The sequence below is a fragment of the Chrysemys picta genome, chromosome 4 (assembly GCF_011386835.1).
Source record: "Chrysemys picta bellii isolate R12L10 chromosome 4, ASM1138683v2, whole genome shotgun sequence".
Lineage (NCBI taxonomy): Eukaryota > Metazoa > Chordata > Testudines > Emydidae > Chrysemys > Chrysemys picta.
The window spans coordinates 11,692,191-11,761,950 of NC_088794.1; the positions used below are offsets into that span (position 1 = coordinate 11,692,191).

The 69,760-nt window shown below is 54.2% G+C and overlaps 2 protein-coding genes across 12 annotated transcripts; one reads left to right on the forward strand and one right to left on the reverse strand.

Moving 5' to 3' along the window:
• The first annotated feature begins 1,267 nt into the window (after window positions 1-1,267).
• On the forward strand, window positions 1,268-27,005 carry TNKS1BP1 (tankyrase 1 binding protein 1). 11 transcript variants are annotated; one of them, XM_024108295.3, is made up of 12 exons: window positions 1,268-1,388; window positions 7,623-7,773; window positions 8,270-9,053; window positions 10,048-10,120; window positions 11,625-13,307; window positions 14,467-16,781; window positions 22,122-22,425; window positions 23,099-23,246; window positions 23,685-23,821; window positions 25,008-25,174; window positions 25,404-25,477; window positions 26,524-27,005. In XM_024108295.3, exons 2-11 carry the CDS (start codon window positions 7,671-7,673, stop codon window positions 25,462-25,464), a joined length of 5,775 nt encoding a protein of 1,924 aa, XP_023964063.2. In that variant the 5' UTR covers window positions 1,268-1,388; window positions 7,623-7,670; the 3' UTR covers window positions 25,465-25,477; window positions 26,524-27,005. The 11 variants fall into 11 exon arrangements, 10 of the variants coding, with proteins under 10 accessions (XP_023964063.2, XP_065447432.1, XP_065447433.1 ...); XM_065591360.1 differs by having other exon boundaries at window positions 22,125-22,425; XM_024108293.3 differs by having other exon boundaries at window positions 1,277-1,410.
• A 16,850-nt stretch (window positions 27,006-43,855) lies between these two features.
• Window positions 43,856-54,625, reverse strand: LOC101951605 (mas-related G-protein coupled receptor member H-like). Its single transcript, XM_024108262.3, has 2 exons — window positions 50,346-54,625; window positions 43,856-48,864 (listed from the first exon to the last, which is right to left on the reverse strand). The coding sequence occupies exons 1-2, from the start codon at window positions 50,505-50,507 to the stop codon at window positions 47,863-47,865; spliced, it is 1,164 nt and encodes a 387-aa protein (XP_023964030.3). The 5' UTR covers window positions 50,508-54,625; the 3' UTR covers window positions 43,856-47,862.
• Window positions 54,626-69,760: the final 15,135 nt, after the last annotated feature.

Consider the following 69,760-nt stretch of genomic DNA (forward strand, 5'->3'; position numbering starts at 1 on the left):
TTAATAAAAACAATTATTAGCTGGTTGAAATAAACCCCTAGATGGTTGGAGAGCCCCGAGGACATGAATTGGGCCAGTGTGATTTAAATTTTGAACTGTTATTTTGCAGAACGTGCAAACTTTCAATCAAGTCCTGCTTGTTTTTGGGCAGACTCATATTTTCCTGACCATCAAGTATATTTTCTCTCTCTCTCTCTCTCTCTCTCACACACCCCCACCCACCCACCCCTCTTTCTAGCCTCCTCTCCTGCAGATAGAGTGTATAGTCACCACAGTACGTGGCTTTCCAAGCCTGACGTCCCAGATGTATTGTCTCTTGTTGTGCCCAAGTAAAAATATTTTAAATCTTTGTTTGTTTACGCAAAATGAGTGAGAAGCTTAGGAATGTGAGAGTGAAACAGCCTGCTAGCAAGTGAATCTCACACCCAGAGAGTGACATTTGACGTGTCTGAATGGGGGTGAAATAAATTGAGAGGGACGCTTTAAGTTTAGCACAAGGTGGACAAATGTCCCCTACCCGAGCTATGGCCCCGACCTGCCCTCCTTGCTGGCTGTTTCCCAAGAGATGTTAATTAGCAAACAGGCTTTCACAAACTGAGTAAGGTGGGCATGAGGGGTGTCAAGAGAGGGGACTCCAACCTCTGGCCCTATCCCTCCAGCATTAAAATTCATGTCCCTCTTACACTAAGGATGCACCAAGGAGCCTTTATTCCCTGGGGGAGGACAGAGGAGCAGACTTTAGGGGAGCTAGGGGACAAGGATGGGTGAATAGTTAAGATGTCGCTGGAGCGGGGCAGTGAGGGCTGCAGTGATTCTATTTATTATGGGGCACTGGCTCTGGGGCGCAGGACACCTGATACCAACCTGTGGGGGCTCAGGCTGAGAACGGTGGGGGCTAGTAGCCAGCCCTCTGCAGTTGGCAGGCATGGAGTTGCCTGTTGTGATACCAGCTAGGGTGAATACACACACACTCCCCACGTGAGCTGGGGACAAGATCCCTCCCCCAGTGGGGTCCTAGCTCTCGGGCTGGCAGAGACCCAGGGAAGTTCCAGGCTGTGGGATAGGGATGAAGGGGTCATGCCCTAATGATAAAGGGTCTATGGGAGGGGCGACACTGGTACTCCAGTAACAGCTGGGGAGGACAGTCCATCTGTGGGGCAGGAGAGGGGCCCCTAGGCTCTAGCTCCGCCCTGTATGGCACATCCTGCCTGTTGGATGATGGCTTCAGCAAGGTCACATGTGGCAGGGGGCGTGCCCAGGACGGAGTTATTTGCATAGCTCGTGAATATGCAGCAGGGCGCGGAGCCGCCCCGCCCTTGTTTTGCTTCTCATGAATATGCCGCGGAGGGGTCGGGGCGGTGCCGACTCCGAGCGCGGCGCGGAGCCCGGTGAGGAGCCGCCGGGATCCGGGTAGGGAGGGGGCCGGACCTCGGTGTCTGTGTTGAGAGGAGCGTGTGGTGTGATTGGGGGGTGCGTGGGGTTGAGGGTGAGAACGGGGTGGGGGGGAGGTGTATGGGTGATTGGGGTCCCAGGTTGGGGGGTGGGTGCTTGTTAGGCTGCAGGTGGTGTAGAAGGGGGCCTGGGGTTTTGAGGGTTTGGGAGGGACGAGGCATGGGGAGGAGCAGGAAAGTCACAAACTTTGCTGAGTATAACAACTCGGGGGTGGGGAGGCACTGGCAAGCAGGGACGGGGTGATGGAGGAGAGGAACACATGGGGTGGGAAAGGGTGGGGGGAGGGGCAGGCTATGGATGCCAGGGTGTGGGGGGGTTCCCCTGCCGGACACAGTGTGTCACTGGGGGTCTCAGTGCAGCGTCCCCAGGGTGCCCCTCATTAGCGTCACTGATCCCCAGCCGCACCCTGGGGCTGATCCCAGCTTCCCCTCCCTGGCCTGTGGCCTCGGCCTCTGCCTGCCCTGGACCTGCATCTCCTCCACGGCTCCTCCCATCGCTTGGCCATGCCCTTTGGGCCTTTGCCAGAGCCAGGCCCTGGGCCAGCTCATAGAGTTGCCTGCCAAGGGCTGTGTGTGTTTGTGTCTCTGGGAGCACCCGGTCTGGTCAAGCAGGGCTCACAGTGCCACCCTCAGCCACTCGGCCCCAGATTTCTGTCAGGGGTGCACCCCACCCCCCGACCCTCCCACTTGAAGCCCTGCCTGTGCCCTCATCAACAATGCATTCTTTCCTGACCACCCCTCCCTGCATCCACCCCCTGCCTGCCTACAGCTGGACATGCCCTGCTGCCTCCAGCCCTGCCTGGCTGTGTTTGTCCAGCACCTTGATCCCAGCCTCCCCACTGCAGCTGCTGACCCCCTTCTCCTCCCCAGCGCTCTCCATCTGCACAGCTCCCTGCCACCCTTCCCTTCCCAGTTCCCTCCCTTCTGCAGCACCCTGGGCTGGTTTCCCTCAGGCTACAATGGATCATAGCCACTCTCTGCAAAGTAGCTAATCAGCTTCTCCTTCCTGCTGGAGGGGGAAGGTGAAGGCTCAGCTTCGCTTTTCACCCTCCTGAATCCGAGCACCTGGTTAGCTGGGCTGTCCCCTAGCTCTGCAGGTGTCGGAGTCCCTGCGAGCAAGGGCTTGGTCCTGTCCATTGCACTGTGCTGCTCCCTGGAGCCATGCAGGGCTTGGCCCTCTTGCTCTTTTCACTTTGCACCCCCAGGCTTGGGCCTGGTCTGCACTACACAGTTAGGTCAACCTAACTCTGCCAGTGTCTACACTACAATGGGGCTCCTGCTGATGTAAGTCCCCACTACACCGACTTAATAACTCCACCTCTGGTGTAGGAGTAGTGCTTAGGGCGATGCAGTGTCTGTGTAGACGCTGCGTTACTTACGTCGCCTGTTGGCTGTCAGCCCTGCGTGGGGCTGACAACTGGAGCCCCCCACCCCCATTCCCGGTGCTGACAGCCTGAGCTGAAAGATGGGCACGGGATGCACAGCTGGAGTCCCCACCACCACCCAGCATTGACAGCCTGAGCTGTCATCCCAGCATGGGGCTCACAGCTGGAACTGCCCTCTGCCCTGGGGCCCCAGCTCTGAGCCAGGGGGCTCAATTTCACAGCAGAGAGCCAACCAGCCAACCAGATGCAATTATTTCACATTTTGTGAGCCCTGTGTTGCTGTCAGTGCCCCACAATGAGCCACTTCAGTCGGTGCAAGCGCTCCTGATGAGGATGTGTACCACCAGCAGAAGGAGGGCAGTGTGGACACCAACAGCTGATTTAATTGCTGTGGTGGCTGTAGGTCGACCTAATTGAAGTAGACCTAATTTTGTACTGTAGACAAACCCTTGGTCTCCTGTGCACCACCTTTAGCTGTGACCGTGTAGCTTTGGACTCCTCCCTGCTCACACCCTCTGCCTGTCCTAAGAGAGCTCCTGGCTTGGTTTGAACATTTCCCATATGAACATGGAGGTGTCCCGGGGAAGACCTGCCTCAGAGGCCTGGCACCCTTGGGTATTCCCTCCCCCTGCTTCAGCCTACCCTCTGCTGGTAACCTTGGCCTCCTTCTGCCTGAACTGTCCTCCATCCCAAGGCCTGGTCTCCACTTAAAATCTACACTAGAAACTTGCATCAGCATCGCTGTAGCGCTTGTGGTGAAGCCGACGGGAGAGAGGTTGGTAGCTACGTTGGCAGGAGAAGCTTTCCCGCCAACACAGCGCTCCCTACACTGAGGGTTAGGTCGGTATAACTACCTCACTCAGGGTGTGGATTTTTCACACCCTTGAGTGACGTAGTTATACTGAAGTAAGTGTGTAGTGTATATAGACCTAGCCTTAGGCTAACATACTTTCTGCACTCAGAGGCGTGAATAATCCACGTGTAGTGGACAGATGAATGCTCTATCGGACTAGCTACTGTCGCTCAGGGAGGTGGTGTTGCTACAGTGATGGGAAACCCTTGTCCGTCGCTGTAGCATGTATCTACTACAGCGTTACAGCGGCATAGCTGCAGCACCTTAACTGTGCTGCTGTAATGTCTGTAGTGTAGACATGGCCCAAGTCTCCTTTGCTTGCTATTCTGCCTGTGAACTCTATCTCTATTGAGGCTCCTCCCCCAGGGATCTCCTCTCACCTTGATGATTAGGTTCCCTTCTCCATGTCCCAGTGTGGCCAGAAGTCACCATCCACCTCCTTGCATCTACACAGAACCCCAGCCACGGCTCCCCTGTCCTTGGACTTCTCCTTTGGGTCCATGATTGGCTGTAGACATGGTCTACATGGTTGGTCCTGTTCTCAACCCCCTCTGTGGAGCTACCTGTTATTTTAGTAAGTATTTGATGACTGGCTCTTCAGTCTAGCAGACAAAGATCAAACGAGCCAAGGCTGAAGCTAAACAAATTCAGACTGGAAATAAGGTGGACATTTTTAACAACGAGGGGAATTAACCATTGGACCAACTTATCAAGTCTTGTGGTAGATTCTCCAGTACTGGCAAATTTTCTATCAAGAGGGGACGTTTTCCTAAAAGCTCTGCTCTAGTTGGTCAGGGAATTGGTCAGGGAAGTCCTATGGCCAGTGTTACAGATGATCACTGTAGACCCTTCTAAGTTCTATGACTATCCCATGAATCCTGTAGCCGGCTCTTCAATCCCTCTACTTGACCTCCTCCCTGAGCCTTCTCCTTTGGTGGCCCCTGAGACTAACCTTCCTCCCAGGACTCATCTGGAAGCAGCTTAATTCTCCCTGGGGCTCAAACAGCTCTTAAAACCTCTTCCACTTGATTCCTCGCCTGGGGACCACCCGTGCTGTAATTGAATCGCTGTGTAATGGTTCAGTTATCTCCGCAGAGCCCCCAGGGGCCTGGCCTGATCTGTGTGGTTGTCTGCAATGGTGTTGGGGGTATGTCACTTTGGGGGTGCAGGAGGATTCCCCAGGAGTGGGAGAGGCAGGTTGGGGATACAGATCACCAGGGGAGCATCCCTCCATCACCATCCTTGCCTCCCCCAGCGCCTGCCCACTGAACCACTTGCCCCCCAGCAGGCAGGAGAGCTGGAGATGTTCAGATCCTGCCTATGTTCAGTCTGGCTTGGCACAAGCTGGGATCTCTTACCCACCGAAGGGAGAGCACTGTGCGGGGTCTCAGAGCAAAGCTCAGGGGACCAGGAGGTAGGGGAGGGATGCTGCCTGCTGGCCAGTGGTGATAGCACTAGGAATCCTCACTCAGCTGGAAGGTCTGGTGATGCAGGGCGTGGTGTGTGAGGGAGGCAAGGGCCATGCCCAGGAGGCTGCAGCAGTGTCGGGAAGAAGCAGGAGAACATCAGGGGGCACAAGAGAAGTGGGCATGAGGAAGAGGGAGGAGTGGGAAGGGGGTATTGACATGGGGGGAGGCAGGGTGTGGGGAAGGCGGCTGTGTCTGGATGGGACATGGGGGTATTGGCATGGGGAGGCAGTGTGTGGGGGAGGGATGGTGAAGTGTGGGGGGTACTGGCACAGTGGAGGGAAGGCAGGGTGTGGGGAGGGTTGTCGTGTGGATGGTATATAAGGGGTATTGGCCTGGGGGAGGTAGGATGTGGGTGAAGGGGCACAGTATTATGGGGTGTGGGGAGTATTGGCATGGGGGGGAGGCAGAGGGTGGATGCAGTGTCGAGGGGGTTGGCACAGTAGGAAAACGCAGGTTTGTGGAGGGGGCATAGTGTTATGGGGGGGGTATTGGTAGGGGGGAAAACAACTTCCGCATGCCCATTCTTCCCTGATTCTTGTTCTGCCCCGCAGCCCCCGCCAACTCCCTCCTGCCCCGCCCTCCCAGCACCCCCCGATTCGTGCCCCGCCCTGTCCCCTAGAAGCCCGTGGGGGACTGGCCCGGGACCGCCACCCCCTCCTCTCCCTGGCCCGGCTCTAGCTCGCTGCGCAGATCAGGCGGGAGCCAGCAGCCGCGGCGCAGCTGGGCCGCCTCGGATTCCAGCGCCGCGCCAGGAGGCTGGGAAATTGGGGGAGGGGGGGAGAGACAAACCCGATGGCTTCCAGATGTGCCCACCCCGCCCGGCTTGGCTGGGGCAGCTGTGACGCCAGCTCCCCGGGGAGGGGCGGAGATCGGTTCCCACTGCGCCGGGGTGGGGGGGCCAGGAGCGGGGAGAGAAGGGCGGGGGAGTGGGGAGGGGCGGGGCTGGGGGAGTGAGGCAAGAGGAAAGCAGGCGGGGAGAGGAGAGGGGGAGTGGGGTAGGAGAGCGGTGAAGGGGAGGGGCTGGGGAGTGGGGCGGGGGAAGAGAGGCGGGGCTGGGGGTGAGCAGAGAGGGGGAGTAGGGTAGGAGGAGCGGTGAAGGGGAGGGGCTGGGGGGAGCAGAGGGAGAGTGGGGTAGGTAGAGTGGTGAAGGGGCGGGGGAAGGGAGGCGGGGCTGGGAGGAGAGGGGAGGGGCAGGAGGAGCGGTGAAGGGGAGGGGCTGGGGGAGTGGGGCGGGGGGAAGGGAGGCGGGGCTGGGGGAGCGGAGAGGGGGAGTGGGGTAGGAGGAATGGTGAAGGGGCGGGGCTGGGGGAGTGGGGTAGGAGGAGCGGTGAAGGGGAGGGGCTGGGGGGAGCAGAGAGGGGGAGTGGTGAAGGGGCGGGGCAGGGGAAGGAAGGCGGGGCTGGGGCTCGGACGGCGGGGCGGGATCGGAGTCAGGCCCTCGGAGAGAGCTGGTTTTTCCCGTCCCTGCTGCCTGAGTCACGGGAGCTTGTGCGCCCCAGCCCCGCCCCGCCCCCCCTCGCCCGGCCTGCGATGAGGCAGCTGCGTGGAAGGTGAGCCAGGCTCCCCGCGGCCGGCCCAGGGGGATCCAGCTGGTGCTGAACCACGCGGGAGGGACCCAGAGGGGCGGGGGCACTGTGCGTGCGCGCCTGCGGGGGCGGGCAGAGAGTTAGGGGCTAGGGGCCGAGTTGGCACCGTGTGGATGGGGAATCAGCGCTGTGAATGGGCCGGAGCTTGGCCCCGTGTGAGGGAACTTGCGGCGTTTGTGGGGGAATGAGGGGTTGGTACCGTGTGCAGAGGGCTGGGTGGGGCAGGGGGACTGGCACTGTGTAAAGGGGGGTTGGCATGGGTGGGGGACGGGGGACTGGCACTGGAGGGTACTGGGGTTTGGCTCCATATGTGGCGGCGGCGGTAGGGAGTTGGGCCTGTGCAATGCAGTGCTGAGGGGGACATGGGAGGTTGGCACTGTGTAGGGAGGAGCAGGGGATTGGCACTGTATGAGGGGTAGTGGTGGGGAGTTGGTACTATGCATGGGGGAGTTGAGGGGAGGCAGGGGTCTGGCACTGTGGGAGGAGTGCAGGGGTTGGCACTGTGTCGGGGGCAGGGTGGAAGTTGGGGTAGGGGGCTTTGTTTGCCAGCTGTACATGGGATGCAGAGTGGTGGAGGTTGGGGTGTGGCTGGGGCTGTGCAGTGAGATGTGGGGCCTGTGGTGGGGGCGGTACAGTGCCTAGCGCAGCTAGGGGGCATCCTCGGGTGGCAACAGCATGATGTGACCAGAGGGAGACAGTCGGTGATGGGGCCATGTGGGGCTTTCACAGGAGCAGCAGGGAGGGGGCTGGAGATGGAGCTGAGGGGCATGCTGGGAAATCGGGCCATGGATGGGAGCTGGGATGGGGGTGGAGGGGACGGAATCTGGCTAGTCCTTTCCAGGCCAGCCCCGATCTACCATCCCTCTCCTCTCTCCTAGGGGCTGACGTGTGCATCAGGTTCATCGAGCCTCAACCCAGGTTCCACCATGGCCTCCCAGACGCACCCCGTGCATCCCCCACCTCCCTGCCCTACTTCCAATGGGAGCACGGGGGCCAGAGGTGGGCAGCTGGCGGGCAGCCCCAAGACAGGTACGTGCTGGTGGGGAAGGGAAGAGTAGAGCGGGGCTGGGATGGAAAATAACAGAGCTGGGGAGCAGCTCACTTGAGTGATGGGCACCAGGGAACAAGGAGCATGACTGAGTTCAGAAGATGCCTGGGAGTGGGGAATGGGAAACGGGACCTTTCCCCGCTAGGGGACACCGGCTTCAATCCTGCCCCAGACTGGCTCTGGGGGTGGGAGATGGGACATGGGGCCAGGCTCCCAGTTGCTTTTCAGGGGTCCATCTGTGAGACAAATTTGAGTTCTCAGCCTGGTGCCACCCTCACAACCCCCCAGCACTGAGCATCTGTCAGCACAGGCGCTGGAGAGCCATGTCCACCCCAGAGCGGCCAGTCTGGAAAGTGGGGTTGCCTGGGCTGTCCCTGTTGGGGCGCTGACCAGGGCAGTGCCTGCTCCGTGGGTTGCGCTGTTGGTGCTTCTTTGCCATGTGGCTGGGCTCTGAGATGGTCTCTCTCTCTCCCCCAGCTCCAGGTGACACTCGCCTGAAGCCGCCGGTCGGGCCCAAACCCCGCACACTGCCCAAACCGGCTGTACCAGCCAAGCCCTGCACCCCGCCGCCATCCCCTGGGTCACGGCCCCCCCGCCTCGAGTTCCCCTCTGCTGAGAAGATCAACCTGCTGGCGGGTCCCAAGCCGTATGGTGGCAGCAGCACCGCCCTTAAACGCCTGTCCTTCGGCCTCAAGAGCCCCCCGGCGGAGACCTCCAATGTGAAGGGGGCACCGCCACCCGCAGCCAGAGCCCTGTCCTGTACCACAGAAGAGAGATCGCTGGCTCCTGTGACGCCCCCTGCTGGCGGGCCCCTCGGAGTTCTCAAGGGCGCTGCCCCGTTCAAAGTGAAGCCGGTGCCGGTGGTGGCCAAGCCGGAGCGCTTCCCCGGAACCACGGTGGAAGAGATCTTGGCCAAGATGGCACACCCCCGCAAAGAGGGGCCAGGCAGTCCCGACCTGGCCTGGGGCCGGCGCTCAACCTTCAGCCCTGACAGCAGCTCCCGCTTCGGGCCCAAAAGCTATGCTGCCTTCCGGAGACAGCCTAGCGCTGAGGGAGGGGAAGGTGACGCTGTCGCCCCTGGCTTTGAGGCCTCCTGGGAATCTGGGCTCCCGGAAGCTCAGGAGAGCAGAGTGTCCTGTGGGGACAAGCCGGTCGCTGGCAGGATGAAGAGAGAAGGAAGCCCGAGTCCCATTGGAGAACGCCTGCCAGAGCCCCCAGACGGAGAAGCAGAGAGAGACCCTGGCACAGCCTCCAGGAAAAGGTGAGGGGCTGATGTGCAGGGATGGGGCGTGCAGGGCATTGTGAGTAATGGCCTTGTCTGTTCCGGGGAATGGGCAAGGTGTGCTGCACTGCATTGTGGGTAAGAATCTGGCAAAGGCGCTAGGATCTGATGCCTGGTCTTCCCCCCGGGAAGCGGAGAGGAAGCCAGAAAGGGGTTTGTTACATGGTGCTTCCTGGATGTAGGGGAGAATCCTAGAGGCACCCAAACAGCTCTTTGGCACCTGTATAAAATCACCCCTGTAGTTAGATGAGTGCAGCTCTGCATATGGACAAGACCTTAACACCTAGTGCAGAGTTAAACTGTGGAACTCCTTGCCACAGGATGTGGCTGAGGTAACAAACTTGGCACGATTCCCAAAGGGAGTGGATATTAGATAATTGTAACATGTCCACAAGGCCTTGGTTTATTTTGAGTTGGTTAGGAACGTGGTTCACCTAAACCAAAATAAGCCACTCAGTAAGGGTCCATATGGCAGGACTGTGCGCTTGGTTTAATTAAACCAAGGTGAGTTGACAGTAGATGGGGCCCGGGACATGTTCCCGGGAGTGGGTGTGGGAGAGGATGGGAGAAGATCAGCTGTGGGCAGGTTGGTGAGGTTCTGACAGGCCTTGGATGTAAGGGTGAGGGGTTTGTAGTAGAGAGAAGAAGGGGCTATCAATGGAGGTCGGAGTTGAACGGGATATGACTGTGGAGTTAGAGAGGACAGGGTGGATCCTGGTGAAGATAAGTGTCGAGCTCTTCTAGAGAGCTTTAAATCCATAGATTTCAAAGCACTTTCCCAAGGAAGTAAGTTCTCCCATTTTACACATGGGGAAACTGAGGCATGGGGAGGGACCATCCAAAGCACCCAGCAGCAGAGCCGGAAATAGACCCCAGGAGTCCGGAATCCAGTGCCCTACCCGTAAGGAATATTTTAGTCGGCAGGATGTTCTGGAGACTAACCCCCCATTTCTCCGTGTTTTCTCTCCCTCAGTGGCTCCTCCCCGGCCGGCGCCAACTGCGACGGGGACCAGTCCGGACGCAGGAAGCCGCCATCCCCCCCTGGTGTGAGTTCTCGGCTCGCCCCCTCCAGCGTGGTAGCTGCTCTGCTCGGTGCTCTCCTTCCGGGCTCTCCTGTCTCCTCCTGGGCTCCCTCTCTCTGGGGTGCGTGTCTCCTCTCCCTTCTCTGCCAGCCCTAGGGCGCCAGCTCCTGCAGCTGTCCCAGGAAGTGAGGCCACGGGAACCCAGGTGTCCTGCATGGCACCATGGGTCCTCCACCCATAGGCTCCTAGGCCAATGCTGTTTTATCTTGCCCAGCCTCGGGGAGCGGGGTGGACACACGAGACCAGGCCAGCCAATTGAATCAGGGTCTCCTGAGGGGGGCGCTCCCCCCCTGTGGCAGCAGCTCCCCCCCCCTCGGCCCGGGGACTCAGAACACGGCATTTGCTCTCAGCCTGGATGCCTGCGCCCAGGAGGGAGCAGCCCTGACTCACCACGTTGGGCTCGCTGACCTGGCAGGTATGCGGCAGGCGGGCGGTTCCCGGCTCCATTGGGCCCTTGGCCAAACTCCTAGCAGGGAAGGCGGGGCGGACACGCCCGCCCCCCAGCCACTCCTCTCAGGATGCCTGCGAGATAGCCAGGAAGAGGTTAACCATTAACTCCCTTTCCCTGGTGGGGGCAGAGTGGGGAATTGACTCTCGGGCCCCTTTCCCTTCTCTCTGGTGGGGGAGGGAGCATCTGACCCTCCTGCCCTGGGGCTGGGGGTCTCCAAAGCCCTGAATGCCACTCTGCAGCCATATGGCTTGATACCTCCTGCTTCCTTTTTCCTCCTCCTCCTCTCTGCCTTCATCTCCCTGCCATGGGGCTCCCCGCAGTGGGGAGGGGGAGGGCACCCTAGATCATGGGAGGCTGCAGCTGAGGTTAAGCTAGGGAGCTGGGTGTGAGGCAGGAGTGGGGCTGGAGGGGTCGCCTGAGCACAAAGGGTGGGTCCGGGTAAGGGACAGGGCCGGGCAGCAGCCCCCCCAAGGGAGATTGGGATCCAGCTGGTATGAGTGATGCGGGGAACATCCTTGATGCCTCCAGTGAGATGCTCCCCATGGGGAAGGGAAAGGGGGACCCAGGCAGTGGAAGTCGGGGCATCTGGGGGTCAAGGGTGGTTCATGGGTGGTGGAGGTTGGGGCTGTCTGAGGGATGGGGGGAAGCCCCAGGCGGTGTGGGTTGGGGGAGGGGGAAGTCCTGGGGGTTGGGGGCAATCCGGCAGGGAGAGCCCCAGATGCTGGGGGTCGGGGCGGGGGAGGAAGCCCTGGGAGCTGGAGGTTGAGGGCCTTCTAGGGGACGGGGGGAAGCCTCATGAGCTGGGGGGAAAAGGGGGGTTAAGCTCTGGAGATTGGGGGACGGGGGCAGCCCTGGGCACTGGGGGGGAAGGTCTTGGCGATGGGGTTCAGGGACCATCCAGGGGATGGGGGCAGGGACGCTCCAGGTGCTGGGGGTCGGGAAGCGTCTGGGGATGGTGTTTGGGAGCTGTCCGGGGAGTGCATGGATAATGACTCTGATCTCCCGTTCTTCTCACAGTTCTCCTTGGCCCGGACCTGCCCCATCCCCATGGCTTCTGCTGAGCTCCCCTTTGGGGCGGCCCCCGACACTTCTGCTGGTCTTGCCCGGGCCCCAGGGACCCCCATCCTCCCTGCCGAGCATCCTGCCTCAGCCCCGGGGTCCTCCGCTGTGCCTGCCGAGCTCCCCGCCCTTGGTTCTACCCCTGCCCACACTGAGCTCCTCTCCAAGGTCGGGCCCGGCTTCCCAGGCACCCCCGAGTCTCTGGCTAAAATCCCCATAGGGCTACTCCCGGCCCCCGATGCCCCAGACATTCCAGCTGAGCCCTGCCCCAGAATCTCCCGCTCCTTGAGGTCTCTGGAGGTTCCTGGTGAGGGGTCCCCACCTCCGTCTGGCCTCTCTGCAGGCCTGGCACCAGGCACTCCGGATGTCTCCACAGAGCTCCCTGATAGCCCCCCTGATGCCCCTGCCAGGCTCCCCCACAGCCCACCTGAAGGGCAGGCCCTGGCACCAGGCGCCCATGATGCCCCCACAGAGCTCACCCACAGCCCCCCTGCAGGGTGGGCCCTGGCACCAAGCCCCCCTGATGCCCCTGCTGAGCTGCCCCCCAGAATCACTCACTCTCCAGGGGCCCCTGAAGCTCCTGTTCCATCCCCAGACACCCCCAATCTGTGTCCTAAGCTCCCCACCAGAGTCTCTCGGTCTCCGGGGTCCCCTGATGGACCCACTGAGTCCCTGGTGTCCCCGTACAGCCCCCCATCTCCTGAGCGGGGCTCCCCTTCACCCCTCAGCAATGCGGAGCCATATGTGGGGCCTGCACCAGCGGACGAGAGCGCCCAGTGGCCACAGCTGGGGCTACGACGCTCCTCAGACGGGGTGGTGCAGCTGCCAGACAAGGGGCTAGGAATGGGAGTGCTGGGGGGCTCCCTGGCTGCCCTGCCTCGAGGAGGGCCCCCCCACTCCGGGCCACCCCTGGAGGGTGAGTCTAACTGGACCCTGTCGCAGTCGTTCGAATGGGCGTTCCCATCTCGGACTGCAGAGTGGGAGCCCCCCAGGTCCCCCATCAAAGAGGCGGATGACTCCGGCCTCTCTGAGCATGGGGACTCGGATGGGGAGGGCGCGGCCCCCGCCCCCAAAGGGTCTGAGGAAAGGAGCAGCTCAGAGAGGCTGAGGGTGGGGCAACTCAGTGCTGCCCTGGATTGGCAGGACGCTGAGGCTGCTGGGAGTTCTGCCCACCTAGATGGTGCCACGGGGGCCCCATGTGATCAGGGAGCAACTGAGGTGGGGGGCCTGGAGGCCACGAGTCCTGGAGGCCCCGTGGCACAAACGGAGCCGCCCGTGGCTGAGCTGAAGGGCCCTGCAGTGGTGGATGAGGCGGGCACTAACTGGGAGGAGCAAGGCAGGCCACTGCTGGATGTCCCCCTGCGGCTGACCGAGCCGAAGCCAGGCCAGGAGAGAACCGCCCCCATTCTGTTGTCTGATGCTCCCCGGCCAGCTGGTGCCGACCAATGCCAGGAGGACAACTTGGTGCTGGGCCTGGCGCCGGCGGGGAGCTGCCAGGAGGGCCCGAGGCCGGGCGAGGCGGGTCCTGAGCCGCATCCCAATGCGCGCTGGCTGGATGAGCTGCTGGCATCGCCCCCACCCAGTGCTGATGAGACCAAGAGAAAGGGCACACCTGAGCCCAGGGACCCTGCAGGGCCAGAGGTAAAGGAGGGGTGACCGTGTGCAGGAGGGAAGGGGGAATCTCTTGGCACCAGTGGGGGGGTGCTAGGAGGACTTTGTCTCCTCAGTGTGTCTCTCTCCGCAGGGTGAGTGTGGGGGAGGGGTGTCTCCCAAGGCCCAGCAGGGAGCGCTCTCCCCAGGGGGAGGGTCTCATTGTGGATACAGTGTCCTCTGCTGGATCTGGCGGATGCGTGTGGGGGCATGTCCCAGGGTATGTGGGTGGGGGTAGGCATTTCCCCAGGCCCCGCAGGGGGCGCTGTCCCCAGGGTGAGTGTGGGGGAGGCGAACGCCCTCCTCTCAGCCCATCCCTGGCTGTGGCAGCGAAGGGGTTAACTCCCTGCTGGGGCGAGGGGTGGGGGTTCTCCGCTGAGCAAGCTGGGCTGAGCTCCGCAGGGCTGGGCATTGGCTGCTGGCGGGGAGTGCAGAGCAGTCAGACAGGTTGGGCAGAGGCAGAGTGGAGCCTGCTGGGGCGAGCTGGGACAGGGAGAGCCGCTGAAGACAGCAGTAGAGTTGGCCTCTCCCAGGCTAACCTTCTTGGGGTGCATGGGGTGGCCTGCTACAGCCATGGCCAGGGAGGCTGGCGGGATGTCTGTCCTGGAGCGACTCTTGGCTAACTTGGAGCTGCGGGACGAGGCTGGGCGTGCTCGGCACATGAGTGAATGGAGCGCCCCCTGTCAGGCTGTGAGTACAGACGGTGCCTCCGACAGCATCTGAGTGGGGGGACCCAGGAGACCTTGTTCCTGTGGCTGTCCGGGTGGGCTGGGTGGGGGGGTTCAGATTGGCAGGGGCTGCCCAGTGAGATCTTACTCCCCCCAAGGGCTGTGGCAGAAGGGGGGTCCCTGAGAGCAAAGGGCAGTGGGCCAGGATCAGAGGGGCTAGTGAACCGGAGACCTCAGGAAGGGTGGGCAAGTCTCCTGCCTGTCTTGCTGGGCGGAGAGGTGATGCTCAGGAGTGGAGGGTAACCCGGGACCCCAATGCCGCAGCTGTGGGGGATGTGCCCCCAAGAGACAGATCCCCTGGAATCCTGCCTGCCTCGCATACAGCCTGGCCGGTTTGGGATGGAGGACTTGATGCTCTCATAGCCCCCCCCATCCCTCCAATTCTTGCCTCTTTTAACCCTATTCTCCTCCTCCCCTCCCAGGATCTCCTCGGCTGGTCGCGGAAGGATCTGTGCAGCGAGTTCGGAATCAGAGGGGCCCACCGGGCTGGTGAGTTTGGCTGGGCCACCGAGCCCAGCACGGGGAAGACAGACTGGCCCAACAGTTACAGAGCCAGTGAGACGGAGCAGGATCGGGAGTTTGGCACTGGCACACAGGACTGGAGCGGCTCATACAAAGAGACGGAGCTGCTGGGCGATTCCAGTGTGGGGCACGGAAACTGGCCCGACGCCTACGGCATTGGGGACGGCTGCCGGAAGGAAGGAGAGTTCAACTCCGGCAACCCAGACTGGAGCAGCCAATACAACACTGGTGGTGCTGACAGCCCGGATGGGGAGTTCGGTAGCAGGAAACTGGACTGGACCAGCACCTACGACATTGGGGACAGCACCCAGCAGGACAAGAGGTTCAGTACCGGCAAGCCAGACTGGACTCCTGAGTACAGTGTCGGTGATACAGCCCAGCAGGATAGAGAGTTCGGTACCGGCAAGCCAGACTGGACCCGCGAGCATGGTGTCGGTGATACGGACCAACAAGATAGAGAGTTCGGCACCGGCAAGCCAGACTGGACCCATGAGCCTGGTGTCGGTGATACTGACCAACAAGATAGAAAGTTCGGTACTGGCAAGCCAGACTGGACCCGCGAGCATGGTGTCGGTGATACGGACCAACAAGATAGAGAGTTCGGCACCGGCAAGCCAGACTGGACCCACGAGCCCAGTGTTGGTGATACAGCCCAGCAGGATAGAGAGTTCGGCACCGGCAAGTCAGACTGGACCCACGAGCCCAGGGTCAGTGATACAGCCCAGCAGGATAGAGAGTTCGGCACCGGCAAGCCAGACTGGACCCACGAGCCCAGGGTCAGTGATACAGCCCGGCAGGATAGAGAGTTCGGCACCGGCAAGTCAGACTGGACCCACGAGCCCAGTGTCGGTGATACAGCCCAGCAGGATAGAGAATTCGGCACCGGCAAGCCAGACTGGACCCACGAGCCCAGGGTCAGTGATACAGCCTGGCAGGATAGAGGGTTTGGCACCAGCGAGCCAGACTGGAGCTATGATCATGGTGGTGGTGATACAGACCAGCCGGATAGAGAGTTTGGTACCAGCAAGCCAGACTGGATCAACATGTACGGTGCTGATACTGACCAACAGGGTAGAGAATTGGGTACCAGCAAGCCAGACTGGACCCACGAGCACGGTGTTGGAGATACGGACCAACAGGAGAGAGAGTTGGGTACCAGCAAGCTAGACTGGACCCGTGAGTACGGGATCAGTGATACTGACCATCAGGGGAAAGAGTTTGGTGCTGGGAAGCCAGCCTGGACCCAGGAGTGCAGTGTCAAGGCCAATGGGCAGGGTAGAGAGTGGACCTGCGAATATGGTGTTGGCAATACCACCCAGCAGCACAAGCCAGATTGGACCCGCGAGTTCGGTGTTGGTGATGGTGCCCGGCAGGACAGAGCTTTCAGCCCTGACAAGCCAGCTTGGTTTGGTGAATATGGCATTCACCATACAGACCGGGAGAGTGCCTTTGGCTCTGGTGTTGGAGACTCCGACAGCACGGCCCAAGAGCCTGGTGCCAGGAAGCCTGGGTGGAGTGGCACCGACTGGCAGGAGAGCAAGTTCCCCTTCGCTAGGAGGGATTGTGCCAGTGATTTCAGGATCAGAGGAGCTGAGCACGAAAGCCAGTTTGGCGTCATTGGGACTGAGCGGGCGGGTGGCTTTGGCTTGAGCGCTTTGGAACCATCTGGTGCCGTCGGGACCCTGGGCCCAGCAGAGCATGGAGAGAGCCGGACTGACTGGGCAGGCTATACCAGGACTGTGGACCTGGATGAGCCAAGAGAGGCTGGTGTGGGGCAGTCCGACTGGACCCAAGATCTAGGCCTCAGTGGCACAGATCCCTCTGTCGGCCTGGGAGCAATCAGTCCTGAGGAGCCCAGCGGGGGATGGATGGATTGGACAAACGAACTGAGCATGAGCAGCATGGATCCCTCCAGCAGTCTGGGGGCGGGGGGCGCCGATACACCCAGAGAGCCTGGCGTGGGGCAGCCAGATGGGGCCAGCGACCTTGGCCCGGGAGGCCCGGCCACAGCCAGTGGCTTCGAGAGCGTGGGCCCGGCAGAGACCAGAGCGAGACAGACTGACTGGAGCCGTGAGCTTGGCTCTGGGGATGAGGGCTCCGCTGAGACCAGGGAGGCTGGAGCAGGGCAGATGGACTGGGCCAGCGAGGTCGGGATCGTACATGGGAAACAAACCTATGCCGCAGCCATGGCTGGCTTGGAGCCACATGGAGACAGGTGAGGGCTGCGCTGGGTGTATGAGGTTTGGGCTGAAGCCTAGGGTGCTCCATCCCGGCCTTCACTGCTCATCAGAGCAGCCGGTGACCCACCTAGGCTGGGGTCCGGTCTCAAACAGTAGCTGTTTTCAGTGGGGAAGGGGGGAGATCTCATCCTGATCCCAGTGTGGGGCTGTTTAGACAGAGTACTCTCGTGGGGATCAGCACCGCTGTGCTTGCCTAAATGGCCAATGCCTGTTTGCTGCTGAGCTCATTGCTCTCAAACATCCTGCAGCAGCGAGTTCCACTGCTTAACGCCTCCTCTCCTTGGGCTTGCCTCCCTTGGACTGCCACCCAGCATGGTCATGCGCCCCCTCATGCTGGCTTGCATTCGCCCACCACCTATGGACCCTCTCCTTCCTCTCGTGTTACCCTCCTTGCTTTGGTGCCTTGGCTTTGAGTCAAAGCTGCCGTAGCCACAGGAACATTCCCGTTTGCATCTTAGTCCCCTTTCTTGCTGGCTCAGCTGGGCTTGGATTTGAGCTGCCTGTGGCCCTGCCAGGAGCTCTGCTGTTCACCCACAGCCCGTTAGTTCAGGGCTGTAGGTGGCTACCCGGGCAGGAGGCGCTGCCCCACCCGCTTGTCTCGGCAGTTTTTATTCTTCAGCGTAGGCAGGACGTCCGCCCAGAGAGTCACTCCTCCGCCTGCGCGGGGCTCCAGCACCGAGACACTTCCCTCCCATCTCTGTGTGCTGAAAGGAGGGTACTCACCTTCGTTTAGCCCCCCTGAATCAAAGCCCAGCTCCCTTCCCGGTGAGCTCCACCAACCCGGTCTAGAAAACCCCTTTCCAGTTGGCCCTGAGAGTTGACCAGGGGTGGCCAGACACAGGACCCCTGGCCCAGGTGGGCAGGCTGTTCCTTACAACACACCTTCGATTGCGTCTGTTGAATTCCATCTGTCGCTGGGTTTCCTGACCTTGGGTGAGTGGCCTTGGCCATCCAGTAGCTTTGTCTCATTGGCGAATGTTGCCACCCATCTATTTTCTCCTCCCCAGTCCCTTGTCCAGTGTGTAGTCTATGGTGCATCAGGCCTGCGGGACTTTCTGCTACTAGCTTCCTCGTGCTAGGAGAATGGGGCATCCATTCTTACGGTGCTTCCTGTTTTAGAATCCGAGACAGTGCTTCCCCTCCCGCCTCGGCTCCCATATTCTTAGTAGACGCCAGTGCGGGGTCTTTTGTCTAAGCCATTCAAGCAGGTGTCGGCAACCTTTCAGAAGTGGTGTGCTGAGTCTTCATTTATTCACTCTGATTTAAGGTTTTGCGTGCCAGTAATACATTGTAACGTTTTTAGAAGGTCTCTTTCTAGACGTCTATAATATATAACTAAACTATTGTTGTCTGTAAAGTAAATAAGGTTTTTAAAATGTTTAAGAAGCTTCACTTTAAATTAAATTAAAATGCAGAGCCCCCCAGACCGGTGGCCAGGACCTGGGCAGTGTGAGTGCCATTGAAAATCAGCTCGCGTGCCGCAGGTTGCCTACCCCTGTATTAGAGCCATTGAGCAAACTCATCAGCCCAACCGGAAGTGCCTTCAAGGGACCTCCTTCCCAGGTGCTCGGTGCTTTCTGAGAACTGAGCCCCTTTAAGCTGTCTCAGATTGGTCCCCCCCCAAAATGGAGGCCCCCCCAAATCATTAACCACTGTGGAAATTGGAAGCCACTGTGATTGGGGCAGTTCTCTGGCCTGTTTAATCTCCCAGATCCTAGTCACCTGAACCCTAATCAAATGACACATTCAGAGTAGATGGGAGGGCCACACTTTGAACAGCTGCAACAGATGGCCAAGGGAGGGAGTGGATATTTCCATCCCTTGATGTCTTCAGATGAAGCCTGGCCACCCTCCTGGAAGACATGCGTGAGCCAAACACAAGTTACTGAGCTCAGGATGGGGGTAACTGGGTGTGTTATGCAGAAGGTCGGGCTAGATGATCGATTGGTCTCTTCTGGCCTTCATGCCTATGGAAGGGGGAAGTTCCAGAATTGGGGGTCACTTGCCAAGAACCCTCCCCCCACCCCCCAGCTGTTGTGTTTACTTTGTGCTTTTCCCCACTGGGTGCTGTCTGAGGGCTGATCGCCAGCAGCGGCCTCTCATCTCAGAGGAGAACACAAGCAGGTAGAGGGAGGAGAGCGAAGCCAACATGTTGGAGCAGAGTTGGGGGGTAGGACCCAGATCGGTGTCCCAGCCACGTGGCCCATCTCTCTGCACGGGAGCTGTGCTGCTCTGGAGACATCGCGTGTGCCGTGGCAGTCCCCTTAAAGCAGTGGTTCTCAAACTTTTGTACTGGTGACCCATTTCACATAGCAAGCCTCAGAGTGTGACCCCCCCCTTATCAATTAAAACCACTTTTTAATATATTTAACACCATTATAAATGCTGGAGGCAAAGCAGGGTTTGGGGTGGAGGCTGACAGCTTGCGACCCCCCCATGTAATAACCTCATGACCCCCTGAGGGGTCCTGACCCCCAGTTTGAGAACCCCTGCCTTAAAGCCTCATCATCACCCCCTCCCCTCCCATGTAGTAGCTGTTCTCTACTGGCCTCCTTTAGTTCACTGGCTTAGTTCTTCCGATTCCTTCCCAGCATTCATGCGATGTGTTCCGCCGCGGGATCCAACAGCTTCGCTTGGCCCGTACGGAGTAACCCGGGGTTGGGGTCCAAGTTCCCTGTAAGCTGCAGGGCTGCACAACAGCCTATTTAGTGCCATGCGGACGTTCAGGGAACCTGCTGGGGGAGGGGCGGCCGGGGGAGGGGCACCCCTCCTCTGGCCCCAACCTAGTCTGGCCCCCAACCCGACCTGGACCTGTCCCGGCCATGGCAACCCTCCCTGAACCCAGCCCAGGCCCGGACCTGTGGGAGCTGGGGGAGGGGCGCATATCCTGCACCCCAGCCCCGGAGCTGCTGTGGCGGGGAGAGGCGCCTCTCTCAGCCCAGGTGCTGCTGCAGGGAGGGAGCTGGGGGGTGGGTGGGGAGTCTTACCTCCCTGCCATAGCCCTGGAGCATCCTCCTGCACCCCAAATCCCTGATCCCCCCCCCAACCCCACCCGGAGCCCTTCCACCCCCACCCCCAACCCTCTGCCCCAGCTCTGAGCCACTCCTCCCCGGCCCCACCTCAGAGCCTGCACCCCCAGCCAGAGTCCTCACACCCCTGCACCCCAACCCTCTGCCCCAGCCCTGAGCCCCCTCCCACACTCTGAACCCCTCAGCCCCACCCCCACCACATGTGCACCAATATGAAGGTGAAGTGTTACACATCGCCTCCATATTGGGGCATATAACAAAATTCCCCACATGGGTGGGAAAAATTAAAGGGAACATAGTGGGCTGGTGTCCCACAGCATCTGAGTACCCCCTTCACGGCCAGGGAGCCTATGGGGTTCTGGCACGTGGCTTCCCCCTCTGGAGTCCCTGGAGCAGTCCTGGTTCCCCATTAGCTCCTGATACTGGGGATGCGTCCACCGAAGGGGACCCAGCCCCGGAACTCGCAGCAGCGCTCTGGTCTGCATGCTCCGCAGGGAGGCTCTGGCACGTAAGGACCCAGGCTACAGTTGGTGGTGGACAATGTAATCGGCTCTGGAGTAGCCAGTTGTCGGAGATCATGCCAGTAGTCAGTTGTTGGGTGGAGCTTGGAACTCCATGTCCTGGCTGCTGGCTTTGCACAGCTTCTGGGGTTGTAGCAGGGCGCTGCCCAGGATCGGGGCCCTGCCGGACAAACCTGGCACCGCAGAGCTAACAGGCACCGCCCAAGAGCAGTGTGTTTCTGCCCCCACCTTTGGGGTAGCTGCGGCTGGAGTTGCACCACGTGTGTCCTTATCCCGTGTCTGTGCATCCGTCACTCTGCCAGCCCTCCTTTCAGGCTGCCCATCGGTGTGGCGGCCGAGCGCCCTGCTAACATGCTCCATTTGTCCTCCCTGGAGCAGGGAGAGGGCCTGGAGGAAACTCTTCCAAAACACAAAGAGAATCACTGCCCTCAAAGCCCCAGTTGAGCTCCCCAGCGTTTGGGGCCAGCTGCCGGGAGTATCCAGTGTTTAAAAACTGCCCCTGCCCAGCCTCTGGAGTGGGCTGATCGACCCTAGACTCTGCATCTGCTGACCAGCCTCTGATGGCCTGTCAGGTCCCCAGTCTCTTCTGCCCAAACCCCAGCTCCCGCTGAGTCAGTGGGGCAGCACTGGGCCCCTCCTCTCTGGCATGTTCTTTCCCTGGCGCCAGGGGTCTTTCGGGCGCTGTGGCCTGGCTCTGTTGTCCCACCTGTTGCTCTGGGCTGTGCGCCCCTCCAGTGGCTCTCTGAAGGCCTTCGCCAGCCGCTCCCGGGCAGGACACCTTCCCAGCCTACCCAGTGAATTAGGTTAAAGGGATCAGGATGTGTCTGGGTTCTATTCCCAGCTCTGCTACTGAACCCCTGGGCAAGTCGCTGTCCCATCCTGTGCCTCAGTTTCCCCATGGGGATAATGATTTTGATCTACTTGGAGGGCGTGTTCGGGCCCTGGAGTTAGCGCTACAATGGGGCGAGCTGCGCTTATTTCCTGACCTAGCTCCTGGGCAGGTGCCCAGGCCAAGCTGCGAGGAGCCCCATCTGTTGTATGCCCCGTAAGGCCAGGTGAGGGGGCTCTAGGCTTGGGCTTCATGCACAGTGAGGGGGGAGCAGAGGAGTCTGGGAGGAGAGTGAGGGGGCATTGGGGGGAGGGGAAGCAGAGGGGGCTGGGAGGGGAGTGAGGGGGTATTGGGGGGGGAGGGGAAGCAGAGGGGAGTGAGGGGGTATTGGGGGGGGAGGGGAAGCAGAGGGGAGTGAGGGGGTATTGGGGGGGAGGGGAAGCAGAGCGGGCTGGGAGGGGAGTGAGGGGGCATTGGGGGGAGGGGAAGCAGAGGGGGCTGGGAGGGGAGTGAGGGGGCATTGGGGGGAGGGGAAGCAGAGGGGGTTGGGAGGGGAGTGAGGGAGTATGGGGGAGGGGAAGCAGAGGAGGCTGGGAGGGGAGTGAGGGAGTATGGGGGAGGGGAAGCAGAGGGGGCTGGGAAGGGAGTGAGGGGGCAGGGGGAGGGGAAGCAGAGGGCTGGGAAGGGAGTGAGGGGGTATGGGGGAGGGGGAGCGGAGGGGGTTGGCAGGGGAGTGAGGGGGTATGGGGGAGGGGGAGCGGAGGGGGTTGGCAGGGGAGTGAGGGGGTATGGGGGGAGTGGGAGCAGAGGAGGCTGGGAGGGGAGTGAGGGGGGCATGGGGAGAGTGTCGGGGAGGGGGCTGGGAGCAGAGGAGTGGGGTGTGAGGGGCGGCTCCATGGACCAGGGAGGGCATGGTCTCACTGTTCTCTCCCCCAGCAGTGGCCCTGGCAGCCCCCGGCTCTCCGGCCCGAGCCCCCTGCTGGAAGAGATGTTGGCCAAGGCGGCAGCCCAGCACAAGAGCCCCGGAGAGGAGAGGGGGCCACCCCCTGGACCCAACGGCCACCCCCGCCCCTTGCCACTGGAGGAGGATGGCGGGCCCAGGCCCGAGGGGGATGGCGCGCCCAGCCCCTCAGATGCCACGGATGGGGGCTGGCTGCCGATAGAAGTGAGGAGGCTGAGCCAGCCAGGGCGCCGCGGGAGCCAGCCCTCCCCACCAGACGAGGACTTCACCTTCCTGGAGGTGAGCCTGGGGGCTTTCCCAGCAGCCTCTGCTCCCTCCTGGGCCTGGTGCTGGTTGTGGTTGGGTACATGGTCCTCCCCACCCCCATGCCCACACTGGGAGCCAGGGCTGTAGGGGGGCGGTGACCTCAACCCCTTCCTTTTCCCTGCCTGATGGGGACGCCAGGTGGTGGCTGGCATGGGGGTAGGGCGGGCTGCCGTCAGGGGGGAGCTCTCCCTATGCCCTCCCTGGCGACCCTCCAGCAAGGGGACCGCATGTCTGGGTTGAGACTCCCCCACCCCCGTGCTGCGGGGGATACTGACTGGAGATGGCGGGGGCTGGATGGTTAACCCTTTGTTGGCCTTGGTGAGTCACATAGGTTCTTGATCGTGTCCCAGGGCCCCCGAGGGAGCATGCCCATCCCTGTCCACTTCCCTGTGGGTTGCCTCAGGTATTGGGTCTCTCTGAGGGGTTGGCTTGGATTGTCCCTGCTGGAGCCCTGAGACAGATGGGGCAGCCTGGCGCCCTCGTGAGCTTTCCCCTCATGGCTCGGCACAGGTCCGCGGCGATCCTGGATCGGTGGCTGTAGCAGCTGTGGGGTGGGTGGGGCAGCATCATGCCCCCATGGGCCCTCCCCTCGCGTCTGGGCACTGATCGGTATCTCCGCCTCCCTCCCTCCCCGGGGCATGTACAGGACATGGAAGTTCTTGACAGTGCCATCTACCGGAGCAGAGCCAACCTGGGCCGCAAGCGAGGTCACCGGGCGCCGGCCACACGCCCCGCAGGCAGCCTGGGGCTGTCTGAGGTGGAGGCGGCCGACTGGATGTTCCGGGACTCCACAGGTGGGACCTGGGGCGGGGCTGGCTGTGGCTTGCTGGCCGGCCTGGTGCTGACCTGGCTTCCTGTTCGGTGACGTGCTGTGATGTCAGCGTGGCATTTGTCTCGCATGCTCTTGGTGTGCCGTTAGCGTGTGTTCCCATGTCGGAGGGGGTGTTGGCGTGGCCATGGTGGGTGTTGCCATGTAGCGTGACGGTGGCGTGTGTTTCTGGGTGGCACGGTGCTGTTGTGCCAATGGCACATGGTTGGTGGTGGTGAGTGTATGTGGGGGTGTTGGTGCCCCACTCCCAGGTGGAGCGTGTGTTGGCGTGTGAGCCCACATGGCACAGGCACCAATGCACGTGTGCCGCTGTGTCGGTGGCATTGGCGTGTGTCCCCATGTGGTGGCGGTGCTGACGTGTGGGCCCTGCGTGGCCTAACACTGACCCTGTGTCTCCCCTCAGAGCCCAGAGCGGTGCGCTGGGCATCCTCAGACGAGGAGGTGGCGGAGGAGCCCCAGAGCAGGCGGGCACGGCCCTCGCCAGCGGCCAAGGGGGTGAAGGTGCCACTCTTCCCGGGCCTGAACCCCTCAGCTCTCAAGGTAGCACCTGCCAGGGTTATCGGGCGGTGGGAGAGGAGGAAATGACATGGGGTGCCCACCAGGGATGCAGCCAGTGCCCATGGGATGTTGGGAGGGCTGAATAGGGGAGGGAGTGGTAAGGGGGTGTTGGAAATGGTCGTGGGGGAGGGTTCTTGGGAGAAGTGGGCACTGAGGGGGTGAGGTGGGTGCTGGAAGTCTTGTGTGGTGAGGTGCAGGATGTGGAGTGTGGGGCGGCCTGGGGGGGTGCAGGGTGTGGTGAAGATGGTGCTGGGGGAGCTCCCAGATCAGGTAGAAGGGCTCAGAGACTCAGTGAGGGATGACAGCCCCTTGGGTGTTGGGGAATAGGGTTGCCAACTTTCCCGGTTTTGCCAGGAGTCTCCCGGAGGCTACTGAAGCCAGGCCCGGAGATTTTAGGCTGCTAAAAGTCTGGCGGCACAACGGGGCTAAGGCAGGCTCCGTGCCTGCCCTGGCTCTGCACTGCTCCCGGAAGCAGCTAGCATGTCCCTGCGGCTCCTGGGGAGGAGGCAGGGGACCCTGCCTCTGTCCCCGCCCTGAGAGCCAACTCCACAGCTCCGATTGGCCATAAACTGCTGCCAATGAGAGCTGCGGGGGCGGCACCTGCAGGCAGGGGCAATACACGGAGCCCCCCTGGCCCCACTCCCAGGGGCTGCAGGGACGTGCTGGCCAATTCCGTGAGTGGTGCGGGGGCAGGGCAGGCAGGGAGCCAGCCGGATCCCGCACCTCTCACTGCTTCCCACACCCCAACCCCCTGCTCCTGTCCTGAGCCCCCTTCAGCACCCAAACTCCCTCCCAGAGCTTGCAGCCCGCACCCCCTCCTGCACCCCAACCCCTGCCCCAGGCTTCCTCCCGCACTCTGAACCTCTCAGCCCCAGCCCAGTGAAAGTGAGTGAGTGTGGGAGAGAACCAGTGACACGGGGGGGGGAGGGGGATGGAGTGAGTGGGGCAGGGTCTCGGAGAAGGGTGGTCTGGGGGCGGGGCCTCAGAGAAGGGGCAGGGCAGAGAGTGGGGCAAGAGTGTTTGGGTTTGTGTGATTAGACAGTTGGCAACCCTATTGGGGAGGGTCAGAGGGAGACATGCTGTTCGTGGGGGGGGGGGGGGGCGACATACAGACAGAACCAGGGCATCCGTGTGTCTGTCTGAGATCCCCCTTTTCCCCCCTCTCCAGGCCAAGCTGCGGGGCCGGAACCGCTCTGCAGAAGAGGGGGCCCAGCTGGGGGAGGCCAAGCCAGCCACGCCCAAGGAGTCCCACGTCCAGCGCTCCAAGTCCTGCAAGATCCCCGGCTTGGGGGGGAAACCCCTGGCGCTGCCCCCCAAGCCAGAGAAATCCTCAGGGTGAGTGTGTGGGGGTGTCTCTGGTGGGAGGTTGGGTTTGTGGGTTTCAGCGAGTGTCTATGCACCTAGGGGTGTTAATGCAGGTGTTAGGGGGTGCATAGACCCTGTGGGGTTAGGAGGGTGTAGATGTGATGGTGTCGGGGTGGGGGGTGTAGACCCTGGGGGGTGAGGAAGTTCCATCCTTTTCCTGTCAGCTCTGCCATTGCCGCTGCTTCCTCTCCCCCCCCAGGTCAGATGCCACCTCGCCCCACTGGCTGCAAGTGCTGAAGCTGAAAAAGAAGAAATCCTGATGGCCCCATTCAGGTGAGGGCCCCGTGCGCCTGCGCCGGAGGCTGCGTCGCGCTCCCACTGCGGCAGTTTGCACACGACATGCTGCATGCCCCCCAGAGCTCCCTGCAAAGCCACGTCCGGCTGGTGCGACGCACGATCCCTCTTGCAAACGGGTGTGACGCTGCCAAGAGACACGTGGCCCAAGCCCACTGGGTCAGGGGTGTGACGCGGGTACAAGTGGGCTGTCGGCCAGTGGAGATCGGACAGCCAGAGCCAAGCCCAGTCACTGGGCTCACCCTGCTCTGGTACCTCCGATCTCAGACACACGGCTGCAGGGCGCGGTTTGGGGGAGGGACTTGGGCCCCTGGTGCTCCTACTGGAGATTTCCGCTTCCCGTCCCTGGGCAGAGCAGGTGGGGAATGTGCTGACTCTGGGGAGGTCAGGCTGGTATCCTTCACCTCTGGCTTCCTGAATTCCAGCCATGGGCCATGTGTGACTTGGGCCATAGTGCTGCAAAACAGCGTGGTCACCAGCTGTTGGGGTTCTTTGCACCACCTGGTGGACGCTGTGGTGCTTGGCACCTAGTCCTTCCTCTGGGGCGTGGCTCTGAGCCCGTCTGGAGAGGGCAGGAACTAAGCCGGTTGAAAGGGGAAATTCACACTGAGCAGTGGGGTAACACTTCCTGACGGGCACATCCAGCCGGGAATTGTCCCCCCTGGCAGAAGGGTCGGGAGCCCCATCGCTCCCCAACAGGGGGATGGATTTGGCCAGGGAATTCCTCCCCTCCCCCCCTGCCCCCCGCCAGCCACGAATGGGTCCACCCAGGAAAACATCCTCCTGGTGAGGAAGGGGCTGGGACCCCTGTCTAGCACTACACAGTTGCCTTTATTGCCACTCAAGCTTCGATCCTCTTGCTGCGGAAACAGGCGTGGACCGCTTGAGCTGGGGAGAATCTCCCTTGACAGTGCGGGGCACATGACACACAGCTGTGGCTGGCCAGGCTCCCTCCACAGGGGCAGTGGTGCTGCAGGGAGCCAGTCTCCCTCTCCAATGCCTGCCATCTCTCCTTTATCTTCCAGGCATTTCTCTCCTGCTGCTGGGGCTGGGACAGCTGACTCTCCAAAGAGGCTCGTCGGGATGGAAGGGACGGCGCAGTGATTGGAGACCCCCTCCCGCCTGCCTGCCCACCCCCTGTGCACAGCTGGGACCCCCGGCAGGGCAGTTTGGGGGTGGGAGTGGGGGCAGGGAAGGCACATCTATGCACTTTGTATCACGCTCGCTCCCTGAGCTGCCGGGTCCCTCTGTCCCCGCCCCCGCGAGCTGGCTGCTTCCTTCGCTCTGTCCTTTATACCATGTACCTGGTCTAAAGCCTCTATTATTTTGTAATCGGTGACAGGGCCTGGCCCTGACCCTTCCCCCTTCCCCGCTGAGCCGGGGGCGGGGGGAGCCCCGGGGCCAGGGCGTTCGCTCGCTCTCTGCTGCTATTCTACACTTTCCTGGCCAAGAGCAATGGATTATTTTTTCTATGCCACTTGATGAGACAATAAACGATTTCTGGTAATGGTGGGGGCGGCTGCGGTCTTGGGCGCGTCCCTGTTACGTTGTCTCCCTTTGCCTTCCTGGACCTCGCTCACTAGGCCCCACTCGGCCAGCAGGGGGCAGAGGATAGCACCCTGCAGAGTGCCTTCTGGAGGGCTGGCAGGAGGGAAGCCTAGACCTAGCACCTTGTGCTCCCTGAATTGCTTGTGCCCCCAAGCCTCACGGAATTCATCTCTGCTGGGGGCTGTTGGGGTGGGGGGTGCAGGCCATTCTTGTGGGCTCCGGCCCTGGATGGGAGCTGGGCTGCCGAATCCCAAGCCCCATGGGGTGGCTGCTGAGCTGGGGGGCTCTGGCTCTGTAGTGCTGAGTGGCTGAGGCTGTCTGGCATTGACCCCTTGCCTGCCCCAGGCCCTGTTCCCTTGCCTCAGGGCCCAGAAGTTTTCCTCTCCTCTTCTGCCTTCTCCCCTAGCCCCCACTCCTCTTCCCCCTTCTTCCTGGGGAAAGGGTCTGAATCCACCGCAGCAAAAGAGACTCAGCTGCAGTAAATCAGCGTCACTGATCCCAGTGGAGCTGTGGCCCATTGACAGCGGTTGGGATCTGGCCCGTTGACCCCAGCCCTGGAAATACAGTTTCTCTCTAACGCTAGATGAGCTGACTGTGGTCAGGAATATCCACCCTGTTCATAGAATCATAGAATCCACCTCTACCCTCCTATAACGCTGTCCTCGGGAGCCAAACAATCTTACTGCCTTATAGGTGAAACTGTGTTATATTGAACTTGCTTTGATCCGCCAGAGCATGCAGCCCCCCCCCGAGCACTGCTTTACATCTGAATTTGTGTTCTATGGGGTTGTGTTATATCAGGGTAGAGGTGTATCAAGGTTGGAAGGGACCTCAGGAGGTCATCTAGTCCAAAGCAGGACCAATCCCCAGACAGATTTTTACCCCAGTTCCCTAAATGGCCCCCTCAAGGGTTGAACTCACAACCCTGACCACAGTCAGCATTAGCAGGCCAATGCTCCAACCACTGAGCTATCTGTCCCCTTGCCCCCAGGGACAGGGGTGTGGCCTATACTGGGGAAAGCTGAGCCATGTAATTCACGCCTGGAGCAGCTTTTGGGTGGGGTTGCGGGTTGACGCCTGAGTGCAGGTGTGGCTCTGGTGCCCTTACCGGCATGTCTGTAACACCTCTCCCCTGAGCATTGCCCCAGGCATGACAGCCACGGTGTGTTCACAGCCCGCACACCCGGACCTCCCCTGGCATGTGATATGGGCCGGTTCACAGAGCCTGACGGAACCTCTAACAACTTCTTAAACATAGTTGTCTCAGTTGGAACTGGCGTTAGCACGCGTCACAGCAGATGTGCTCGGTTTGGTGCAGTTCAGTGCTGTCATTTGAGGAACAGGGGTGCGTTCCTACTCTGGTCTTTACGGGCACAGCATATTGATAGGCCCTGGCCCAAATGACAAGCAGGGTGGTCTGTCCTCTCCTTAGACTGATCTCATCAGCTGTGGAGAATGACGGGTCTGCATTTTGTCCACGGAGCTAAAGCCGTGCATGGAAGAAGACCAGGGAGGCGTCATGGTGAAGACATTGGACTGAGACTCAGCACTGCTGGCTTCAGTTGAGCCACACCCTTTCTGTGCCCAAGTTATTTAGGCCCAGATCCCTAAAGGTACTTAGGTGCCTAAATTCCATTGATTTCAGGAATCCTTCAGGGGGCTGGGTCTCCGTTCCTCATCAGTGACGCTGAGGTGACTCAGAGATTCCAAGGTGAGCAGGGACCATTGTGATTAGCTGATCTGTGTAACAGGCCAGAGACTTGTCCTCAAATCATTCCTTTTTTAACTAGAGTATAGAGTTAGAACTGGAGCGTCACCATGTGTTCTGCCCGTGCCTGCCTTTGTCTTGGTTTTGTAGGCTGTAGGGCCGCCCAGGAAATGGTCTTCACAGCCTGGGAGAATTTTCAACATTTCGATTTGTTTTCCCATCCCAACTGGCGCCAAAATGTCTGTCAACTTTTCACAAAGGAAAAATCTGGGGGGGAAAAAATCCGTCTGGGTCAACTGAAATATTTTTTTCTTCCTTTTGAAATGTTTTCAATGTTGATTCTTTTTCTTTAACTTTTTTTTTTTTTTTAGCACAAATGATGTTAAATTTTGAAACGTTAAGGATGTTTCCAAAGGTGAACCTGAAACTTTCCATTTTGAAAACGACCGGGCGATGTTTAGACAACTTTGAAACTTTTTTCTCAACAGTTTTTTGAGTTGGGAAATGTGTCAACACCGCCTGTGTTCTGCAAACAGTTTCGGTGTCAATGAATTGGCAGTGTTTGGCCAAAAATAATTTTTTTTAAAAATCCTTGAAAAATTCACCACTATCTCTACTTTGACTCTGAACTCCTGAGGACAGGGAGTGCCTAGACACTGGGGCCCTGATATCAGCCTCTGCAATCCCTGCTTTATTAGAATTTAATCATCATCACAGAATCATAGAAATGTACAGTGGAAAGGACCTTGAAGAGGTCAACTAGTTCATAGCAGGAGCTCTGGCTGTTGTGGGCGTTAAAAGAAGGAAGTTGCAGTCTGCCTCAGAAAGGAAATCTGTGCTGTATCTTTGACCAGCAGAAACAGGCACCATAAATTACTTCTCTGGAGATGACCTGTTGGCTTTGCTGCAGCTTCAAACGGGACGCAAAGGGCTTAATCTGTTTATCTTAACCGAGCGGTTAAGGGGTGCCTTGATCAGTGTGTAAGTACCTTTATGACATCTGTGTGCCATACTTTGCATCAACTGCCAGGATAAAGTTCCCAATAACGAGGTTCTGGAATGCAGCCACTCCGCAGGGTTGAAGCCATGCTCATTGTGTCAGTTGTGCTGGGCTGGTCACGCGTTGAGGATGGATGACACCGGGATGCCAGAGCAGTTGCTGTATGGCGAACCGAGGAGATAACCGCACACAAGCGGGCCAGAAGAAACCCTTCAGGGACATGCAGAAGCATAACTTGACGCAGTGCGAGATTGATGTTGACAACTGAAATAGTCACAACAGCTGGATGGTGCTGGCAAGCAGCAGGCCGTGACGGGGGTACTCAGTTCAAGGTAAACCCCCGAACGGATCTTGGGGTACAGAGGCTGAGGCGTAAGCAGTGGCAGATTCAGCGGGCACAGCCTGTAATCCCAATGCAGCAAGGACTCCCACCCTCGTGGTGGCCTTTGTAGCCACCATTGTACTCACCCCATCATCTTCAGTCATGAAGGGCAATGGGGGGAACAACTATTTAATAGCGGGTTCTTCAGTCTAGCAGAAATAGGTAGAACATGACCCAATCGCTGGAAGTTGAAGCTAGACCAATTCAGGCTAGAAATGAGGCGTAACTTTTTAACATTGAGGGCAATTAACCACTGGAACAACTTAACAAGGGGCATGGTGGATTCTTCATCACTGGCCCTTTTAAAATCAAAATGGAATGTTTTCCTACAAGCTCTGCTCTAGGAATGATTTGGGGGCCGTTCTCTGAGCTGAGTTACACAGGAGGTCGGCCTAGCTGCTCACAGCTTGGAATCTAGGAGCTGCACATGCGTATTGAGCAGGACGAGCGGCTTTGAAGGGCGTCTCTTGGAGAGATGTCTGAATAGGGGAGATTCCAGCCGTGTCAAGCATTGGATTTTCACTGTTCTGTGTGTCGAACCCAGTGCCATTCAGGTCTCATCAGCCTGTTCACCTGCTTATATTACTGGGAGAGCTGCTCAGAATTTGTATTTTTTCTGTTTGATGGCTGGGGGCGGGGGGATGTTGACATTTTCCAGCCTCTTTTTTTTTTTTTTTTTTTTTTACTGTAAGTTTCTAGCCCTAGTGGCTGCAGAGAGAAGTTGGAGCAGGTGAGCCTGCAGGGGAACAAAGCAAACGACAAGGGCTTAAAGAAGAAGGTGGGGTTTTCTGTGGAGGCCAGAGGGGAATGGCGGAGGCTGGTGGGACTGAATGCTGCCCAGGACCGACACCTCCATGGAGAAGTGAGAACTCTGCCCCTGCAGAGGAGCTGGAGGGTGGGGTGTAAGCCCTGCGTGGGAGGGGACCCAGGGAAACTCCAGCCCTCTTGAACTCTGTTAGCCAAGCATTGCTGGGCCTCTGCTCCTGTGCTGCCATTCCAGATCTGTTGAGCCAGGACAGAACTGCGGGGAAGTTCTCCTGCCCCTTGAGTTTCCGGCTCTGCGTGAGGGCGTCACGGAGTCACCGGGGAGATTCTCTGGAACTATTCTGTATGAAGCCAGCCAGGACTCTGGGGGAGCATGTCTCCTCTCTCTCAGCACACTGGCGCCAGGCCAAGAAGCGTACACAGCTTCGACCTTCCGGGGTCTGACTTCGGAGCATTCAGCATCCCCTTCCACATCGTGTGCTTCCCGCAGTGATTCTGCCTGGGCGGGGCTCCTGGGGAAGCCAGAGGGTCCTGCACCCCAACTCCGCAGTCAGCAGTGACTCTCAGCCAGCATGTAGAACAGAAGGTTTATTAGTTGACAGGAACACAGCATAGGACAGAGCTTGGTAGCACAGAAATCAGTGACTTTCAGCCACGTCCATCTTGGGGAGTCCCAGGCCAGACGCCTTGGCCTCCTTCTCTTCCAGTTCCCTATTGAGACTGCCCAGCTATCAGCGATTTGACCTACGACAACTGCTGCTGCTCCTCCTTGTCTTTGTCTCGCTTCCCGGGCAAAGGGTCACCTGGTTGCGTCTCTCCCCCGTCATGGCCTGCTGCTTGCCAGCACCATCTAGCTGTTGTGACTATTTCAGTTGTCAACATCAATCTCGCACTGCGTCAAGTTATGCTTCTGCATGTCCCTGAAGGGTTTCTTCTGGGACACACAACCCTGTGCTCTGGGTATCCCTAAACCTCTGACTGGCAGAAGCTGGGACTAGATGACAAGGTGGATCACTCACTAATTGCCCTGTTCTGTTTATTCCCTCTGAAGCAGTTGACACTGTCAGACAACAGGGCACGGGGCTAGATGGACCATTGATCTGACCTAGTCTGGCCATTCTTATGGGAGATGTGTGGGTTTGCTTTCAAATGGGTGCCAGCCAGTTCTCTATAAAGCATGGTCCAGGTTGGGAGCTCCTGCTGCAGTGAACTCAAACCACTAGAGACGTGTCTATCCCAGGAAAAGGTGTCTACCTATAGGCCTGGGAGCTGTGTGCTTGAGATGTCAGAGCTCAGTCTGGCCTGCAACTTTTGAGTCACTGAGCATGTAGACTCACATAGACTTTAAGGCCAGAAGGGACCAGCGTGATCATCTAGTCTGACCTCCTGCCAATCGGAGGCTACAGAACTTCACCCACTCATTCCTGTAATAGACCCAGAACCTCTGGCTGAGTCACTGAAGTCCTTAAATCAGAGTCTAAGGGCTTCAAATTACAGAGACTCCACCGTTGACTCTAGTTCAGTGGTGCCCAACTTTTCCCGTCATGCCCCGCCCTTCCCAGCAATGGAATCTGTCTGTATCCCCCCTACAGTGCTGCATAGCCAAGGCTTCTTCAGCAGAGGAGCTGGGGCTACAGGCGGAGCTGGCCCAGGGGTGGAGAGGGAATGAGGGCACAGCTGGTCTGGGGGCTGCAGCGGGGCTGCGTCTGGGGGGGTGTGACGTTCCCCTGACGTTATCTGGCCCGGTGATCTGCTAGGTCACTCCAATCCTCGACTCTGGGAGCCAGCCTTACCCTGCTCCGCTGTGAGAACCCCCACTCCTGGGCTGTTAACGCACAGCCTCTGGCATGTAAGTTGCTCCCAGCTACGTGAGTGAGCACTTTTGGCCAGCCGCTGCTTGGCTTGTGCAACTGAATGCCACTAGCCAATATCTCCGGTCCCAGACACAACCCTAGGAACCTCTGTCTTGCAGTGTCCAGTTCTGCCCGCTGGATGCTGCAAGCTTATGAGTTTGTCAATTTAACAAAGAAATTGATATGTACCAGGCTTGTTATCCCAAGGGGAGTCTCTGACACGCTTCAAACCAAACGCACTGCTTCAGGTAGAATAAACAGACAAACTTATTAACTGCAAAGATAGATTTTAAGTTATTATAAGTCAAAGCAGAAGAAGTTAGATTTGGTCAAGTGAAATAAAAGCAAAATGCATTCTAAGCTGAGCGTAACACTTTCAATGTCCTTACAAGCTTAGATGCTTCTCACCACAGGCTGGCTGGTTGCTTGCCCTTCAGCCAGGCTCTCCCCTTTGATCAGCGCTTCAGTTGCTTGGTGTGGTGTCTGTAGATGGAGGTGGAAGAAGCAAGAGAGCAGGGCAAACATCTTTCCCTTTTATTATGTCCTTTCTTCTATCTTGGCTTTGCTGCCCCCTACCCTCCCTTCAGGGTCAGGATAGCATTATGAGTTTGGGAACTATCTCATAGAATATCAGGGTTCGAAAGGATCTCAGGAGGTCATCTAGTCCCACCCCCTGCTCACATCAGGACTAATCCCCAGACAGATTTTTGCCCCAGATCCCTAAATGGCCCCCTCAAGGATCAAACTCACAATCCTGGGTTTGGCAGGCCAGTGGTCAAACCACTGAGCTATTCCTCCCCCCCTTCTCCTCATTGTAGTCCCAAACTGACCAAGGGAAGGGGGGAGACACACTCCAGAGTCCAAAAGATCCTTTGTTGCTGCCTAGGCTATTGTCCTTTGTTCCTGTGAGGCTGGGCTGGGTTTGTCCCATACATGCCCTGATGAGGTGTGAACTGCCCCTCTGCTCCTGGAGAGTTTTTGCCTGGGTTTGTTTTAAGCTATGAGGACACATTTTCAGGCGCATAACTATATACATGAAATTACAACCTATAACATTACTATAACAACAATGCTCAGTGCATCATGAGTCTTCTGAAGACACCCAATATAACAAACTTTGCATTGGATACCACACAATCATATTATAAAGATGAAGATGGGGGTGCAGGGTGTTCCCCCGAGATACAGAGTGTCACAGGGTGGAGCTGCTCTGCGGGCAGAGTAAGGCTGTGTGGCACTCTCTCTACCCCCCATGGGGGCTGGCCTGAGCTCTGCTGCACTTCCCTCCCGAATGTTCCTCTGCAACCCCTTAGGGGCTGTGGCGTAGCCAGGGTCTAAATGTAGGGGGAGCAAACATAAAAAAGGCGCCCCCCCTTGGCTCCTCCTCTGGCCACGCCCCCCTTGGCTCCTCCCATTTCCCCCCCAGATTAACCCTGGGGTCCAGCTCAGGACTCCTGTGGGCTTCCTGGGGGTGCAGATATCCCTGTCCCCCCACGGTCCCAGGAGAATCTCTCCTGCCCAGCCCGCTCTGCAAGTGTCCCCCGCCGGGCTGTGCCGCCCAGCCCCACTCGCAGGGTGTCCCGTCCCCCCCACCCCGGGCTCCAGGCTCCTGCGCTGCACCAGGGCCCCCCGTCCAGCCAGTGCGGCCTGCGCCTCTGCCCTGCGGGCCCAGCCCCGGGGAGCCCCCAGTGCAAGGCACCGGACCCCCGCCGCTCACCTTCTGTCCTGCGCCGCCGCCTGTCCCCGGCCGATCCCGGCCCCGCGCTGTGGGCGTATCCCAGCTCCGGCTCGGGACAGGGAGCGCTTGGCCGCCGAGCCCTGAGCTGCCGCAGGAGGTGGTTGCGCCTGCGGCGATGATGGGCCGCGTGGGGCGCGATGGCCGGGGAGCTGGCCCCCTCACTCCTCTGGCCGCACCTGCCACCCCCCGCCCATGGCTCCTCCAGCTGTGCTGCCCCCAGCGTCGGCCGGGCAGGTGCCGCTTTTGGGAAATGTGCTGAGGAGAAGCGGCTGCTTCCCCTGCACCCCGCTAGCTACGCTACTGCTTAGGGGGGCACACCCCCACAGTTTGTGGACTACTGCTGTAGTTCAAATCAGTAAGTGACCCATGCCCCATGCTGCAGCGGAAGGCGAAAACCTTCAGGGTCTCTGCCAGACTGACCCGGAGGAAAATTCGTTCTCAACCCCAAATATAGCGATCGGTTAGACCCTGAACATGTGGGCAAGACCCACCAGCCAGACACCTGGAACAGAATTCTCTGTAGTAACTCAGAGCCCTCCCCGTCTAATGTCCTATCACCTGCCATTGGAGATATTTGCTGCTTGCAGTCGCAGATCAGCTACACGCCATTGTAGGTAGTCTCATCATACCATCCCCTCCATAGATATATCAAGATCAGTTGTGAAGCCAGTTAAGTTTTTTTTTGCCCCCGCTGCTCCTCTTGAAAGGTTGTTCCAGAACTTCACTCCTCAGATGGCTAAAAACCTTCCTCTAATTTCAAGCCTAAACTAGTTTATAGCCATTAGTTCTTGTGTCAACACTGGCGCTTAACTTAAATTGTATTTATCCCTCTGATGTATTCATAGAGAACAATCATATCTCCCCTCAGCCTTTGTTTAGTTAGGCAGATTAAGCCAAGCTCCTTGTGTTTCCTCTGGTAAGGCAGGATGTCCTTCCTCTGATGTCCTTCCCAGTTGCCCTTCTTTGCACCTGTTCCAATTTGAATTCAGCTTTCCTAAATGAGCAGCTAAGAGTGATTGAAACAGGCCCCTTAGATTGCGCAAAGCGTTACGGGCTGCAAGGGACAATTCTCCTAGCCACCTAGCGTCACTAAATCACAGCCCTTGTGCCTGGCCCCATCTCTCGGCTTTTGGCACCATCGTGTGGCGGTTTGCTGTACTGCATGAGACACTCCTGCGCCCCGTGGCAGACAGTGCTCCAGCAGAAGGTGACAGACACCCAGCAGACGGGAGTGACAGGAGAAGCCGTCCCCAGGGAAACTGTTTTCCCACTGCTCGTGAAATGCAGGCTAGCTTAGCAAGCCCGGCACTTGGTTCTCCCCTCCCTGCAGCTCTGCGCGAAGCCAGAGGCTGTGCTTAAAGCTCTCCCAAGGCTGGAGCTGACAAAATCAAGGTGTAACCCTGACTGGCTATGGGTTTCCCACTCTCCCTGGGTGGGGAAACTCAGCGGGAGATTCAGCAGGCCAACCCTCCAGGCCAGGTAAACACTCTAATGTCTTGGTACCCTCCAGGCAGTGTTACTGATGCAGAAGTCGAAGCTGCCGCTGGGCCTGCAGTCTGTGAGTTGAAATAGACACACTGCCACGAGCGCTGAGCGCCTGATCAGCATTTCAGAGATGGCTGCGGCATGGACGTACCAGATATTAATTTAACCCAGTGTTAATTTAACCATCGGAATTGAGATGCAGGAGAGGGCAGTGGGCGCTGCAAGGTGGACGTTCCAGATGCTAAATGAGCAGAGAGGCAGGTTGTATTTAGTGCTCGGGGGGCGGCAGCAACCTCGGTTAGGTTCTGAGTGTGACGGTACCTCCCATAAGGCTTTATGGAAATATGCTTAGAATGTGTTTTATGCTACACATGCCATGTAACATATCTGCGTAAAGGTTATGATCTACTGAATCTATTAATCCTATTTGCGTGCATGTATCATTTTTGTATTCGACGTTATGAATGTTGGCTGGGTACTGGCTTGATTTCTAAATAAACTTAGTAGAACATTTGGTCAGTTCCTGGAGAAAGGAATGTCGAAGTTAAGTACCTAATCAAGAAACACTTAAAGGACAATGGATCTTGGAATGCTCCAATCCACATAAGAAGTCTACTTGAGGACGTTCAAGGTAGCATGTAAACAATGGATGCTACCTGTAAAAACTGTGAGTCATGCATGGACATGTGACTTGCCCAGGTGACTCCTTAACTCCATCTTGGAGCTGGACTTTGCATAGGAGTGATGAGGGGGTCTCCACCCACAAGAGAAAGTCTATTTAAACCCCTGGGAGACCCCTCCATTTTGTCTTCAGCTGGCTAAAGAAAGAGCCTCTTCACCCCCCAGGATACTTGAAGGAAACTGGAACAAAGGATAGCGTGCAAGGGGTGTGAGTGATTGCTGGACCCAGGCTAAAAGGAGATTAGTCTGTAAAAGGGAGCATTCTGGAACTGGTGAGGATCTTATCTGTATTCAGTTTGATTAGACATAGATTTGGGCATTTTATTGTATTTTGCTTGGTGACTTACTTTGTTCTGTCTGTTACTACTTGGAACCACTTAAATCCTACTTTCTGTATTTAATAAAATCACTTTTTACTTAGTAATTAACTCAGAGTATGTATTAATACCTGGGGGAGCAAACAACTGTGCATATCCCTCTATCAGTGTTATAGAGGGCAAACAATTTATGAGTTTACCCTGCATAAGCTTTATACAGGGTAAAATGTATTTATTTGGGTTTAGACCCCATTGGGAGTTGGGCATCTGAGTGTTAAAGACAAGAACACTTCTGTGAGCTGTTTTCAGGTAAACCTGAAGCTTTGGGGCAAGTAATTCAGACCCTGGGTCTGTGTTGGAGCAGACGGGAGTGTCTGACTCAACAAGACAGGGTGCTGGAGTCCTGAGCTGGCAGGGAAAGCAGGGGTAGAAGTAGTCTTGGCACATCGGGTGGCAGCTCCCAAGAGGGTTTCTGTGATCCAACCTGTCACACTGAGCCACTGCAACCTTTTACCAAGTACGGACATGATGCTTTCCCCTTTGCAGCCCTTCTGTGGAAAACAGTGCGCTCTCTTTCACAAGCACTTGCCTGGCTTGGAAAGGGAGGCCTTTTCTGCTTCCTCCAAAGATAGATGAAAAAGAGACAGTCAAACGCAGGATCTCCTGTTTACAAGGCAGCTTAGCTACGGTGCCAAATTCGGGGGGCTTGTTCCTGACAACTATTGTTGCTCACCAAAGACAATACAAACAAGAACCCAAAGAGCATTTCTCCATTTCCTGCAAGGAGCTCCGTGCATGGCAAGATGTGGGCCTGTGGAAAGGGCTGCAGGCAAAGGCTCTGATGTTGACAGCCATGATTGTGTAGTGTTTCATACTCTGCCACGCAAACTGCAGCCATCTCAGTTTGAATCCGTGTCATGGCAACTTTTCTCTGTGTCCAGACTTTGGCAAAATGCCTTAAATAAGCAGTTAGCAGAAGCTACTAAAAAGGAAATGCTTTTCTGGGGAAAATGCCAGATGGTACGGACACAAACAGATTAATTAGAGCAAATGGGTAAAACAGCTGTAACCCTTCTGCCAGTTGGAGTTGGCAGCAACCAGGGCCAGGTTCAATATCTAGGGGTTCCTTGTCAACAATCCAACAAAGAACCGGCTCGAGCCCCCACGCGGTGACCTGGGGCAATTACATACCACACCCTGGGCACCTCTGGTGGGCAATACGTCCCCTCTCGCAAGCACAGAGTCTGAGTGTAGAAAAGAAACTTTTAATAAAAGGAGGGAAGTAACCCGGCATCAATTTGGGAAAATGCCACAAGCAGGATCCATAAACATAAACCATGAGCAAAAGCCCCACGCCAGAGTATGTTGGGCAGGGTCCTTTCCCCTCAAAGTTCCTTTAACGTGCCCCTCCCTTTTCCACACCCCACTCACAGTTGTCCTTGGTCAGTGCAGACCCAGAGTTCAGAGGTGCGTCTGCAGAGTTCACCTCTCACTGTGCTGAGGACGGGGACAAGGAGGCCCCTCTCCACCAGCCACCCGCTGCTCCACTAGCCACCTACTCCTCTCTGCTGGGATGCCTTCAGTCCCACAGCTTTCAGTGATTTGAGCTGTTTGTGGGGGAGCCTCATTGCTAATGCATAGTGGGCACTCTCTGGCATCAGAGAGGCTGTCCCAAAGTAGGTCTAATGCTTAGACCCTATTATCAGTGATTTCAGCTCTGTGGCATGTAACAAGACTTTCAATTGATTCTTAATCAGTTCTGTTATTACACAGTGCAGAGAGAAAAGATCAGATGGTGTCTGGGGCTAGTCAGAACCACTCCCACCTCTAGGCACAAGTAACTGTCTCCACCCTCTCTCTACTCACTGGACTTTGGCACCCATGTGTCCCCCTTAGTGAGTGCAGTTTAGTTGAGGGGGAGTCCCTCAATCAGGGCATGCCAAGTACAGCTCTGCTGCCCTTGATTCACATAACAAGCAGGGCCGGCTCTAGCTTTTTTGCTGCCCCAAGCAGCAAAAAAAAGCGCCGCCCCCCGAGGCCCCCCGCCGAGCGCCGCGTCGCCCCCCGCCGAAACCCCCCCCCAGAGCACCGCCCTCCCGCACCGCCCCCCCGCTGAGTGCCGGAACCCCCCCCCGAGTGCCGAGCCCCGTGCTGCCCCTCCCGCTGAGCTCCGCGCCGCCGGAACCCCCCCCAGCGCCGAGCCCCGTGCTGCCCCCCCCCGCCGAGCTCCGCGCCGCTGGAACCCCCCCCGAGCGCCGAGCCCCGTGCTGCCCCCCCCGCTGAGCTCCGCGCCGCCGGAACCCCCCCCAGCGCCGAGCCCCGTGCTGCCCCCCCCGCCGAGCTCCGCGCCGCCGGAACCCCCCCCAAGCGCCGAGCCCCGTGCTGCCCCCCCACCCGTCGAGCTCCGCGCCGCCGGAACCCCCCCCCCCGAGCGCCGAGCCCCGTGCTGCCCCCCCCGCCCTCCCCAGAGCGCTGCTCCCGCGCTGCCCCCTCACCGAGCGCTGGGCCCCCGGAGCCCGCCCCCCCCTGCCGAGCACCGGGCCGCGCCGCCGGAGCGCCCCCCCCGCGGAATGCCGCACCGCGCTCCCCCCGCCGCCCCTTACCAGGTGCCGCCCCAAGCATGTGCTTGGGTGCCTGATGCCTGGAGCCGGCCCTGATAACAAGGATAACAGCCCTTAGTGCCCCTGCCCCAATAACAGAGACTTGTGATCCATGACCAGCCAATAGTGATCACTTGGGCAAAGCAGCCCCATCATGCTTTGCACCTAGGCAGGGTGGGTGTGCAAACAAGGAGGCTGTGTCCACAAGAAAAGCCCCTGGTGGCCACATGTGGCCACGGTTGCCACATTTGAGAAATGTTGCTCTAGGCCACTGGTCTTTGGGAGATGCCTTTCTCCTATCCCGGACGAAAGGTCTGCTTTATGCGTTTCCTCCAACACTGATAATACTAAGGGTGGTGAACAAGATCAGACAGGGCAAAACCAGGATTATCCTTATAGTACTGACTTGGCTGAGACAGGCTTGGTATCTTACCTACTTTACCTATGCATCCAATTGCCATTCAAGCTTCCAACCATTCCCCATCTCTTCTCTCAGGTCATGTGCTTCACCCCAGCCTTGGGGTTTTCTGCCTCAGGGCATGGTTCCTCACTGGTTTGTAGGATTAGAATCTTCCTGCTCTAAGGATGTGCAACAAGTGCTACTGAACAGCAGAAAGGAGTCAACCCGATTTGCTTACTTGCAGAAATGGAAGAGATTCTAGCATGGGTATCATCGCCACTGACTTGTGCCTGAATCCATGTCACTCTCAACTATCCTGCATTATCTGTGGGACCTAAAGAAATCAGGGTTACCAATTAGCTTGATTAAGGTTCACTTGGCCACATATCAGCCTTTCAGCCTCCAGTAGAAGTGTTCTCCATATTTGGTCACCCTATGTTGTCAAGGTTTATTAAAGGTTTGGGAACCTCTACCCCCAGGTTAGGGACCCCACTCCAACTTGGGACTTCAACCGAGTACTTAAATATCTCACAAGACCTCCATTCAAACCAATGGCAACCTTTTCCCTGCTCCATTGATCTAAGAAAACAGCGTTTTTAGTAGCTATCATGTTGGACTGTAGGGTTGGAGAAATTGGGGTCTTGATGGCAGATCCCCCCATTATGGTGTTCTTCAGGACCACGTCTCTTTACACCACATTCTAAATTCTTATCTAAGATACTACTGGAATTTCATCATAAGCAGGCTGTTCATCTGCCAGTGTTTTTTTCCAAAACTGCATAAGTTTCAACAGGAGGCCTGTTTTTATACCTTAGATGTTAGAAGGGTGTTGATTGTTTACCTAGGGTTACCATATTTAAAAAATAAAAAAAGAGGACACTCCACGGGGCCCTGGCCCCACCCCTTTCCCATCCCCACCCCGCCCCAACTCCGCCCCTTCCCCGCCCCATCCCCAAAGTCCCCGCCCTAACTCCGCCCCCTCCCCTGAGCGCCCGCATTCCCCCTCCTCCATCCCAGCCACGCGAAAAGAGCTGCCCGAGCGCTACCGGCTTCACGGTTTGCCGGGCAGCCCCCAGACCCTGCGCCCCCGGCCGGCGCTTCCCCAGCGCAGCTGGAGCCCGGGAGGGGAAGCGCCCAGTTGGGGGCGCAGGGTCTGGAGGCTGCCCGGCAAACCGTGAAGCTGGTAGCGCTCGGGCTTCGGGCAGCCCCCATGCCTCCGGACCCTGTGCCCCCAGCCGGGCACTTCCCCTCCCAGGCTCCGGTGGCTGCTGTGCTCCCTGAACTCCTGGGCTCTGTAAGCGCCGAGCTGCCCGAGCGCTACCGGCTTCGGGCAGTCCCCATGCCTCCGGACCCTGCGCCCCCGGAGCCCGGGAGGGGAAGTGCCCGGCCGGCGGCTCAGGGTCCGGAGGCATGGGGGCTGCCCGAAGCCGGTAGCACTCGGGGAGCTCGGCTTTAAACAGAGCAGAAGAGTCAAGGTAGGGAGCACAGCAGCCACGGGAGGGGAAGTGCCCGGCCGGCGGTATTTTTCCCGAACATATTCGGCTTTTTGGCAATTCCCCCCAGACAGGGGTTTGATTACCAAAAAGCCGGACATGTCTGGGAAAAACCGGACGTATGGTAACCCTAGTTTACCTAGATAGGCCCAAACAATTCTGGAAGTCACCTAGGTTGTTCATTTCCATTGCAGACATCCAAGGAGTCCACGATCTCTGCCCAGTCGAAGTGGATCTCTGTATTGTCATTTGTTATGATGCAGCTGGTGCTCATTGCGTCCCTGTACCCTCCCATTGCACAAAGGCTGACAGCACACTCTACCAGATCACAAGCAACGTCCGTACCATCACTCAAGAACATTTCAGTGTCTGAGATATGTAGGGCCACCTGTAGTGGGGTGGCTGCCCCACTGCCAATACCGGATTTATAATGGCGCAGTGGAGCCATGGCGCTGGGCTCACGGTCGAAAGGGGCCCTGGCGCACTCTCCTCTGCCCCCCCGCTCTCTCCTGTGGGTCAGAGCTTGAGGCTGTGGGCTGCTGCGGCCCCGTGGCAGCCTCTGCCAGCAGCCTGGCTCCTGCCCCGCCCCTTTCTCCAGCGTGCTACTTTCTCTTCCCCCCCCAGCCAATGAGCTGGATCAGCTGCTAGCCGGCAGGAGGGGGGAGGAGGGAGCCGCAGCACTCTGCTCCGGGGAGGAGGAGAAGACGAGGCGGGGTGAGGCCTTGGGGAAGGGGCTGGAATTGGGGCATACCCCCTCCAGCCCCCTGCGTGAGCACCCCCATGACCCCAGCCCACCCCGTCAGACCCCTGCCCACCCTAACCCCTGCACCCCACCCAGCCCCGAGCCCCTGGCCCTGCCCTGACCCTGCACTCCCCTCACACCTCCTTAGCACCCCCACCTCCCCAGCCCCCTTCCCTGACCCCTGCACCCCCACACCTCCCCAGCCCCCTGCCCTGACTCCTGCATCCCCCTCACACCTCCCCAGCCCCCTGCACCCCCTCACCCCCTCACATACCCCTAGCCCCCACCCCTGTACCCCCTACACCTCCCCAGCCCCCAGCCCTGACCCCAGCATCCCCCCCTCATGCCACCCAGCCCCTGCCCTGAAACCTGCACCCCCCTCACACACACCCAGGCCCCTGCCCTGACTCCTACACCCCCCCACATCACCAATCCCATCCTGAGAACCAAACAGGAGCTGCCCCAGGTAAGCGCTCCACACCGCAACCTCCTGCCCTAACCCTAAGCCCCCTCCCTCACCCTAGCTCCTGGCCAGACCCCGCACCCGAACATTTTTTTACAATATTTGGAAAGATTATTAAGTGGTCTGTCGAGACCCTCTGTGATTTTCAAGTGGTCTGTGGAAAAATAAGTTAGACTACAAGAACAATCAAGGTACCTCACTTTATTTCCATTTACTTGCTATTACTTATGGGAGGAGGATGAAGAAAAAAAGAATGAAAAATGGGGGCGGGGGAGATAAGGGAGAAGGTTCTTTTTCTTGACTGGGTCCCAAGGAAGAGCCCCAAAAATGAAGCTGAGCACAGGGCTGGGGGGCCCACTAACTCTAAATCCACCACTGGCTGTCACGTCACCTGGGCTGGGGATACTGTCAGGGCCGGTGTAACCACTAGGCGAAGTAGGCGACCGCCTAGGGTGCCAAGATTTGGGGGTGCCAAAAAGCGGTGCCCAATTTTTTTTACATTACAGTGGAGTCCCATCTTACGCGGGGGTTAGGTTCTAAAGTCACCTCGTAAGAGGAAAATTGCGTATAGTGAAAATTACCATCAAGTACAGTCTACACTAGAACAGGGGCCCTCACCCTACGGCACGCCTGCCAAAGGTGGCACACAAGCCGATTTGTTTTTAATGGCAGGAGGCGGAGCAGAGTCGCCGGCTGGGACCCCGGCTGGCAGCTGAGTGAACGGACCCCCTGGCCGGCTGCAGGCTCAGCGGTGGCCGGGACCCGCAGCCTGCCATTAAAAAAAAAAAAAAAAATCAGCTCGCGTGCCACCTTTGGCAGGTGTGCCGTAGGTTGAGGGCCCCTGTTCTAGTGTAGACTGTGCTTGATGGTAATTTTCACTATACGCAATTTCCCCCTTACGCGCTGACCTTAGAACCTAACCCCCGCGTGAGATGTGACTCCACTGTATTCACTTTTGAAAATTTATAATAAGCGATGCTCCGGAGGGGAGTGGGGGGCGCAAGGTGGAAGTTTCACCTAGGGTGCAAAATATCCTTGCACCGGCCCTGGATACTGTGTCAGCTGATCCCCACAGTCTCCAACCTACCTGGGCAGTACAGCCGACATGGCCCTGCCCACTAGCTCCTCTCCACTCCCAAGCCCACCCACCACTTGCCCCCCCCCCCTTCAGGCTTAGCCCTCTTACTTTTAAAAATGATTGCTTGCCCCTCTCCCCCGCCCCTCAGGCTTTTCTGGCAGCCCTGTTCCCAGGTATCCAGTTTTAGACTGGAAACTCCAGTAGAAAATGGGACCGGAGTGTCCGGTTAGCAGTGCTGACTGGAAACTAAATGTCCGGTTATAGGAGTAACCACATTAGCCTCCGCTCCTCCCACTCCCAACACCCACCCCAGAGGGCTGGAAGAGAACCTGTCCTGCTGCTGCAGGAGATGGGGCAGCTCAGTGCAGAGAGAGACAAAGAGAATGGGCTAGAACCAGGTAGGTACCCGCTCTATGTAGGCAGGGGCGGGGGGGATCCTGTTTACCCCCTCCCCAGCCCTGCTGCGTTTGCAGTTTACCCCTGACTCCTCCCTTGCTCCAGAGACCAACCCTAGCTCCTGCCCCACTGTGCTTTTACCCCTGGCCCCTTTTACAATCATTCCCCAGGGGGGCCCACAAATATGTTTGGCGCAGGACCCACAAAAAGTTAATCCGGCCCTGCCCACTGCTGGAGAACAGGGGTAAAAGCAGCCAAGCTAGGCTGATTGGGGAAGTAGCCACAGGTGTGACCAGCTCAATTACGGCCCAGCTGGCCCTGATAAGAGGGCTGGGGGCCAGGAGCTGAGTCTCTCTTGCTCTGGAGAGGGAAGGGCCTGGCTGCCTGGGAGCTTAGGCTACTGGGAGTAGAACAGGGCTGGGGAAAGGCACGAGGAGCTGGGGAGCTCCAGCCTGGCAAATCCCCAGGCTCTGGGCCTTGCTAAAGGCCAAAGCTGGTACAGGGTTGCAGAGGTGCAGCCCGGGCTTAGGCAGAGGCAGTTGGTCCGACCCCCTTGCCGATGATGAGTGGCCTTTACAGACTGCAGTCTGCCCCAGTGAACGGGGGCTGGATGACGACTGGCAGTAGCCACTGAGGCAAGGTGGGTTTAGAGGGAGGGGAGACCTAGAGTGTGGGGGTACTGCTGGGGCAAAACCCTGAGGGAAAGGGCATCGGGGTCCGGGAGGGACACAGGAGCCAGTGGCAGGCGAGACACTGGCCTGCAGAGGGTGCTCCATATGCTGGAATCGAGTGAATTCCTGGGATGACCAGCAGGTGATGCCATCCAGTGAGTCTTCACTGCCACCCCTTTCCATTGGCTGCCCCAAGCACCTGCTTCCTTTGCTGGTGCCTGGAGCCGGCCCTGCCTGTACCCATCACCTTCTGGCTTCTCCCATCACCTATACAATATTCCATCTTTCACCTCCAAATCAGAAAGCTTTTACAGTGGTATAGTGCGGGTCCACTACATTCCAGGGTGGCTCTATTTGCAAATTGATTTTTCAGTCACACATTCTTCTGACATCAGGGTCCATTCTTTGGGAAGTTTCTAGTTGCTTTGGTGTCCATTTCTGCAACCCCACTTCCATTAGTGCAGTGGATGAACAAGGAACTTGTTCAATTCTGAAAATTATTGGATGAGAGGAGGCAACCATCTACTCCCTAGTACACATATCCCTGTGAGCTACCGATTCTTTGCTCTTCTGCTAAGGGAATGTTTGCATGTAGTCTCTCCAACAAGGCCATCTACACAAGGCATCTGCATTGCTATACTGATGGCCAAACTTGTGCATGAATGGGAAATCATAGCCTTGCAGTTTTCCCAACCACATGGTGAGCTGTTCGTCAGGATTCCTGAATCTAAAGAGCCATTGAAGGGAAGCATGGTCTGTTCTGACCAAAAATTCCTCCCATACAAATACTGATGAAAATGTTCTCTAGATTTAACCACTGCAGGAGTTCCTTCCATGTGGTGCCCTCTCAGAAGAACTAGACTTTTGCCGAACAAAACCACCATCCTCTCAAATCGCATGTGCCAATACTGCCCCCAAACCATAAGCACTAGCATCTCTGTCAAATCTGAAAGAGGTGCAGTTGTCATTTAACTTTCACTTGCCTAATCATCACTCTCTGTCCCATTGCATCTCTGGGTGAGGCTCCCAGCCTTGTCACCCATTGTTGTGTCTTTCAGTCTTTACACCAGAAACCGCCCAGTCCCGGTCCTTGAACTTTAGCCAAGCATGAGATAAATGGCTAAACATCTGTTGTGCGGGTAACTCCGTGGTGTCTTGGGCCCAACAAGGGAGAAGATGTTATCGATAGCTTTGTACACGGTTACAACATTAAATAGGTGACAGTGGCCCAGCAGTTTCATTTCGAGTTACATTAAAACACTTTTTATCCTTTGATTAAAGATCTAGAGAAGGTGGACAAAAGCGAGAAAACATTTGAAATATAAGCTGCAGCCATATGCCTGTGGAGTGGGACTGGGACTCCATATCTGTTTCCTTTCTTACAGCTAGAGCCCTACCAAATTCACTGTCGATTTTGGTCAATTTCACGGTCATAGAATTTTTAAAAATCATAAATTTCATGTAAAAAGCAACAGAGGGTCCTGTGGCACCTTTGAGACTAACAGAAGTATTGGGAGCATAAGCTTTCGTGGGTAAGAACCTCACTTCTTCAGAGGCAAGCCATAAATTTCATGGTTTCAGATACTTAAATTTGAAATTTCATGGTGGTGTAACTGGGGGGGGGGTCCCAATCCAAAAGGAGGCTGGGGGGGAGGTAACAAAGCTATTGTAGTGGGCTCATGCTATTGTCACCCTTGCTTCTGCGCTGTTGCTGGTGGTGGCGCTGCCTTCAGAGCGAGGTGGCCAGAGAGCAGCAGCTGCTGGCTGGGTGCTCTCTGGTGGGGAGGAGCAGGACTGGCCTTATGGGTGGGCGACATGGGCGACCGCCCAGGATACTGTGGTTGGGGGAGGGGTTCCGTGGTTCCCCACCACAGCCATCCCAAAGCGCCTTTAACTCCCGAGTGCCGGGGTGCTGGGCTGGAGCCGAGGAGGGGCAGGGCTGGAGGTGCCCTGGCTGAGGGCTCCTACCTTACACCAAGCTCCAGCTGCTGGTTCTGGCCAGCATGGTGAGGGATGGGACTTCCTCTTCCCTTGTAGGTGCCGCTCCCGTGCCAGACCCACCTTCAGGAACCTCCCCCAGCTGCAGGAAGCTCGGCGGCCGCTGGCTGGGAGCCCAGCTCTGAAGGCAGCACCACTGTCAGAAATAAGGTTGTCCTGGTATGCAATTGCCACTTTTACTTCTGCGCTGCTGCTTAATGTGGTACTGCCTTCAGAGCTAGGCGTCCATCCAGCATCCACTTCTTTCCAGCTCCCCAGCTTTGAAAGCAATGCAGAAGTAAAGATGGCAATACTGCGACCCCCCGACAACAGCCTTGCAACCCCCCAGAACCGCTGTTTGGTTTGGGACCCCCGGTTTGAGAAATGCTGGTCTCCCCCATGAAATCTGTATTGTATAGAGTAAACGTACACAAAAGACCAGATTTCACCATCCGTGACATGTTTTTCACAGCCGTGAATTTGGTAGGGCCCTACTTATAGCTACTGGGTGATCTCTATCCATTGCATTTCTCTCACTCACTGCTCTTTTATTTGTGTCCCTTTGGACTTATTTAAGTTTTCTAATGATCATACTTAATACTGAATTGGGCCATGTGTATGCTGTTTAATTAGATAGATATTGATATGTATTTCTTGCTAGAATAACTCGTTCTCTTTAGTTCTTACGCTTTGGGCAAATATAATAAAGTTGCCATTTATGTTAATGTCAGTATGTTATTGCCTCTCATGCCCACCCTGTCAAAATGCCTTTTTTCCAATCCCTCTTTCTAGTAGATGGGTTTGTAGTCAGAAGCAGAAATCATTTACTGCCCCATTGCATGCATATACATTCACTGGAGCTATCGCTTGGGGGATGTGTAGAATATATATGATAGGCCCAGAGTCCATGCTGATGAGTTTTCCAAGACAGACATAACATTGTAACCCAGTGTCACACAAATATGTTATTTGGAAAAATTAAACAAGTAGGAAGCTGCTAATTTTCATACTAATTAATAGAGCTCTACATCCACAATAAGGTCTCTGAGGCTGGGTGCTGTAGGGATTTAATTGGCCATCTCCATTGTGTCTGTCCTGGAGGCCTCTCTGGAATCTGCATGCTCTTCAAAAACCCTCTGGAGTGCGACCTTAACAGAGCCCCTGAACCGCCGCTTCCTGTAGCTCCCAACTAAAAAGTAAATAACTGGGTTAATGCTGCTGTTTACAGAGGCCAGTGCATTACATATCTCAATGGGGATATTAAAATAATTAAAATACAGGCCAAAGCGCTGGATACTGAAGGGAACAGCAAAGATGAGGAAGAAGAGGACGGTGAGCAAGATAACAATGTAGAGCCTTCCAGGCTGACGTTGTTGGGAGCTACGTCGGACCTTGATGAACAGGATCAGGTTGGACAGAACCATGATGGGAGCGAAAATCAGGAAATCCAGAACATACATGGCTATGTGTGACATCCGGCAGTGTTCAGTTCCATCAGAAACACAAAAATAAGACATTAGTCCGGTTACCAGGCAAGAGAGAGCCCACAGCAGGGCGCACACAAGGGCAGACAGGTGCTTTGGGCGGTGGCATCGGCACCAGATGGGGTAGCAGACAGACAGACACCTCTCAACGCTGATGGCCGTCAGGAGGTACAGGCTGGCATTGTGGGCGAACAGGAACAGCAGGTGAAAAAACCTCAGAAAGTGCCCAAATTCATGGAAACAGAAGAGAGATTCCACAGTACCAAGTAAGAGGTAAACAAGCAGGCAGAGGAGGAAGTTTAAGTCTGCGACGGCCAGGTTGAGGATGTAGATGGTGAAGGGAGTCCTCTTAATGAAGAAGCCGAGGAGCCAGAGGACGACCCCGTTGCCCACCAGCCCGAAGAGACAGATGAGGACAGTGACCCCGTCAAGGATCAGATCAATGAAGCTGTGTATTGGGCAATCGGTCCCATTATCCCTATAGACTGGGCTGGTTTCTGTCAGAAGCAGGGACGTTATGCTCAGCTCAGTCATCATTAAACCTCTGCCGTGGGATGCCGGCGTCTCCTTGTCTTTCATGCACACCTGTTAGCAGAGAGCAGAAGGGGGTGGGGGTGGAAATCAGTGACTCTGACATCCCCAGCGCAGAGTTTCACTGATCATTTCAGCCCTCCCCCAACCTCCTGGGCTGGAACAACCAGATCCCAAGGAATATGAGTGAGAAATACCCAGGGAGAGAATGGCCATGGGGGATGGTGGGGACAGAGAGAGGCACAGAGAAGGAGAGATGGGTGGGGACCAGCCTCGATAGAGGAAGAGGGACAGAGACAGAGAGAAGGGGAGATACTCTCTCCCTCTCCATATCTCCCTCTTTGTAAGAGAAATTGGTAGGGGCCATCAGTCATGTCTGGACAGGGCTGGCAGAGGAAAGGGTTGTGGATAGGGGTTAGAGATCAGAAGAGAGATTCCTCAGTATAAAGTATGCCCCATTGGATGAATGCAAAAACCCAAAGAATCTATCCAGCAAACCCTTCCCTTCCTTCCCTTACCCCGGCCTCTTGGAACCTTTTGTGTTTACAAAAGCTGGGCAGAATCTCCGTGTCCCAGTCACTGTGATCCTCCCCATAGGATCTCGTGAAAATGTTCCGTGCCACAAGCACTAAGAATTTCCCTGAATGTCTCTAGGCAGCATTCGGCATACAAGATGTGCCAGGCTCTGTCAGGGAAATATCCTTCCACTTTGGGTGTGTGTGGGGTGGGAGAGGGACACAGGGATCACAAAACTGCTGGCAAGCATTGAGCACTTTATAACAACTGGTAGCATCAGCGTTCTGCTTCACTTCTGTGATTGTTTTGAATCTCCTAAACATACAGGAAATGGCTCGTCAAAGTTTAAAACGCAAGGGATGGACACCACAAAATGGCCCAGTTATAACTGAAAGGCTCCTTGGGTATTTAGGGTGTAATAGTTACTGTGGTAACTAGTGTGTGAATTGGCCTCTACACATGAGTCTGGTATGTGGTGTATGTTCTACATATCCCTAAAGACAGATTTCCTGGGAGTATATTTTTTAAATTGATGTGGTAAATCATTCGTCCTTCTTAATACAAACCTATCTGCTAAGCAGACATGGTCTGGAATCAGGAAATCCACAACCTTAACTCAGTCCCCCATTAATAATGGTAATGTTTTCCAGGGGTACTTGTGGTTGTGAGGCACCTTGCTACTGTTATAGAACCATAGAATATCAGGGTTGGAAGGGACCTCAGGCAGTCATCTAGTCCAACCCCCTGCTCAAAGCAGGACTAATCCCCCAACAGATTTTTGCCCCAGATCCCTAAATGGCCCCCTCAAAGATTGAACTCACAACCCTGGGTTTAGCAGGCCAATGCTCAAACCACTGAGCTATTCCTCCCCCCTCTTATGAAGAAGCACACAGAATCTTTTAAAAGGGGATAAGGCAATATGCTGCATTTATTGAGAGTACAATGTAAGCATTAAAATCAGCATATGCTTCCCTCACACCCACCCACCAGGAGGTTCTGCAGCTGGATCTTATAGTTACCAGTCCTTGGTGTTGCCTGGTAGGTCCAGTGGCCAGCTGAAACTGCACACAGGGGAGGGGAGCTGGGGCTCTGTCGAACGCATTCGAAGCTCCGATGTTGATGCAGAGTGAACCCAAAATCCCACGGCAATACACCCTTCTTTTATAGTAATGAGTTCCCATACAAGTCTATGGACCTTGCTGTGTCACACTGGAGCTGTCAATCATGAGGTCTTTAAGGTTGCTTTTAATCAGCATTACCAGGAGGATCCGCAGCTGTTTCTTATCTCGTCCCTCTGGCTCAACTCCTTATCTTGTCCTTGGGGCATATGCCTTTGCTTTAGGGTCGTCAATCTGCCATCTGGGTGATTCTGATAAAGTTGGTGCCTCTTGACTCATCCACTCCCCTTTCGACCATCCAGGCTCCATCAGTCCTGGTGCCTCCTGTCTCTATTCAGTTAATCATCATACCGTACATTCTTCACTCACACACAAAACAGTACATGATTTCAAAGGCAAGAATTACAGCCATAAAACTTCTATCCTTCTAAGAACAATTAACACATTCAGCAAAGAATAAACTCAGAACAATTTCTTCTTGCTAATTCAAGGCTACAATTTCTTCTTACTAATTCAAAGCTAGCAAAATGGAATATAAAGCAAAATAGAGTACAATTTACTCAAGACAATTTTTCCCCATTAGGCTTTCGCCTACACTGCCACCAGGAGTGGCAGAAGAGCCTTAAAAGTGTGGGGGCCACAGGTGCCTGAACTGTGGCCCCGTCCCCCCCAAGCCCTTGCTCTCACACCACCTCTTCCCCCGATGCCCCACTACCATGCTCACCCTTATGGCCGGTAAAAACTGTGTGTGTGTGTGTGTGGGGGGGTGCATGGCCCCCTACCCCTCATTCCAGTGTCCCTGGCTACCACTGCCCTTAGCACAAGGGAGCAATGTTCCCTCTAATTTTTTCCATCCATGTGTGGAATTAATTTTGTTATGTGCACCACTAATATTGAGGTAATGTGCGGATGTGCACCACCAGTACAAACAAAAAACCTAGATATAATATATTATTTTTTAAAAGTTCATAGGTATGGAAGAAGAAGAATATAAAACAAGTGATAATTAACAAGGTGCACCGCTTAAGATGTTTAATATGAAATCAAATAAAAAGAAAATTAACACTGCAAAATTTTCAGTAGCCTTTTAGAAACGTACATGTATCTATTCCATTGAGGCATAAAATAAAATTATCTATTTTCTTGACATAGGAAACAAAATATTTTATCATTAGTACTGATGCATGAAATAAAATAACTGTTACACTTTCTTTATGCTTGAAATTAAAGATTATGTTTCTTGGCTTGACATGAAAAAAGCTTTTTATCTAGTGTCTTTATGTAGGATTGTGTGTATATATACACACACACACACACCCTTTTGTTGTGACTTGTGACGTAAAATTAAACATTATTTTGTTTTGACACATGAAAGAAATTACTTTATTTATTTTCTTGATTTTAGGAGACCACTAATCACTGTCACTGGAATGAGTCCCTGAGTCAGTAGTTGGCAGGCTAAATGATGGGGCAGATACTTGCCACTAATCACGAACCTTTTCTCTTCTGTCTTGACACTGTATAGAAACACTGGACGAGTGGCAAAGGTTTACTTCTCCACCACTTGAAGTGTGAAATTTGATCCTCATTAGCATATCCAGGTGATCTTCTTTCAATCTGCTTCATGATTTAGTTTTGATATTATTCATAAGGTGAAAGCCACGCTCCCAATCAGCACTGGAAGCTTGAAAGGTTGCACATATATCCACCAGTTGTAAAACTACACTGTATTGTTCTGCATTTTGTAGACTGAAAGTCACCACTTCCTGGAAATGTGTCATCATCTGTGCTTCATGTTTCCCGGCAATTATGTATTTGTAAACATTGTAGTAGTTCACAATGAACTTCTCCTCCTCTATGGTGTTTTGAGCAGATGACGTCACTCGAGTAAGGTCCAGATTTTTTCTGGATTTGTCAACTAGCTTGCTAATGTCTTCTGTGCCAAATTCATAACTGATCGGTTGTGGTGAAAGTGAGGCAAAGTTAAAAGCTGCCCATTTATTTAGTTCCTTTTCTGGAAAACTTTTATTCAGCTGATCACACAGTAATGATATGAAACTTAGAATAGATTCACCGCTGAATTGTTCATCTCGTGTGCTCGATGCAATTAGATTTTTCCACACTGTTGCTCCAGGCAACAACCCTCTGGCCAAGTCACTGTCTGTACAGAACTCAAACAGACAGGCGTTAGACCAACAAAGTCTTTAAGTGCTCCTGGCCCTAGTAGGGGACTGTGTCCCAGGGCTTCCACCCTGGAGACTCTTCGCCCACTCTGGTCTGTTCTGGCCCCAGATATCCACCTGGGCCTCTTAACAATTCAGATCCCCTTCGCTGTCCAATTGCAGGCCATTTCCCCAGTGGCTTTTGGAGGGGATCCAGGTCTGCCCACTACTCTGGGTCCCAGACTAGGGACCCTAAGAATAGCAGCCGTATACTTCCGTGTCCCTTTAACTAAACTGCTTTCAGTTCCCTGTGCCACTTCCCCACGGCCCCAGCCTTTACCAATGCTTCACCCTTACCTCAGGGTTCTTCTATGTTCAGTCCCAGCAGCCAACCAGGAGCTCTTCCTCACTCCCCTATCCCTGCCAGCACTGAGCTGTCCATGGTGTTGCAGTCCTTCAGTCTGCTAGGAGCACCAGCTTCACTCCTCAGACCCTGAGCAGCAACTGACTCTGGTCTGGACTGCAGCATCTTTATACTAGCCTGCAACCCGCTGATTGGTTGCATCCCCCGCAGCCTCTCTATGTAGCTTGGAGGACTCCTCTACTACTCTTTTCCTGAGACGGATGTGGCAGGACACTGAGGCCTCCAGCAGGGGGACTCTGGGCCTATTCCACCCCATCACAGACCTCCACCACTAATACTTGTCCTACACAAACACCCTCACATCATTATAATGTTGGCCTCCACCCTCTGGTCATTATTACCTCCCTAAAATAAAGTAAACCCTAGATTAGATTAGATCAGAGATTAGATGGTAGAGCAGCAGGGTGGCAAGGAGACTAGAGGTGAGTTTAGAGATTAGATAAAGGAATGAGCGATTGGAGTAGAAATGAGATTAGATAGATGGATTAGATTAGTTATTCAAAAAGAAGGACAGATGGATGGTTTAGACCTAAGGACGGAAAAACAGGAAGATGGATTAGAGATTGGGATGAAGGGATGGGTGGGGTAGACACTAGGATGTGTAGACAGAAAATAGCTTGATGAGAGAGAGAGAGAGAGAGAGAGAGAGAGATTGTATGGGGATAGTGTGACATAGGGCACAATCCAGACTAGTGGGGGGCTGTGTCTGCCCTGCAACCTTGGGTGCCTTACAATGCCTTGCTGAAGTAGCTCTCACCTGGGCTGCTCACAAACAGCCTTCCAGCATGCAAGCCACACCCTGAGTGTTCCTGTGTAACTGCAGCCTGCCAGCTCCACCCTGGCTCTGACCAGCCTTGGTTATACAGCAGGGAGACCCCAACACACCCCAGAAATGTATGTCCTGTACCACCCAGCCCTCACCTGGACAGTACAAATATATTAAGTCTGTTATTCCTTTAAGGGAATTATGTGCCATTTTATTATCTTAAATAGAGTTACCCAGACACTTAAACAGACTGGAGTAGATAAAAGAATAAAACAAGCCTATTAATTATAAAGAGACAGATTTTAAGCAGGTACAAGTAATGAGGCATAAAATTCAGAAGTGGTCATGGAAAAATAAAGAGAAACCGTTTACTAGTATCTACTTGAGAAACTATCTTAGTTGCAAAGCAAACTTTCTCACCACATGCTCCAGCAGATTACGGACCAACTCTCAGGTCAGGACCCCGCCCCCAGAGTCCAACGGCTGTTTCCTTTTGTCCTCCCAGGTGCAGAGAATGAGGCAGGCAGGGGCAGAGAGAGAGGTGACATGGGGGTTTGCCCCTCCTTTTTATAGTCCTGTCCCCTTCTTAAAAAACATTTCCAGCTGAGAACCAGGAGCCAAAGAGTCTATGGAGATGTTCCCTGCTGGTTCTTTTCACCTGTTTGAACTTCCTTTGTTTTCCCTTCCGGCTTGATGACCCTGTTTACTGCTTAAATGCAAATTAAAGCAAGCCCATGTTCCTTTGTTTAGGACAGACCTGTTTGCTGACTTCTGCTTGGGCAGAGCTGTGGGGTTTGGAATGTGTGTTGATGACACAAGACAGGGAAATCTTATAACTTCACATACAATTTTGCCACACATATTTTATCAGGATGCTGCCGACCAGAAAATTATGAGTTTTCAAATGATAATTTACAAGGCATACCTTGCACAAAGGCTTCATGGCTAGAAGTGTTGAGTATCCTCAACTCCCAATGAAGCCAATGGATGCACAGCACATTTGGAAACAAAACCAGGATCCCCCATCTCAGGAACAGAGAGGGGCAAGGCAGAGACTGAGACTCTCAGGACTGATCCCAAATGAAGCCTTCTGTAAGGACTTTCAGTGTTGTCAAATTGGAAAGTTTAAAAATCATGAGTCAGGCTTCAAAAACGGATGAGATTGGCTTGAAAATCATGAGATTTGGGAAAAAAACATTTTTTTTTAATTGGCCTTGTGGTTTGGGATCCTTCCGTGGCTTTGTTTCCCAGATTTTCTCCACAACCACAAGAGCAAGAAACAGGTTACCGTGAAGGAAGGTTGAGCTTGTCATGATGTCACAGGACTCCAGGATCTGGGGATTTGGCTAGACTGGAGCTACCCTGTGAGACTCAGCAAGGCTAGGGGTTCCCTGTTGGCTGTAGAGTTCAGACCCTTTGAAGGGTCTTTGGGGAAATGCCTATCAGTCTATGGCTCCACTCCCCCATTTGAATTTTGGTGGCAGTGGGAGAGAAGCTGCAACAAGAGTTCCCTACTCCCCACAGACAGGTAGAAGAGGTGGTGGAGGGGTCCCTCTCCTTGAGTGTCTTTCTGGTGCTAGGCTCCTTGCATGCTCCTCCCACCAGTCTCCCACCATGGTGTTACCAAGACCCCCAGAGCAGTGAGTCTTAGAGTTAACACACCATTGAGATGTGTTGGGCATTTCCCCCTCATCACAAAATGACTGTCTCAGGCTCTTTGCAAACTCAGGCAACCAACCCTGCATCAGTTAATCTCATGGCAGGTCCCGCTCCTTACAGACTCAGGGCTTGTCAACACAGGAATTCTCTGGAAAGTTAATTCAAATTTACTTTGAAAGTGAATTAATTAAACCACATTAGATTCCTGTATGGACACTTTATTCATAATTAAAGTGCCCTTAATTCAGTTTAGTTTAATTCACTTTGGAATTAAGGCAGGCCTCACTGCTTCTTTTACACTGAGGCCACTTGCATTTTCTTGCACACTTAATCAGGTACCCTAAAATGATGTCTGCAAGCTTACAAATATTGAAGGAATGTCGCATAGTACTTGGATGACAGCCTTGTAATATTTTTGTTAGCAGAAGTACAAAGACTCCAACCCAGCCAAGTCGATAGAGATAATAAAGGACCGTCAATACATCCAGCCTATGACTGTCCATATACTCACATCATCCCTTGTGGAGACCCCGAACGTGGCAAGATAGGCACTCTACAAGTGGTCGTACTGTTCCTGGCGTGCCAAGATCCCAGCAGCTTAGGTTGTGCTTAGCCCGGACTGTGGGCTAGGTTTCTGTGACTATCATGAAAATTCATGACGAAGTTCCCTGTCTATTTCTAAACTTCCTTACCCTGATAATTCTGGGGTTCGCTCGTCTCATAGGCTAGTATATTAATTATCGTAAGCTTATTAGGATATACATCGATTGGTTACCATGGCACTTCTGTGGTTGAACATCTGCTGATGTTCTTATCCTAAATTATCTACACTAGTGTGACAACTGACATTATGCGGTGACCTGTCAGCAGTTTAATCAGATTTGTTTATCACGGCATTATATCTTGTGGTATCTTGTGACTTAGGGTCACTTGATTATTTATTTATGGTAAGACCTTATGCTAAACTTCCTGCATTACAGCTTTAATTTATACCTATATCCTACCTCATACCTATGTGTTGCCAGCCGATACTTATACCTATAGGCTACAGACCTAAGACAAGAATCCTGGCAAAGAGTTTCTTGTCATTATGAAGAATCATGTCTTTGCCAGCTCCTTTTGCTTTTGTTTTCGGTTTGATTTGATCACTGAATGTTTCCAGTTTCTGGCTTTCGATGGGAGAAAAACATGTCCGGAGTAGCAGAAAGCTGTCATTGGTTCAAGAAGTCCATCAGTGCAATTTCACCTTTCTCTTGAGCAGAAAGAAAGTAGTTTGTAATCTCACTGATGGCAACAACACCTGAATTTAAACACACTAGTCCATCTTGAAGAGCATGCATTTGGCTCTGCACAGAACGTTCATTATGGCTGGGTTATCATTCTGCATTCTTGTGCTATCAAGACCTTTCTGTTTGCATACCTCTGAAGTCATGCCTTGGTAAGTCTTGTCATCCGCAACACTGACTGTTTACAATCAGCCTTTGTCAGATGATGGTGGCACAGACTATCTTGTAGGCCAGGGGTAGGCAACCTATGGCACGTGTGCCGAAGGCGGCACGCGAGCTGATTTTCAGTGGCACTCACATTGCCCGGGTCCTGACCACCGGTCCGGGGGGCTCTGCATTTTAATTTAGTTTTAAATGAAGCTTCTTAAACCTTTTAAAAACCTTATTTACTTTACATACAACAATAGTTTAGTTCTATATTATAGACTTACAGAAAGAGACCTTCTAAAAACATTAAAATGTATGACTGGCACACGAAACCTTAAATTAGAGTGAATAAATGAAGACTCGGCACACCACTTCTGAAAGGTTGCCGACCCCTGTTGTAGGCTTTGGTGTACATCTGCTCTGGACACGTAGGCTTATTTTTATCTGCTGACTTTGTCAAAAATCTTGTGTAATCTCTGTAACATGTTTTATGGTATCGGGCTTCGACTGCCACACAATCTTGCCCTTGTATGTGAATGACAATACTCTGATCCTCTTTCAGCTTTGCAGCTCTTTTTAACTTTCCTGCATCGAAGGTTTCTGCCGAGACCCGTTGATCCTTCTTGTGTTTATGGGCCACTGTGATGTGTCTCTCCTTTTTCTTGCATATGAATCAGATGGCAGGAAGGACTGGTACAGATGCACAAACAGGGAAGCCAGATCTTGACCAAAGTGTCTTCATGGGGCTGGGCAAAGGAGCAGAACAAGTATTGGAAGAGGTAGACTTGTCCATCATCCTGTTTCCTCTGTAATATTGGCTTCAGAGCATGGAGATTTCTTGCACTCTCTATGCAAATTTTGTCTATAAAACACATATCCCTTCTGAATTGTAACTGTTAGATGCCGTGAGGAGGCACTTTCCATGGTACGTGGTGGCCAGGCTGTAGGAGTCACTACTGCCTGCAGTCACTTTTCTTTCCCGCACTGACAACATTTCAAGACCCCTTCCCATTAGGTAGGAGCCAGTGGGTTAAATCCACAGGGCTACACCAATTTACAGCTGAGGAGTAGGCCCAAGGATGAAAGCAGGGGCATCCTTTCAATGTTGTACTTAAAGTACTGCACAGGATCTTTTCAGGGGGAATAAGGCAAAACGCCACATTTATTAGTAATACATGTATTAATTAATACTGTATCATATGCATATGATATATATTACACTCATGCACTCACATACACACACACACAAGTATCAGGGGGTAGCCGTGTTAGTCTGTATCTACAAAAACAACAAGGAGTCTGGTGGCACCTTAAAGACTAACAGATTTATTTGGGCATAAGCTTTCGTGAGTAAAAACCTCACTTCTTCGGATGCATAGAGTGCACACAAGCACACTCTGTCTTGTTGTTGTTACCAATTAGTTGCTCCCCCTAACTTCCCTGGCCAGGTGAGTTAGATGGGGGAGGGGTGGAGCCAGGCTTCTGCCGATCTGGATTGATGCTCCCATGTTGACAAGATGAGATCCGGGGTTCTCTGCAAGACACCTCACATTTATAGCAGCTTCCCTCTCATGCAAATCTGTACCAGATTCAAAATCTGTGTCTGTGTCCATTGGTCCTTTGTGCTGCTTCCTCTGGGTGTTGTCCCAATGCTGTTCAAAGGAAGGTGCTTGCTTCTAACCCCCAAGGCTGTCAATATGTCTGATCTTCTTTAGTGAGCCCACTTGACACATTTTATCGTCCTTGGGTCTGGCTCCCAGCCCCTCTCCAACTGTTGCAGCTGTCTGGAGGTGCTGCCTTCCACGCCTCTCTCATTCACACCTTGTTCATTCAACAGGGCAATTGATTAAGGGAGTTGGGGGGAGATCCTAGCAAAAAGACATTTTTCTTCTACTTTAACTATCCTTAGGGGCTATAACATTATACCAAGGCTTAACACAAAGTTTCTACATGAGGCTTTGATACCAAGGCTCATCAGTACAAGGTTTCTATATTAGGCCTTGATACAAAGTTTCATGAAAACAGAGGTCACACATGGGTAGACCCACTACAAGATTATATGAAGAGGCACAATGTAAAGTCATATGAACATTATCAGAGATTGATCTACATCAAAACAATTCTGTGGGTACAGGGCAAAGGTTCATTAGGATCTAGAATATGATATGTGCTTATATTCTATTCTGCAAAGTTGTTTTTTGAAGGATGAAGTAGAGCATATAGACCTACAAAAAGTTGTGGGGACAAACCAACACTGGGAAGGCAACACCCCTTGCCCCATAGCAAATAATGCCCTGGATGAAAGGTACCCAGTCTGACAATGTCTGGTGTGATTTCTCTCTTGGTTTGGACTTTGCCTTTTCTTTCTGGTGTGTATCATTTCTGTAGCTGTTTCCCCTGACCTGTTGCACAATCTTGCAGAAATTAGAGCAGCAGAAGATGAATTAGATCCCACCTTGTCTGCCCTTGGCTAGTGCAGAGGTGTATCTTAGGGTACGTCTATACTTACCTCCGGGTTCGGCGGTAAGCAATCGATCTTCTGGGATCGATTTATCGCGTCTTGTCTAGACGCGATAAATCGATCCCGGAAGTGCTCACCGTCGACACCGGTACTCCTGCTCCGCGAGAGGAGTACGCGGAGTCAATGGGGGAGCCTGCCTGCCGTGTGTGGACCCGCGGTAAGTACCTTGTAGTTCAAACTAAGATACTTCGACTTCAGCTACGTTATTCACATAGCTGAAGTTGCGTATCTTAGTTCGAACTGGGGGGTTAGTGTGGACCAGCCCTTACAGTTTGTCTTGGCAGAATTCAAATGTTTTAAATAATGTTGATGGATAATATCAATGTTTATTTGTAAGCATTTTTGTCAGTATAAATTTTCACAGTTGCACAAAATTATGAGTTTTAAACCCCCCCACCTCCATTTTTATTGATTTAAATGTTCACACGTATGGGAAATCACGGTGGGCTATCAGACAATGGGTTGGCCAGGCAATAATTATTTAATGATAGCAGATGCTGAGATTCAAAAAGTTAAAGCTTTCTAACCATTCAAACACAATGTCAACATCACGTGTCAAAATATACCAAGTCAATATCCTTAAGTCAAGCTCTTCTCAAGCAGCATTTTTCTTACTTTGCCAATTTGTAAATGTTGATGATTATTGATGGAAATATTGTTTGGTGGGTTTGTGTGTGTACAGTGAAATCGACCTTTACTGACATTTCCCAATACAAATTGAATCCTCCCAAGCCGACTTATGGCGAAGGCCCCTGGGGACAATTAGTGTGGTCCCTCTGCTGTTCATGGAGTTAGGCTAAGTTACACCAGATTGGCCTGAATCTCTGATGCTCTGTCCAAACCAGGTGATGGTGCCACCATTACTTTGAGTGAGAAACTATCCCACAGTCTAAGAGATTTTACTGGCAAGCAGCAGCTCCTGTTAGTTAGCCCGAATTTCCTTTTGTTCATATATATCCCATTGGTCCTAATTGTACCACTCTCAGCCATTCTTCATTCTGTGCTTGGAATCTTCAGATATCTGTAGGTCATTATCATGGTTGACTGTAGAATTTTCTTGACCAAGCAATCATCATGTCTTTGGTTCTTCTAATCTCCCCTTTTAAATCAATCCCGGTGTATCATTTTTCTTTTCTGTCTATGAATTGCCTTCAACTTGATTTATTTAGATGTAATACAGCACCCATCCACGCTTCTGTCTCTTCCTCTTCTTCTAGCACTAAGGGTACACATAAGAACATAAGAGTGGCCATACTGGGCAAGACCGAAGGCCCATCTAACTCAGTATCCTGTCTTCCGACAGTGGTCAATGCCAGGTGCTTCAGAGGGAACGACCAGAACAGGCAGTCATCAAGTGATCCATCCTTTCGCCCATTCCCAGCTTCTGGCAAACAGAGGCTAGGGACACCGTCCTGGCTAACAGCCTTTTTGAACCCTACACCTATGCGGCCTGCAGCAGCGAGCCTCCCAACCCAAGTTGACTGTCAGCAAGTGAAAAATTGCACGAATGTTCTGAAAATGACTGTGTAGACAGTGCTTTGAAGGTGTGGCTCAGGGTCTGAAGATTAGGGAGGGGTTGAGCTTCAAGAAACTGAGTTGCAGCTTCAAAGCATTGTCTATGCAGCTATTTGAACATTGTGTCCAGTTTGGGTCACCCCCATTGCAAAAAGGATATGGTGGAACTGGAAAAGGTTTTGAGAAGGGCAATAAAGAGGATCAAGAATAGGGAATGGTTTCTGTACAATGAGACTAAAAAGATTAGAGCTGTTCAGCTTAGAAAAGAGATGATTAAGGGGGGATATGATCGAGAGCTATAAAATCACGAATGGGGTGGAAAAAGGGAATAGAGGAGCATGATGTCTCCTTTCCCACAATACAAAAAGCAGGGGTCACCTAATGAAATTAATGGGTTTAATATAAACAAGAGGAAGTACTTCACCCAACATGCAATTAACTTGTGGTACTCATTGCCATGGGATGTTGTGAAGGCCAAAAGTGTAAGTGGGTTCAAAAAAGAACTAGAGAAGTTCATGGCAGATAGGTCAGTGATAGTTCCCCCTGGGATGCCGCCTGGAACTGGGGTACCACTGAGCCCCCCGACCCACCAACTTGGGCTCCTTTTACACTGTACTGCTGTGACCAGCCTACCAAGCCCTCTTCCAGGCTCCAGCCTGCACTTTTACCAGCACACATACAGCTAGGGACACGCTCAGCTGCAGTTACATGCAGACGCTGTGATTAGCTCTGCATGGGGAGGCTTCAGCTAAAGAACTTCCCCGCTACTCAAGTACACCCCCCTCTGGGGTATAAACCCAAAATTATACCGTCTTGTGCTGCACAGAGAACTGTACAGCGTAAGCTCATTAAATTCACTACCTTCCCCAATGGGGAGATGAAATATACAACCGCTTTCTGCCCCAAGTTATGACTCCCACACACACTGGTTTTAGATAAAGCAAAAACAAATGTGTTAACTACAAAAAATAGATTTTAAATGATTATAAGGGATAGCAAACAGATTACCTAGCAAATAAACAAAACACGCAAACTAAGCTTAATATACTACGTAGATCGGATATGACTAGGAGATCGTCACCCTAAATGATGATACCAGCTGCAGATTCTTAAGGGGCCAGCGGCACTAATTTACAGCTTGGAATCCCCAGGCGTTTCATTCACTGGCTAAAAATCCCTTTAGCCTGGGTCCAGCACTTCCCCCAGTTCAGTCTTTGTTCCTCCAGTGTTTCCAGGCGTCTTCTTGGGTGGGGAGTCAGTGAAGAACCATGATGATGTCATTCCCCTGCCTTAAGTAGCTTTTGCATATGGCGGGCACCCTTTGACTCCAAGCTTGGTTCCCGTGCAAGCCAGTGGAAAAACACTGGTATCCCAAGATGGAGCACCACGTGACCTGGTCACATGTCCCTGTTATGTCACAGTGGCCATGAGTCGGAGGCTGTTTCCATCCAGCTCCGGGCACTGGAAGAAGTTAAAAGGACTTCTTGACAAGACACCTCACCCACCTTGCCTCTCTCATATCCTGGGACCAACATGCGGCTACAACAACACTGCGGACAACTGGCCAAGGAGGCTTTGGTAAGGACATTCCCAGGACAGCCTGCAGGCTTCTAGATGACCTCTCACCCATGCCCCAGAGGGCGTGACTGTCCCCAGGTTGCCCAGTAACAGGAGGCAGTGTAAAGCAGCAATCGCTTTTTTTAGCTGCCACTTCTTGCATCTAATTCGCATCCAGCTCCCCCAGTGTAAATGGGACCAGCTCTGGAGATTCCAATGGAGCTGGACTCACGTACACCAGCTGAGCAGCCAGGTTGAGATGAGGGCCGTAGCTTTTTTGCCCTCTCCTGGTTCTACTGCAGCTGCTTTGCTTCACGGGCTTTGCAAGCGAACCAGATGGGACAGAGACTGTTGCCCTAGACATGAGCAGGCCCACTTCCTGATCAGAACGGAGATCATGTCTGATTCTACCAGCGTGAGCAATGCTTGGATTCTGCCTGCTCCTTATCAGCGGGGGAAATGCACGTACAGCCCATGTGATTGGGCTTCATGTAGAGTGCACCACAGAAATCAGAAATCCATTGGCCTTTTCCGGTTCCCACCCATGTGGGATCGATCTTCGTGAGTCTAGTCTGGCTTTCAGTGGGCAAAGCAACAAGAATTCCACTGACAATTTAGCTGCCTAATAGATATCACAGTTAGGGAATGGTCCCTGATTTCCAGCCTAAATTTCTCCCTTTCTTAATTCCATCCTATTTCTTTTAGTTGTTTCACCCTCCAGTAAATCCTGTGTGTCCCTGACATTTACTCCTGGAGATACTTGGCCCATCTCTCATTACTTGCCAACTAGCTGAGCCAGGCACATTTCAGCCCTTTCATTTTCCGTTCCCATCTTTGTTTCAAAGCCTGATCAAGGCGGCCAAGCGACATCAGTGTAGTGACACTTCACATCAGAATGATCCCGACCCCCTGTGTCAACTGCTGTGACATTATTGACATGAACTGGGACCGTATAGATCATTGTTGCAACCAAGGTCCTATAGTTGCACCAAATCTTGTACAAAGGAGCTCAAGTAAGGTGTCTATGAAAAGGTGGTAATTTGCTGGTTATAATTATGCTGTCTGTATGTGTGCATCATTTTTGTATTTGAAGTTATGAATATTGTACAAGCTATGTACTTGTATCTCAATGTGTTTGATTCTAAGTAGAATCAGTGAAGCATTTGGACAGCTTCTTGAGAAAGGACTATTCTCAGTAAGTGCCCAATTAAGAAACACTTAACTGACAATGGACCTTAGGAGACTCCAATCCACATAGGGGAGCCTTCCTGGGAAGGTTCAAGGTAGCATGTGAGCGATGGCTGCCGCCTGCAAACTGAGTCATTCATAGACATGTGACTTGACCATGTGACTCCAAACTCCATCTTGCTGCTGTGATTTTCCACAGTAAGAACAAAGGGGTTTCCTTCCACGGGCAGAAGATATAAAAGGCCCTGGAAACCCCTTCAGTTTGTCTTTAATCCTGCTTCTGACCACTGGAGGAACTTTGCTAGAAACTGAAGCTTTTAACAAAGGACTGAACGACCCATCCAAGCTGGGACATTTGTACTCCAGAGACTTGATTGGTTTAAATCAGCAGTAATCCCATCAAGCCTGAAACAAGCCTGAACTAAGAACTTTGCAACTGTTGTATATATTTGATTCCATTTAACCAATTTTAACTCTCATCTATATTTTTTTCTCTTTATGAAGAAATCTTTAGAGTTTAGATTCTAAAGGATTGGCAATAGCACGATTTGTGGGTAAGATTTGACCTGTATATTGACCTGGGGCTGGGGCTTGGTCCTTTGGGATCAGGAGAACCTTTTTTTCTTTTACTGGGGTATTGGTTTTCATAACCATTCATCCTCATAAGGAGTGGTGCTGGTGGTGATACAAGGGAACTGGAGTATCTGAGGGAATTGCTTGTATGACTTCTGGTTAGCCTGTGGGGTAATACCGAAGTCCTCTCTGTTTGGCTGGTTTGGTGTGACTTAGTAGTGAAGAACCCCTAGCCTTGAGCTGTGACTGCCCTGCTCTAAGCAATTTGTCCTGAATTGATACTCTCAGTAGTGTCCCGCCAGTGGCCGCATCGATACAGATGGACTGACGAAAAGTGGTGTGACGCTTCCCTGGGGACAGAGATGATGCATATTGGGGGCATGCAGGGTCACGTGCCCCCCCGCAGATCTGCTGCTTGGCTTGTATTGAGCATGCTCATGTGCATGGAGCATGCTCAGTAACACCGCTGAAGCCGCCTGCCCTCACTTTGCCTTCCCACTGTCGGCAGGCACTAGTCGTCTTTGCCAGGGGAACTCAGGCCGGTTAGACACTTTACTACCACCTGCCCTTAGAGTGAGGGAGCTGTATCTGTGCCTGCTGGGGGTTATCTCCCCGACTCCACCGGCCACAGGCAACACACACACTGCCCTCCACGTCTACGCTGGCCCTGCTCTCTCTACAGAGCAGCGATTGGCACACTCCAACCCCTGAACCCTCCCAGTGTCTCCCTGGAGCGTCCAGCCCCTGCTCCACTGGCCCCTTGCAGCACTTACAGGGCTGCTGCTCCCATAGAAGCGGCACACCCCCGCATCCCAGTTCCACCTCAGCTCACCCCCACACACAACGCTGAGATACGTTTATAGTGACATCAGGTAAGAGTTTATTTCACACAGTACAGAGATTCTAATAAGAGGAGGTAGAAGTACTGGAAAGAAACAGTTACAGTATAAAATAAAAACAACACTCATTCTAGACCCTAGATTGACTGAACTAGTTACTGCCTATCTTACAGAGCAAAAGCTCACCCCAAATCCTTCCAGCGTTTCACAGCCAGGCCCGGCTGTGATCGTCCGTTCACGAGGCAAGTCACACTGTCAGCTTGCCCCATCAGTGGAAAAGATCCTGGATATCTCTCCGTGCCCCCAGTTACACCCCCCAATCCATTGCCTTTATTCAGAAACTGAACACCTCCCGCTGGCTGTTTTTTCCTGTGTGCCTCTTCCTTGTCGATTGCACCGTCTCTTGATTAGCGTTCGGCTCAGTCTGTAGACAGGCCTCCCTTGTGAAGCAGACATTACACAATACACACCAAGGAGAGAAAAGTGTCCCTTCCTACCTGACAGGAGCAGGTTTACCAACTTCTGGTGACCTGCCTTAACTTACAGACCTTGAGAACCTAATTTTCAACACAGATACATATTCCTTAAACATTATCCGTACAAACAGTCCACAATGCTCATGATAATCAGTGGAATACTGGCTCTTGGTAGAGACCTCATATGCCACTTAATACCCAAAATCTGACCCAGGGAATCCTTGTAAAACTTTATACCGTTGCCAATTGGCAACAAAATGTCCCTGGCTCATAAGCACGATAGAAGAGCTAGGTTTGATTGGCATGATTATCATGTATAAATATCAAGAAAGGCCATCTGCAGATTCAGGCAGGCTTCCCCTGTTTAATAGTGGGCAGGATTTCTCTGCAAATACAAAGGCCTGGAGAATGTTTAGTTTCCACTTGGGAGCTCAGATTGTGCAGAGCAAGGGGTGGATTCTGCAGCAACACAGGGCCCTGAGAGTGGTTCTCCGTCTTTCCCTTTCCTCCACACAGGCAGTGGGCCGCCGGCAGCATGAGAAAGGGGAACGAAACACTAGTGACCGAGTCCATCCTGCTGGGCCTTTCCAGCTGGCCCATGGTGCAGGCCGTGCTCCTGGCTCTGTTCCTTGCGTGCTACCTGGTCACCCGCCTGGCGACATGGTGATCATTGGGCTGATCCACCTTGATTTGTACCTCCACACGCCCATGTACTTCTACCTCAGCAGCCTCTCCTTCCTGGACGTCTGCTATGCCTCCAGCATCATCCCTGGCATGCGGCACAGCCTGATGTCTGGGCACAGGGCCATCTCCTACATCAGCTGCAAGGGGCAGATGTACATGGTGCTGTCCTGCGGGATTAATGAGTGCCTCTTGTCATGGCCTACGACTGCAACATGGCGGTGTGCCTCCCATTGCACTACATGGAGGTCATGAGCCTCAGGGCCTGCATCGCCTTGGTGGCTTGCTCCTGGATGGTTAGCTTGTTGCTCTCCATCGTGCCTATCATCAGCCTGTCAGTGCCTTTCTGAGGCCTCAACCAGATAGACCCCTTCTTCTGTGAGATGCTGGCGGTGATGCAGCTGTCCTGTGCCGACACCAGCTACAACGAAACTGTTATCTTCAGTGGGGATGTCTTCACTCAGCTCATCCCCTTCTCCTTCATCCTGGCCACCTACGTGTGCATCACTGCTGTCCTGAGGATCTGCTCCCCCCAGGGACAGCGGAAGGCCTTCTCCACCTGTGCCTCCAATCTGATGGCCATGGCCCTGTTCTACAGGATGGCTATCTTCATGTACATGTGGTCCAGGTCCGCCCACTCCCCAGAGCAAGACAAAATGGTTTCCGTCTTCTACACAGTGGTGACCCCCCATGCTGAATCCCTGATCTACAGCCTGAGGAACAAGGAGGTCAGGGAACCATGGCTAAGTCCATAATCATGGTGGCGGCAGTGGGGGGTGGTGATGGAGGAGATTCTGTCCTGGAAGGACATAAGGGTGTTCTCTGTCTATGGCTGGATAGAGGCAAAGCCAGATCCCACTTCCAAGGGTGGCTGGTATAAATGGGACATATGACACTTGCATCAGAATTGTCTGCTGTTACTGAACAGTCTGGAAGAGTAGTGTGAAAGCAGGCAGGTAGGATGGGCCAGAGGTTAGGGTGGTGGCCTAGGGCTTTGGGGACCTGGATACAATTTCCTGCTCCACCACAGTCTCCCGGTGTGGTGTTGAGTGAGTCACTTAGCTTCATTGTACCTGAATTCCCCATATGTGAAAAAGTACTTCCCCACCTCATGCGGGGTGTTGGGAGATGCTTAGATACTATGGTGATGAGGGCCAGATACACTACCAATGGTAGATATCTAGAGATACATAATAGAGCTCCTACCAGGATGCAGCAGTCGAAGCAAGTATTGTAGAGTGAAGTCTCATGCCCTTTCGGAAAAGGTATAGCGAAAAGAGAGACAGAGGAAATTAATGTTTGGCCATGGGGGGGTTCTCAGCCAATGACATCCCTACCTTTTTGTAGGACATTTCACTGTGGACGCTGACCGCTCCCCACTCTCTTGGCCACAATAAACGAATGGGGCAAATACCACGATGCCAAGATGGAGTTTGGTGCTCCAGGATTATGAGATGGAAGTGATCCGTGGGAAAGGGAATACCAAGGCTGATTGCTGATAGGTGCCTGATGTTCTGTCTGGGAAATAAGTCAATAGATTTGTAGCGGGGCAGTAACCCGCTCCTGTGAAAGGGTTAAAAGCCCTTGGAGAGGACTGGGGCTGAAAGCCGAGAAGAAAAGGCTGATTGGGGGAAGCAGCCACAGTTGGGCCACGCCCCAATTAGGCCACCGCTGGCCCTATAAAAGGGCTGTGAGCCAGGAGCTGAGAGAGTCTCTCTCTCGCTCTTTCTCTAGCTGTAGAGAGAGAGACGGGCCTGGCTGCCTGGGAGCTGAGAAGGGTACCTAGAGTGCAGCAGGGCTGGGGGAAGGCCAGAGGAGCTGGGGTGCTCCGGCCTGGAAAAGCCGCAGGCTGCAGGCCTTGCTAAAGGCCAGGAAAGGTACTGTGGCTACAGAAGTGTAGCCTGGGAATAGGCAGAGACAGCAGGTCCAACCCCCCTTGCCGATGATGAGTGGTTTACAGACTGCCGTCTGCCCCAGGCAGCGGGGGCTAGATGGTGACTGGCAGTAGCCACTGAGGCAAGGTGGGTATAGAGGGTTGGGGGTTCCCCTGGGTGGGGAGACCCAGATTATGGGTTGCTGCTGGGGGCAGAACCCTGATGTAGAGGGGCACTGGGATCTGGGAGGGACACGGGAGCCAGCGGCAGGTGAGACACTGGTCTGCAGAGGGCGCTCTGGGCTGGAAGAGCGAATTCCCAGGATGATCAGCAGGAGGAGCCGCTCTGATGAGGCGTCGCCCCACCACCGGATTCCACTAGCATGCCGGTCAAGCAGCCTAGTTATGTTCACTTCTTTAGCGGAGAGATGTGACGGGCAAATTTCCTGCAGTCTCCTTATTGACCAGGTCAGCCTCTCTGTCTCTTGCCGGAGGGGACCAAAGAAATGCTTGCTTAAGTATTGGGCATTTTTAAAAGATAGCCCAACTATGTCCCTCTCTTCCTCCGTACTTCTTGGGTTGTTGTGGCCATTGCATCAGACGGTTTTACTTTGACTCGATTACGCAGACACATCTATTGATAGCTGTTCGGTTTGCGAGGAATTCTGTTCAGCGAGGAGACTAGGAGCAACCTACTAAGCAAAGATTTAGAGTTGGTATTTTTGTTAATTCACATTGGACTGCCGTAATGTTGTGTGCCCTTCCCCATAATACTATCCCTCAGTGAATCTCAAAGGTGCCTTACTATGGATGTTGGGAGCATTATCCCCACCCACTTTACAAGTGGGGAAACCGAGGCACCGACAGAGCAAAGTGAGGCAGCACAGAGAAGCCAGGGGTAAGAGGCTTTGTGACGTGGGGCTGAGCCGTGCAACTTTGAGGGTTAAGCATTTGGCCCACAGCCCGTAATGGGGGCTGATCTAAGTGGATGCCATGAGTACTGCAATCAGGCTGCTCCGTGATCACCTTTAACATACAGACATCCCAAAGGGCAGGCACTTAATATCCTGCACTTCTCCATCCATCCCCTTCCCCCCCTTCTTTCACGTCTATTTTTGACTTGTCCTAGACAAACAAAGGAGTGATTAAGATGTTGGCCAGCATGATTCATTCCTCATCATCTTCCCGTCACTCTTGGAGGGGGGTCACAATCCGGGAAGACAAACGGGTGAAGGTGATGGGAACAGAGGATGGTGATAGCTGTCGGCTGTGTCAAGATCATAGCTAGAGCAGGGGGGACATTTTCAATTTTTGTTTCAATTAAAAAATGCAGATTAATTTCACCATTTCGTATTGAATTTGCCAAACTGTTTTGGTCAAAATGTTCTCTCCGTCCCCAACCCAGAAACAAATCAGAACATTTTCGAAAGGAAACATTTTGATGTTTCAATTTGAAACAACTTTGTGTTTCGACTTCTACTTCAATTTTAATTTTTGAGAAGAGGTTTAAAAAAACTCCCCAAGTGAAACATGTTGTTGGCCATCAAACACAAAGTCTCTTTCGACCTGAAGCTAAGGTTTTTAGACTTTTCTGTTACACTGAAAAAACGTGAAAAATATTCATTTTGGTTGACCCAAAATGATTTTCC

Bases quoted from the DNA above. Each gene is read 5' to 3' on its own strand.
- TNKS1BP1 (XM_024108295.3), top strand. From the start codon at position 7,671: ATGGCCTCCCAGACGCACCCCGTGCATCCCCCACCTCCCTGCCCTACT. The intron at 13,308-14,466 runs GTAAAGGAGGGG...CTCCCCTCCCAG, and splicing joins GGGACCCTGCAGGGCCAGAG to GATCTCCTCGGCTGGTCGCG. The intron at 16,782-22,121 runs GTGAGGGCTGCG...TCTCTCCCCCAG, and splicing joins TTGGAGCCACATGGAGACAG to CAGTGGCCCTGGCAGCCCCC.
- LOC101951605 (XM_024108262.3), bottom strand. From the start codon at position 50,507: ATGGGAACTCATTACTATAAAAGAAGGGTGTATTGCCGTGGGATTTTG. The intron at 48,865-50,345 runs GTAACTATAAGA...CTCTGCTAACAG, and splicing joins CCAGGCAACACCAAGGACTG to GTGTGCATGAAAGACAAGGA.